A 59,454-nucleotide genomic window follows, 5' to 3' on the forward strand; every position below is an offset into this window, starting at 1 on the left:
AAGTTCAGCCTGATTAATATAAATGTCACTGACAGTTGCTAATATATTGGAAAACCAAAATACTTACAGCAGGAGTGGTCCCGAGCCTCAAAGACAGTAAGAAGCAAGCAGAGGAGAAAAACAGAACATTTTTCAGAAACTGATTTGATCCTTAATGGCTGTGCAATCATTGTAACATAGAGTTTGCTTATGTTGTTAAATAAAGGCTAGATTTGACATTAATAGATGCCACAGATGTTGTAAAGCTGCCACAAAGCATGAAAAAAAAAAAAAATAGACGTCTCCGAAAACGTCGGAGCATTTTTGCAAATATGTGATGTCTTGATAAATCGAGCAGATATTTGAGCATTACATAGCTACATTGTCGCCTGAAAATATCTTAAAAGTTTATTTTGTGACCCAGAAAAAGTAATAAGTTTTTCAGCGGCGCTCCTCCGCCATTGCCGCGCTTACAAGTACGCACAGGCTCCGACAACCGTGGCCGATGCGATCCTCCTTTTCCCAGACTACCCTTTCTGGGTCACAAAATAACCTTTTAAGATATTTTCAGGCGACAATGTAGCTGTGTAATGCTCAAATATCTACTTAATTTATCAAAATATCACATATTTGCAAAAGTGCTTCCACGTTTTCGGAGAGCTCTGTTATCCACCCCCACACCCCACACCTACCCCCACCCCTAATGGCTGCACCTCCCGAAGAATTTTGTCTGGGCTCTTATCTCACTTATTTATTTCAAACAATCAACAGAAAATTTCACCACATAGTTTTATGTAAGGTTTTTAAGGCTGTGGTGTTAATTTTTAAGTAAAGAGCGAGCCCAGCGGCAGCAGCAACGCTTAGGCTAACACTAACTAGCTAGCAAGATTTTAAACCTGGTGCTAAACTAAGAGAAGCCACAAAATCAGTTTGAATAAGAGTAAACATTTACTCACCAAGTCAGTGTATCAGGTAAAGATCCACAGCAATGACAACAATAATATCTTGAGCTGACGCTTCTCCAGGTTTGCTCAACATATTCCATAAAAAATGCACCGTGAACATGCGGACTGATCCGAGAGGGAGGAGGACGGTAGTCACGTGGCATTTTCAAAACACATCTTTCATCCTTCCGCACTGAGAAGCAAAACTTCCAGCTTACTTAGTTTTTCTAAGTTAAGACAAATCAAATAAATGGAGTTTATCAGCGTTTTTGCATAAAAAGTACTGGTAACTTATTTAAATTGAGTTCTAATAACAAATTGATAAAAATTGAGTTCAGCCTATTTAATATTTTTAATTAAACACAATATTACATTTTACAGTGTACACACATAACCTCCTTTGAGGAGAAAAAACAAACTGATAAGGTCTGTTGTTGCAGTCTGTTAAGGAGTTGGGTGGGGAATTGGGTTGGGAACAACATTTTAGAAAATACAAGCATCACCATTTTCAACAAAAAAGCACACAGATTAACAAGCCTGACTGGATTCTTTGACAAGGCCCTCATAACAAATAGAAGTGGGTGGAGCTGAACATACTTTTTAGATATACCTGAAAGAGTTGCAGATAACAATGGCTCTCCAACAGTTTGTGTGCTGTTTCACTGTGGTGATCATTTCCTTATGCAAAGGTAAGAAAAAAGTTGAATTTTTCTTCAGATATATTCTCATTACTGAGGTTATATGTCAGGAGTGGAAGAAGTATGAGACTAATTACAGGTACAAATGTGACTATTCTAAATGTTTCACCTGGATACAAGGAAATAGTCCATTTAGCATTAATGTCAAAGTCAAAGTCACTGGACTGCCTCATGTTCACAGTGATGCACATTTATTTATTTGATATCAACAGTTTCTTCTCTATTCAGTCAGTTTCTCTCTTTTATCAAGTGCAGACATTTCATGCTCTCATGTTCCTTAGTTTACTTTGTCGTGTCTTGTTATTTTTTTTGTGATGTTGAAATTCAGCAGAGTAACTGCATATGTCACAGTAACAACAGAGGTGAGGCTGAGTTGCAGTTTGTCTTGGCAAAGATACAAATCAAAGATTAAGTAGTAGATTAATGTTTAAAGGTTTTAAAAATAGTCATCATTGTCTAAAGACCTTGGAAAGAAAAGTGTCTGGACTTCTTTAACTTTCTTGAAGATGTTACACCTCTAATCCAAGAAGCTTCTTCAGTTTTAAGAGCAAATGGTGGAGCATTCCAGATTTAAGGCCTATGGGATTGTCCCCCCCCCCCCCAAAAGGGACAATGGACCTCCTATTGTTCCTCTGCCAAATCACACGAGCTAAGGTGTGAAAATGGGTGTGGGTCACATTCAGCCAAGCTTTCAGATGAACCCACTGTGAGACCTAGCTCCACCCCATCGATGGTCACTCACAGTGTAAATAGATGGCAACTTTCTATCTGTCTTTCTACTGCTAACTAAGTTTGGTTTACAGTGCAAATTCAATCTGCACATCATTTTTGTTCATTAAAGTGCATTAAATACCTATAAGAGGTCCTGCCCTCCATCAGAGGATACTTTTGCATTGTGTCTGTTTGAATGATTGAGACTGAAGAAGTCGTCCTCAGTGTCATCATCTGATCATCCCTCAAACCTGTATCACAAACAAACAGCACCAATGAGTTTACATTAACTATCTTCTCTGTTTTTTTATTTGTCTGTTATCAGTTTTGATAAACTAAGAGTATAACATTATTAATTAATGGGTGAGAAAAATTGTGCTAACTTATTTTATAAGTTGCAGCGTAGTGAGATCATTTCCATAAATAATTTCATCGATTCACTTTCTCACAAATCTCAAAAAGAGAAGGCCCACTGCCAGTTCAGATAGAGGGGGAGGAGGTGGAGGTGGTCAACAAGTACAAGTACCTCGGGCTGTGGGTGGACAACAAACTGGACTGGTCATGCAACACAGAGCACCTGTATAAAAAAGCCCAAAGCTAACTGTACTTCCTCAGGAGGCTGAGGTCTTTTAACATCTGCAGGAAGCTCCTGAGGATGTTTTACCAGTCGGTGGTTGCTGGAGTACTTTTCTATGCTGTGGTGTGCTGGGGGAGCAACACAGCAAAGAAAGACTCATCCAGGCTGGAGAAACTGATCAGGAAGGCTGGCTCTGTGGTCGGCATGAAGCTGGACACTCTGGTGTCAGTGGCAGAGAGAAGGACACTAAAAAAATTGCTGGACATTATGGACAATGCTGGGCATCCTCTGCACACGGCCATAAACAACCAGAGGAGTCTGTTCAGTGACAGGTTGCTTCTCCCAAAGACAAGAACCAACAGACTTAAAAACTCCTTTGTCCCACACGCCACCAAACTGTTTAACTCCTCTCTGGAGGGGAGAGGGAGGGGAAGCAGGAGGACAAAGGAGGGGGGAACAACTAAGCTGTAGTGCCTCTTCACTTCACTGTGCCATACCTTTTGTGCAATACTTTTTGTTAATAGTCAATGATGCAATAGACTTCAATGCTTGAAATGTGCAATTCACTTGTATTTTTATTCCTATTTATTCTATTTATCCCCTTCGTATATTTTTTATTTATATATGTCTCTGTATTTATATATCTGTATATATATAATATTCTGCTCACGTTCTGTAACTTCTGTCGGTGCTGTGCTTTTGGAAACCGAATTTCCCAGAGGAACCCACCCGAGGGATTAATAAAATTTTATCTTATCTTATCTTAAATGGAAGTGATCACCTGGTTTAACATGTTTGTCTCTGTTTTTCTTTTCAGGTTGTCATTCAGAGCAGCCCGGTAAGCATCTAAAGGCATTTTTACTATTCTTCAGGTTTTGTGTTTTTGAGTTATTTATCAGCTGCACAGTAACTGGAAAACATACACAGCACTATGCACATTTGCTTCAGTGACAAATTTGCATAGTGCTGTGGTGTAATATCCAATATCCTGTTTTATTGAAATGGAGGACCCCTCTGTTTCAATAAAAGGGAAACTGCGACTTTACAGAGAAACTGGAGGAACCAGTATATACTATGTAAATTACATTGTTCAGACCTTCAGTTGATTTAGGTTAATCCTTCTTAAAACAACATGCACAAGAATGCCAGTACTCGTGATTTCCCAGAAGAGTGTTGTATAGCTCAGTGTTATCTTTCATCTCTGAGTGGTTTTAGTCACTGTTTAACTGTGGTCTCTTTGTTTACTCAGCATGTGGCAGCAGGGCTGTGAAGAGCAGCAACATCACAAGAGACCAGCATGCAACACCAGGAAGTTGGCCCTGGTACGCTGAAGTAAACTCTCTCTTTGGAGGGTCTCTAATCACCGACCAGTGGGTGCTGACAACTGCATCCATCACACTATTGTGAGTCACTGCTGCAAGTTTACACTTTTGTAGAATATAAACCTGAATTGAATTTACGTTATATGAAGTTACGTTTTGAAAATGTAAAATAAATGGATAAAACCTTACATTCTGTTTTTCCATTCAGACATTTTATTCTGCAAATCACCAAAACTATTTCCACTAAACTTTTCTTCATTCTTCCATTTCAATCTAATAAAATAAGCAGAGACAATTTAAAAGAAAATTAAAAACAGAAAAGTAATATTCTTGCACACAAGCTTCTTCACAGATCCCAAACCAGACGTGGAGGTTATTTCTGAGACTGGTAGAACTTCATTTTTCATTGAGCCTATTGTTTGCTTGGTTGTTACTTCTTCAGACCTCTGTTTGAATCATGAGCACATCCTTCATTTTTTCTCTCAGGTTTCAGTGTAATATTTTGATTTATTCTTTATATTTCTTTAAACTTTTATGTTGTACAAAGTCTTGAGTGACCCATAATTTCTCTTTATTTTGCATAAGAGAGGCCAGACTTTCACCTTGTTTTTCTTTGTTAAATGCTTTGTGGGCTTCATGAAGGTTTTTTTCAAGTTGTTCTTTGGATGCTTTTAAATCATTTTCAGTCCAGTTCTTGTACCTGAAAGGAGAATGTTTTTTAAAGCTCTGTATTAACCTTACAACCATACATATTAAAGTGTGTTAGGCGAGTGTTAACGTGATGGTTGCAAAGCTGAAACTTAAAGGAATTGACGGAAGGGCACCACCAGGAGTGGAGACTGTGGCTTAATTTGACTCAACACGGGAAACCTCACCCGGCCCAGACACGGAAAGGATTGACAGATTGATAGCTCATACACCTCTTATCAGCTGTATGAAGTGAATTTTATCTTGTCTATACTGCTACGTAAATTCCATAAATTTAAGGTTTTCCGACTTGATATTCAGTTTTTGTTTTTTCTGTTGAAACCTTCAATTTGTTTCCGGGAGAAGAGTACGTGCTCTCACAGTTACCCGAAGATTAAAAAAAAAAGGCTGATATTCTGATGTCGGAGTTTTCGTGAATGCAACTCAGAGCTGGAAACTCTTTTCCCTGACTGAGGTGTAAATAAACTAAACAGGCATGTTCCGACTTGGCAGATCGTTTTATCAGGCAGAAATTACTTCTGAATATTTTGAAGTTACTCTGTCATAACTGACAAATAAACAACTGAGGCACTCAGTTAACTCTGTCTGTAACTGAATGCCTCCACACTGTTTCCCTGGTGGATACACCAGACATTACGACCATTTTTACTAGCATAGGAGCGTTACCACAGATGGTTGCATCGTCCACGTCACAGGTGCGGGATATCCTTAGGCTACGTCCACACGTACACGGGTATTTTTGAAAACGGAGATTTTCCGTTTTCGTTTTAAAAAATAATCCCATCCACACGTAAACGCAGAAATGAAGGAAAACGCTGCTAGGAACATGCCAAAGCAACAGGTGGCGATATATTCCTAACCGTGTAGAAATGTTGGCCAATCAGAAGTCTAGAAGCCTCGGTGAGAAATAGTAAACAAAGATGGGGCATAGAAGCAGAACCGAGTCGTATGTGTGGAGGGACAGTAACTGTGTGTGTATATGTAAGCATTTAAACACTGCAGAGAGTACAATTAACAGTATTGTAGAAATTCATTTCACCGAAACAATAATGTGGTGCACAGTGTGATGTTAAAAAAGGCGCTGCGTTTTCTCCGTTTTCCTCGTCCACACGTAAATGCAAAAAGGGAGTTTTCGAAAATATCCACCCTGGCAGGCGTTTTTAAAAATCTCCGTTTTCAGTGACCGAAAACGCCGTTTACGTGTGGACGAAAGGTGCAAACACATAGAAAAATCTGTGTTTTCAAAAATACCCGGGTACGTGTGGACGTAGCCTTAGTGCCAAGAATCAGTCAGGCTTCAGTCATGGCCATGTCAAAGAACAGGCGGCCATTTTAAGGGGCTGTATCTGTAAAAGCAACAGCTATTGACCAAAGTATTGTACAACTAGATTGATGAAATACATAAAACAATGAAACAGATTTAAAGAAAGAAAAGAGATAATGAGAAAACATGAGTAAAGCAGAACTGATTAAAAGTAATCAGAATTATATCTGGTTTAATAAAGAAATAATAAAAATGGGTTTTCAGATGGTTTTTGATAGTGTCTGATATTAAGGAGGTCCCGATTCAGGCAGCAGCCACTGCAAAGGCCTGTTTTAATCTGGACCTCGAGACATCTACGAGCTTTCTACCAGAAAATAATTCATAGTTCCATCAATTACAGTCATTCAGTCATTCAGATCCTGAAGCAGCAAAGCAGCCCCAGACCATCACACTACCATAACCTTGTCTGACTGTTGGCATGATGTTCTTCTTATGAAATGCTGTGTTAGTTTTACACCAGAAGTAACGGGACCCAAACCTTCCAAAAAGTTCAACTTTTGTCTCGTCAGTCCATTGAATATTTTCCCCGGAATCTTAGGGGTCATCAAGATGTATCTGGTAAATGTGACATAAGCCTTGATATTCTCTTTGGTCAGCAGTGGTTTTCTGCTTGGAGCTCTTCCATTTTTGCCCAGTCTCTCTGTTTTTGTTGAACTCGTGAACTCTGACCTTTACTGAGTCAAGTGAGACCTTCAGTTCTTTAGATGTTGTTCTGGGTTCTTTTGTGACTGTCAGATGAGTTGTTGACATGCTCTTGGAGTAATTTTGGTAGATCAGCCACTCCTGGGAAGGCTCACCATTGTTGCAGTTTTCCTCCATTCGTGTATAATGGATCTCAGCATGGTTTGTAGTTTGGATTACTTTTCCACACAGGACCAGGTAGATCTGGGTAACTTTTTTTTCTCTTCGTAAATGAAATCATCATTTAAAAACTGCATTTTGTATTTACTCTGGTTATCTTTGTATAATATTAAATGTTGTTTAATGATCTTCAAACATGTCTGGGCAAACATGTCTCCAAACAAAGGCAGAAACATAATGAAGCCCAGACATGTTTGAAGAAAAAACAAAACAAAACCATAACTATACACATTTGTAAGACTGATAATTTCCCTCAAATAAACACACACACGAATTCAAACCGTAGAAGGAAAAAGCAACCCCCTCACAGGGTAAAAGAGAAAATATACTGTATTTTTCAGACCATAAGACGCACCGGATTATAAGTTGCATTTAGTGAAACAAAACAGTCAGATAAGTCAAACTTTACTCAACTCATTCTTCTTGCTTCCTCCACTTCCGTACCATTGACTCAGTAATGCTGAATTCTCTCGCAGCTGCTCTATTCCCATGTTGTTGCAGTATATTAATGACTAACCTCGTATTGTGGATGGACTATGTCAGTTGTTCTCCTGACTGAAGTTTGGTCTGTTTACAGCATCCTGCCATGCAATTGCATTTGTCCCTAACCATTGGGAACCCTCACATTAACTTTTTTCGAGTGGGAAAAAAGTTGGCGTTCATCCTCCAGCTTCACTTGTTTTTATGTTATGCTAACATAGCTGTGTCGCTAGCGATCACGTAGCGATCATTTTATTAAAGATGAAAGAATTTAGACAGCTTTTAACTCTCAGTGATGCCGCAGTGTTCGTTTGACCTAAAGCGGCGGAGTTTTGGACCCAGATTGGTCCGAGACCGCAAGGCTCCTGACTACGGTAGCCGTAATGCTCCGGCAAGCCATCAAGCGGTGCGGCTTTGTAGCTTACCAAAACATTTTTTGACAGATTTTTGAGCACCGTGTACCACATAAAATCAGTTCAGTCAATAAGCCCAACCAGAATTCATACATAAGTTGATTTTTGAGAAAATTAAAGGATTTTAAGTGTGTCTTATAGTGAGGAATATACGGTACAATAAATAAACATTTAGAATCTGCCCATAAATATATATATATATACATATATATATATATATATATATATATATATATATATGAACCTTACCAAATAACACTAAAAAATTGAATGATCTAATCTGCAGTAATTATTTTCCACTTAGAACTCTTGTCCTACTTGTTTCGGGGCTCGCAAAATTTCAAAATCCCTGGTAGCCCTTCGGGCAGGCACTCTTCAGTTTTTGGTAGCCCAAAATAAATTTAACTAGCCCGAAAAAAAACATGAGAACAATTTTTTGATGGATGTTTTGTTTCCTTTACAGTAATATACATTAAAGTATAATATTGTAAAGGAAACAAAACATCCATCAAAAAATTGTTAAAACACAAATTACAACAATTGTATGAAAATTACATATTTGGAACTGTGTAGAACATGAATCAGTCTGTGTCAGATCCTGAATCTGAAAATTTCCACTGAAATCACGGGTAAGAGGTGAGTGGAACCAAGATCGAGGCCATTTGCTTTTTGAAGTTTGCAAAGACTGCTAAATGTTGCCAATGGTAGTTCACTCTTTGGAACATAGTACACTGTTCTAAACAGCTTTTTCAGGACTTCTTGTTGTGCTTGGTTTATTTTTAGTATGTTTTTGCAATTGGTGTTTGTTCTGGGAAAGATACTGCAGACTGAGCAATAATGCATTTCTTGCATTTCTCATGGATTCTGATGGGGTCTTTCTTAAAATTACTGGTCCCAGTAACAAAGGCGCTTGTCGACTCAGATATCGAGGGAAACTCACGACACACCCGGCAGAACATTATTGTATTTACGTTGTCATATTCCAGCCACAGAAATTCTTTTGTCCATGAAACCAAAAAAGCTGAGCTTTCTTTTTGCCTCATAGTCTGATTTGTCATAACTTTTCCGTTTTGTGGTCGGCTTTTCTTTGGCTGTCCCTTCTTCACCCTGACCTGTCTTATTTGGCTCTGCAGAACTAAAATACCTGCTTAAATCCTGCTGTTTTTACACACGTACTTACATAACGGTCGGCGATTCTCTGCACAATCAACCTCTCACATGTTTAAGCTTGCTGTGGGAGATTTCACTTGTCACGTTTGAATAGTAGCTAATGAGTGATGATGCCAGAGGAATTGGTGCGCAATTAATCTGTCACTCACCAATCAGTACTGCCGCTCACTATACACAGTTCGCACGATCGCAAAGTGAAAGTGAAAGCCAAAAAAAAGAAGAAGCGCAAATTCAAACTCGATTTCACATATTGACAGAGGCTCGTCGATGCCAATGACATAATTACCCAGCTACATTTGAGAAAGAATGGAACAGCATTGACATATATTTTTCCTTCCTATGATAGCCCGACGGGCAGGGCTGAGTTAGATTTTGGTAGCCCGACTGTTTATTAGCCTTTTTAAGTGATTATTGTAATTATATTTATCTTGGTGTCACATTTAATCATCCACTGCTCTAAAAATATCCTGTGTGTGTGTGTGTGTGTGTGTGTGTGTGTGTAGTGATTTCAGTAGCATAGAGGTGTATCTGGGCCGCCACAGCAGGTCAGCTTCAAACCCAAATGAAGTAAATCGGACAGTGGTCAACTTCACCTGCCATCCTGAATTCAACTCGTCGACTCGTGAGAACGACATTTGTCTTCTGAAGCTGTCGGCTCCTGTGAATTTCACAGACTACATACAGCCGATCTGCTTAGCCTCAGAAAACAGCACTTTCGACAATGAGACCAGCAGCTGGGTCATCGGTTTTGGTGACGATGGTAAGTTATAAAATATTTATTTTCCTATACACATTTGTGCTTAGAAAGGCCTGATCTATGAATTCCCTCCATTTAGGTAATGATTCCAACACCCTGCAAGAGCTAAGAATAAAAATAGTGGAAAACTTTAAGTGCAAATTCATCTATGAAGACTACTTTAGGATCGCCGTTGTGACAGAGAACGAGATCTGTGCTGGATTCGAGGCTGGAGGCATTGATCCATGTCAGGTAAACACATCTTCTTGTTTATTTGTCATGTAATCTGTTGTTGACTGTCACAGTGATAATCTATTGCTTTTATTTTGGTTTATTGTTTTGCTGTAGTTGTCCTAAAACTGCATATTAATCGTTATTTTCAACAGCTAATTAATTTCCCACCATCAAACATAATAGGACATGTTTATACCATGAAACAACATCCTTTAATAATTTTGTGAAAACTTCTCTTTATGGCAGTGGTTCCCAAACTTTTTTTGCTGGGCCCCCCGTGTATGCCCCCTTATACAATAAAATCTTCTCGCCCCCCGCTAAAAAGCAAAAAATGACAAATCTGGTGACTTTTGTTGGTGTTTTCCTGAGACCTGACGATGTCCTAAAATGTACACCGTACTTGTGGGCACCTCGCACATGCCAAAGCGCTCACAGGCGGCAGATCGTCCTCAAGTAGCAGTCTCCTGCTGTCAGAGCAGAAGATGGTGACCCCTACGCGGCCAAACTGCAAATGAATCGCGCATGAGCAAAGTCGCTGCTCCCGCCCTGACTGTAGCGCAGTCAGTTCTTGTTTTACGCGTACTTTTTGTGGATCACAAGGTTAAAGACTACTTAAACACACACACACACACACACACACACAAAGTAACTCCGCAAGCGTGCCTACTTCGGGTCACTTTTTCTGGTACCAAGCGCAGATAAAGGAAGTGGGTTGGAATTGTGACATTGAAAAAAACAATCATTTTTAAAATAATTTAATTTGTAGTTCTAAATATATTTTAAATGCATTTAGGGTTTGTTTGTTTTTTACTCACTTTATGTCTCTTTCATGATGTTATTTATCTCTCCAACAACATAGGTTACAATTACATAAGCACGACCAATTACGCAAATTGGGCGATGATGTCATTTAGCGACTTCTAGCGACCTTTAGGACAGCCAATAGCGATTTTCCTTACTGAGGAGTTGGCAACACTGCCAACCACACACATCCATATTTTGCTTTTAAACTCCATGGCAGTTTATTTGACACCTAAAACCTTATGTAAACAATGGAACAAATAAAAGTAAACAGCAATAAATTACAGGTAGCAATAAAATAAAATACTACCTCTTTTAATTAACAGAAAAACAAACCATCTTTATGGTGTAATTATTTTAGATGTAGTTGTTTTTTTGTTTTGTTTTTACTTTGTAAGAATATTCAACATTGCTATCAATACATTTTTCAAAATAATGCCTCTCTGTGCAAAATGGTTTTAAAAACATAAACAACTGCGGGTACTGTTTGTCCATGATATGGACAGCCTAGCGCGTGCTCTTGAAGCAGGGGAAACAAATTCTGTCAGTGATACCTACCTTGGATGAAGCCAAAGGCAAGATATGTTTCATCATATTTTCTAGTCTTTGGTTTGGAAACATATTTGGTGATGCTTCATCTGAGCTCCGTCAAAAACCTGTCCATTATGCTAACAGTGTCCAAGCATTCTTTTCTTTTCTTTTTTATTCATACTGTGCCCCCCTTGCAATGGCTCTGCGCCTGGTCTGGTCTAAAAATTCACCAAAAGCCGAAATGTGGAGCTGTCTGCTGTGGGGACCTGTTGTTAATTATGGAAGGCCAGGAATGAATGAATGAATTAAGTACACCATTAAATAATTGTGTCAATAATTATTTAAAATTGGAATTAATTAATGAAGTTAATATTTAAATAATTAATTAAATGCCCATTCATTTCATTTAAAACATTTGATACTTTATTTATTTCTTTATTTCAAATTTTAATTAATTATTGGCACATGTAATTAATTATTTAATGATGTTTTTATTTAATTCATATTGGCGGTCCTGACCCTGGGCTGGTCTTCATGAATTAATCTTATCTGTCAGCCTCACACATCAAACTCAGGGGGCGGGGGTTAATACTGATCGAGTCAAAAGCATTGCAGGACCTCTTATAGGTATTTAATGCACTTTAATGCACAAGAATGATGTGCAGAATGAATTTTGCACTGTAAACCAAACTTAGCAGTAGAAAGAAAGATAGAAAGATGCCATCTATGTCCACTGTGAATGACCATCTTTGTACAGAGGTGGTGGCTTACAACACCAACTGTCTGCCATCTATAATCCAGGTTAGAGATCCCTTCCCAGATGTCTTAACATTCAGTGACATCTCGAGTCCTTTGACCTCAGTAAACACATGATAGGGTGGGGCTCACCTGAAAGATTTGCAGAATGTCACCCACACCTGTTTTCACACCTTGGTTGGTGTGATTAGGCAGAGGAACAAAATGGGGTCCAGGACCCTCTTAGGGACACTCCCAACAGGGTTTATAAATCTGGAACGCTCCACCAATTGCTCTTAGAACTGAAGAAGCTTAAAAGATGAGAAGTGAAACGTCTTCAAGAAACTTAAAGAGGTCCAGACGCTTTTCTTTCCAAGCTCCTTAGACTATGATGCCTATTGTTAAAACCTTTAAACATTAACCTATCACTTAATCTTTGATTTGGATCTTTGCGAAGACAAACTGGATGACTTCTTCAGTCTCAAACATTTAAACAGAGCTCTGCTTCAAGATTAACATGCAAAGTACCCTCTGATGGAGGACAGAATCTCTTAGAGATAGAATTTAATGCACTTTAAGAATCATGTGCAGATGTAATTTCAGACATGTAATTTTATATAACCCTTGGCTGCTGCTGCCAACCCTTGGCTGCTGCTGCCAACCCTTGGCTGCTGCTGCCAACCCTTGGCTGCTGCTGCCAACCCTTGGCTGCTGCTGCCAACCCTTGGCTGCTGCTGCCAACCCTTGGCTGCTGCTGCCAACCCTTGGCTGCTGCTGCCAACCCTTGGCTGCTGCTGCCAACCCTTGGCTGCTGCTGCCAACCCTTGGCTGCTGCTGCCAACCGGAAGGTCGCCGGTTCGATCCCTGGGCTCTCTGTCCTGGTCGTTGTGTCCTTGGGCAAGACACTTTACCCTACCCTACCGCCTACTGGTGTTGGCCAGAGGGGCCGATGGCGCGATATGGCAGCCTCGCCTCTGTCAGCCTGCCCCAGGGCAGCTGTGGCTACAACAGTAGCTTGCCAGCCATTCCAGATATAAATTATACTTTATACTCTTGGCAGCTTTCATCCGTTTTGCATGTTTCTTTAGCAACAAGCAAAATACCAGTAACAATGCGCGTACGTGTGTGTGTGTGAAGTGATTTTAGTAGCATTGAGGTATATTTGGGCCACCACAGCAAGCCAGGTTCAAACCCAAATGAAGTGAATCGGATAGTGGTCAATACTGCCATCCTGAATTCAACTCATCGACTCGACAAATACTTTAATTTGTTGCGCCTGCAGTGTTCATTAAAAGCCGGTCAACTTTTCATGTGTGCCTCCTTTTGAGTCCTTGCTGTAACCAAAGATATGCCAATTGCAGGACAAAGTGTTAATTTAACAGGATAGCACAATTATTTGTAACCTAAGAAGTGTCATATTTCTCCTAAAGTCCCATACCGAACTGACAAAGTAACAGTGGTACTCTATTTTAACAGTTGTATAGAGTTAGAGTTTACAATTTTATTATTTTGACAACCTGAGATGCTTAAATAAAGAGTATTTAAGAACCCAAACCCTACAGTATGTGAACAAGTTTTTTACATGCTTACAAATGATTTATAATTACTAATTATTATATGCTTTCTGTGTTGCTCTGAGCAATTAATAGGAAGATTAAAATACTTTGTGATGTCCATATTACTGTTAAATTTAGTTTTTTTTTTTTTCAAGAGGTTTAACCAGAAAGGTATTTGTCTGGGTTCTCAGTCATCTATGTCATTGTAATCTAAGGAGCTGTGAAGGAAAGCGACTGCACCTCTTTAAGTTTCTTGAAGACATTCACCTCTCTTTGTTAGTTAGTATGTGATCAGTTCCTAAAGAAAAAAGAAATTACTGCATATTTTCACATATTTAATTTCTCACAAATTAAAGTTATCATCTGTACTGAGCAGATATAATAAGCATAAAGATCTTGATTGGTTGTACTGAATTCAGTAAGACTTTGCAAAAGCCAAATTTATTTAAGTAATAATTCTTTCTTAAATGGCAAATAGTTGATTTCATTAACTGCTTAATACAGTTTGGAATTCACAAGTTTGGTTTACAGCAGGGGCGATTCTAGGATCAGAGCTTTGGGGGTGCTGAGCATCCAGAGAGCTGCCCAGCCAGGCAAACTAAACTTTACACATCACGATGAGACTTCTTCCCTGTCTCTGTCAGTCCCTGCATCCTTAAATGTCTCCAGTTGTCCCGAGTTCTCTATGACTGTCTCCTTGGTGCATTTAAACCCCTGTTCCTCCCTGTCCTCGTCGTCTGTTGTCTTTGTTTCCGTTATCAGTCATCATAATTTTACCATCTCTGTGCAAGTCTGTAAATTTCTTTATTAAATCATAAGATTCTTAAATTCATCAAGTCTCTCTGTGCCTGGGTCCTCGTCACAAAACATGAAATCACTGTTTTGTACATTTTAACACAATTTAATCCCCACATCTGTGAAAGAAAAGCAAAACACTTTTTTGAAAAGTCTGTAACAAAATCATAAATCTGATAAAGTTTATTTAAATGCTGCCAAAGAAGAATGGATTGGAATAAAAAAAATACATATCCTAACCTTAATTACTGGGGGAGAATAATGAATGATGCTCATAGTGAGTAAAAAGTAAGCTGAGTGCATTTTTTGGACAGAGATTCACTTTTAATGTGTATGTATAATATAATACAGATACATGAAAAAACACTCCCAAAACAGAATAAGTTATTACGAATAAATTATTACAAAATATTAATAAAAAACTATAAAAATGGAGGCAACTTTGCCTGTGGTACAGTGTATACAATGTATGTAAAAATCTTTACTGCAGATACTAATTTGACTAATTTAATAATACTAATTTTGTGTTGTAAGATTTATGAGTTTCATGCTTTCATAGTGGTACTTGGGAGAGCTTGACATTTTCTCACACTGTAAAAAGTTTGAGAAACACTGATAAGTGTATGTGTGCTTTTGGAAAACATTTAAAGCTGCTGTACAGAATCTTTGAAACAAGCCAGCTTAAAACATTTTTAGAATATAAACAGAGCACTCTGCTTCTCTTTACAGCTCCTCACTCCACCAGGGTGCTGTTTGGCACTTTCTGATAGTGCGCAAATGTGGTGCACGGTTTGCGTCAGTCATTCAGACAACTGGACGGTCCAAAAGTTGGCCTACCTCTCCCCAATCAATGATAATGTTGGAATGTTGTTAAAGAGGGTCAAAAATGTTTCAACCCAGTTTGTTTTGCAGATTCTGTATAGCAGCTTTAATATAGGGAGAACACAACTTCCAGACTGTATGAATAAAATCAGGTTTTTTCTCTTTGTCAGTTTAACAGTTTCTGTTTTGCCTGTCACTGTTCCCTGTCTGTTTCCTTACCTGGTTCTTCCTGACCTTGTACTTTCTCCTCACATTCCCCTCTTTCCTCTCTCCTTCTTTGGACTGACAATCATACACAAATAGATTGTATTCAATTAGATGAAAAAATTACATTAATATGAAAAAAATACTATTAAGATCACTAATAAAAAGTCCTCTCTCAGTCTACTTTCAACCAAAAGGCAAATAACCAAACCACATGAACATCTAATAAAAGATATAAATATTGAAACACTGATCCAACATTATTCTTTATTGATGGATCATTTGATCTTACACTTTTACCTAAATGTTGCACCTTTTTTTTGAAAAAACTTCCTTATATCCCTTATGAACCTGGCTGTCTCTCTGTACACACAAAAACACACACACACACACACACACACACACACACACACACACACACACACACACACACACACACACACACACACCACAACAGGAGTTATAAGGTTAATGGGCATTCAGTCAGTTAGCTAGTTAGTATCCATTTACAAAAACAGGACAGTGGTAACAACAGAAGCTACGGACAATGTTAAGTTTTAGATTTTAAACAGGCTGTATACATTTCAATGGGAGCAACAGGACGGTCAAATGTCGCTGATTTTACTACAGAGTAGGATGGATTGTAGGGTAGCAAACATCGTCGGAAAACAAGTTTTCAACACTGCAGGTTACCTGGTGTAATGTTTTTCAGCTAAAAAGAAACATGGTCTGACTCCTACCTAACTATATAAAGAGTAACTGCAGGTTAAATGTAGCTAATATGTCCTGTTTTCAGCCAGTCACTTACACCTCCGCTCCGCTGCGTCTCAGAGTAGCTGGAACAAACCATTTTGGGAGGGGGGGGATATCTATACTTTTGTTGTTGAAATGTTACGTCTCAACCAAGTACTGTATGCTTTTTATATTTTTAGTAGTGTGTCACACAAACAGCAAATATTGTCAAAAAAGTAAGAAATCTTTGAGGGTGCTTTGAGTCATTTTGGGGGTGCTGAAGCACCCTCAAAAATGGGCTAAAATCGCCCCTGGTTTACAGTGTGAAATTACATCTGCACATGATTCTTAAAGTGCATTAAATTATATCTCTAAGAGATTCTGTTCTCCATCAGAGGGTACTTTGCATGTTAATCTTGAAGCAGAGCTCTGTTTAAATGTTTGAGACTGAAGAAGTCATCCAGTTTGTCTTCGCAAAGATCCAAATCAAAGATTAAGTGATAGGTTAATGTTTAAAGGTTTTAACAATAGGCATCGTAGTCTAAGGAGCTTGGAAAGAAAAGCGTCTGGACCTCTTTAAGTTTCTTGAAGACGTTTCACTTCTCATCTTTTAAGCTTCTTCAGTTCTAAGAGCAATTGGTGGAGCGTTCCAGATTTATAAACCCTGTTGGGAGTGTCCCTAAGAGGGTCCTGGACCCCATTTTGTTCCTCTGCCTAATCACACCAACCAAGGTGTGAAAACAGGTGTGGGTGACATTCTGCAAATCTTTCAGGTGAGCCCCACCCTATCATGTGTTTACTGAGGTCAAAGGACTCGAGATGTCACTGAATGTTAAGACATCTGGGAAGGGATCTCTAACCTGGATTATAGATGGCAGACAGTTGGTGTTGTAAGCCACCACCTCTGTACAAAGATGGTCATTCACAGTGGACATAGATGGCATCTTTCTATCTTTCTTTCTACTGCTAAGTTTGGTTTACAGTGCAAAATTCATTCTGCACATCATTCTTGTGCATTAAAGTGCATTAAATACCTATAAGAGGTCCCGCCCTCCATCAGAGGATACTTTGCATGTGACTCTGAAGCAGAGCTCTGTTTAGATTTTTGTCTTAACCTTTTTTCCTTCTGTCAGCTATACATTAATTGGAAAATATACACAGTGATATCCACATTTGTTTTAGTGACAAAGAGTCAGTGCACTGAGTTTAGTTTTTTCTTTAAACTATACTAGATTATTTTTTACTGTAAAACTTTCCATTTCACCGAAACAGAGGACCCCTCTGTTTCTGTGAAATGGAAACTGAAATTTTCCAGAGAAACTGGAGGAACCAGTATATAATGTGGAAACGACCCAGTTCAGATGTTGAGTTTGTTTTCATTGGGTTTCAAAAGTCTGAATCTGCATCTCCAAGAATTTCTGCAAAAAATAATTTCCAATTCAACATTATAGTTGAGAATAGAAATAATAACCATTGTATGCATTCAATAAGAAGGAAAGTCCATGAGACCTGGAAAACATTGGTAAGAAGAGCACTCAGAGCGTGCAACTACCCCCAAACAGCAAAGGGCTGTAGTCATGGCTTGTGTTGTACAGCTCTCTGTGCACTTTTATGTGATATATTACTCAAGATGGTTTCTTGAAATGTGTTTTCCAGCTTCAACGTGGGTGCTAATAATGAAAGTCAAGGTTAAATATTTAGCCAAACTAGGTACTCACCGCCAATTGTTTTGAAGTTTGAACTAGAACAATAAAGTTTTTACTGATTTTCAAATTCTGCATGACCTTGACTTTGAACTTGATCCGATTTTCACCAAAAATTAAATCAGCTTGAGATGTTATTGGTATCTACCGTCACACAAAATTTGAAAATGATTAATTGATCAATGATCAGACTAGTCTGGACTTTGCAATATTAATACTTTTGCTTGTTGTGCCAGTTTTTATTAAATCTGTTCATGTGTGTCTGCTTTTGAGTCCTTTGAAAAACAAAATGTACCCAAATTATAGAAAAAGGCAGTGTTAATTAAACAGGATAACAATTATTTGCAAAAGGGTTCTTCTTTCTCTCAAAGTGTACATAACGTTGTAAGAATAGATTATTGTAGTATTAGGGATTTAGTTGTATTAACGATAGTAAAGCATTATATTCGTTATTCATTTAAGTAGGTCATAGGTCAAGCTGCTAACATTCACACATAGAGGACATAGAACTGGGAGAATAGGTCAAAGGTGTATGTGAGAAGCAGACACGACAGAGCTGCCGTTAGTGGGATAAGGAGGGATAAGCCAAAGCAAGGAGAACAAAGTGTGCGAACGAGTGGGCAGCAAGGACATAAGATAGGGAGGCAGGAGATAGAGAGGGACCAGCAGGAACTAGTTGTTAGAGACAAAGGTTTTTGATTTCTGTGTGTCAGTGTGTGCTGCTGGAACTGCCCCAGTGGATTTTGATGTTGGCTGAGCTGTGAAAATCCCCAAGTACATAAAATTAATTGATTATTTATTCTGAGAAAAAACAGGAATGGAGTATTACACTGTTTTATGATGCTTTATACTGCTGATTTATAAGAAATGCTGTTTGCAGAGAGTCATGACCTTATTTGTCTGATTAGAAAGAACAAAACATACTGCACAGGAAGCCAAGGTTGTAACTTATAGGCTCACTGAGAGAGGGAAAGAATGTGAATGCTTATTTTGGAGGAGGGCCGAAGCTATAAGAATGTGAGAAACAGTCAGACACTTTGAGATGTGGCAGAAAACCCTCCCGTCCACATCTCCTGTCCGGACATTTGTAATGCTCAAAGTACTGTATGGAATAAAGAGCTTGTTGATTGAGCATTAAACAGCGAGTGTTGTTCTTCCTTCAGTATGATCAAAGATTTGGGATATTTAACCATGTACACAGACAGAATGCTACCAAACACATAACGTCCTTAGAGGAGAAAAGAAAAACTTATCAGGTTTGTTACAGTCTGTTAAAGAGCTGTGTGGGGAATTTGGTTTCAACATTACACAACATTTTAGGAAATAGATATATCACTGTTCTGAACAAAAAGCACTAATACCAGCAGGTCTGACTGGATTCTTTGGTGAGGCCCTGATAACTTATAGAGGTGGGTGGAGCTGAACTTACTGATATAGATATGTAGATATACCTGAAACAGTTTCAGATAACGATGGCTCTCCAGCAGTGTGTGTGCTGTTTCACTGTGGTGATCATTTTCTTATGCCATGGTGGGAAAAAAGTTGAATTTTTTGGCTCTTTCAGTTATTTTCTCATTACTGAGGTTCTATCAGGGTGGAAGAAGTGCGTGATTAATTAGAGGTACAAATGTGACTATTCTAAATGAAATGTTTCACCTGGATACAAGGAAATAGTCCATTTAACATTATTGCCATTCAGAGTCATATCTAATATTATAATGTAATCAAAGAAACTCAAGTCACTGGATTTCTTCATGTTCACAGTGACGCACACTTCTTTATTTGATATCAACATTTTCAGCTCTATTCAGTCAGTTTCTCTCTTTTACAAAGTGCAGATGTTTCATGTTCTCATCTTTGTTAGTTTACTTTGTTGTGTTAATGCACATTGACAGAAACAGTTTGGTTTTAACAGCCTTAGTTGTTGTTGTTTTAGCTGTTTTAGTTGACTTATTTTATTTATGTTCTGATGTTCTTAGTTCACTTTGTTGTGTCAGTTATTTTTTTGTGATTTGGAAATTCAGCTGAAAGTAACTGCATATATTAGTTTATTGTGATATATGCAGTTACTGATGTTATCCTGATTTTTGATTTATTTGTTTTGAGTGAATTGTGAAAAAAAATTGAATTATTTGATCAGAATTTAATAAATTATTTGTTTATTTATTTAAAAAGTATTTAATTAATGACAGATTTAATTAATTGATTATTTACTTCACATTCAATTAATTATTGACACTTTTGACAATTTAATTAGTTATTTAATGATGTTTTTATTTAATTCAATTTGGCAGTCCTGACCCTGGGCTGGTCTTCATGAATTAATCTTATCTGTCAGCCTCACACATCAAACTCAGGGGGCGGGGTTAATACTGATCGAGTCAAAAGCATTGCTTTGGACAGGAGGCCATTCTTTTTAATGGGCGTTTCTCGACACCAGCAACCGGCATGGGGAAACTAACTGAACTGTACTTTGAAAAACCCTGTTTGTGTGTCACCAAATACACCATTAATATTTTTTTTATCTGAGAATGTAGTGGTTTAATCTTCAGATATCTGATCAGTTTGTCAAGATATAGCCATCTTATCTGTGAGCCTCACCCATCAAACTCAGGGGGCGGGGTTCTATAATCCAGTGTTAACCCTCTCGAGGCAGGCGTTGCTGATTTGCAACAGTTAAAAACTAACAACCTGATTACCCCACATACATATTTTATGATTTTCTTTTACTCAGAAGTACCACTGCAGGACTTGGTTGTGCATTAGCAACTAAAACTTAATTTGAGCCTGAGAGGGTTAAGATCCCTTCCCAGATGCTTTAACGCCCACGCACACCCTGGGCCATCTGACCTCAGGGAATCACATGATAGGGTGTGTCTGTGAAGGTTCTCAGTCATCCAGGTCATCGTAGTCAAAGGAGTTTGCAAAGAAAAGCGTCTGGACTTCTTTAAGTCCTTTGTCCCTCCTTGGGGGGATACTCCCACTGGGTTTAAATCTGGGACTCTCGGCCATTTGACCTTAGAACTGAAGAAGCTTCTCGGATGAGAGGTGAAACGTCTTCAAGCAACTTAAAGAAGTCCAGACGCTTTTCTTTGCAAACTCCTTTGACATGATAGGGTGGAGCCAGGTTTCACAATGAGCTCACCCGAAACCTTGGCTGATTCTGACCCACACCCGTCTTCACACCTTGGCTCATGTGATTAGGTAGAGGATCATGAGGGGGTCCATTGTCCCTCATGGAGGGACACTCCCACAATGTTTAAATCTGGGACTCTCCACCATTTGACCCTACAACTGAAGAAGCTTCTCGGATGAGAGGTGAAACGTCTTCAAGCAACTTAAAGAAGTCCAGACGCTTTTCTTTCCAAGCTCCTTAGACTACGATGACCTGGATGACTGAGAACCTTCACAGACATTCACTTTTAATATTATTTTAGCCAAGAACGTAATGGTTTAATCTTCAGATATCTGGTCGGTTTATCAAGATGGAGCCTCTTTGCAAAAGTGCTTCGATGATTTCGGAGATGTCTGCCCAGCCCAGTCTCACGGAAAAACGTGATAGATCCGTAATAATTAATTAAAATGTGAAATAAATAAATAAGTAATTAAATGTGTCATTAATTAAATAAAATTTGAAAAAATAAAATACTAATTTATTAAATGTTTTAAATGAAATAAATGGGCACTTAATTAATTATTTAACTAATTAATTACAATTTTAATTCATTAATGACACATTAAATTAATTATTTAATGGTATATTTAATTAATTCATTTTGTCAATCCTGGTCCTCCAAAGTTAATAAGATGCAGCTGATTCTTTATAGTTCATAAAAACATGCATAGAGTGTAGGGCTGCTCAATTAATCGAATTTTAATCTCGATTACGATCTGGGTTTTCAACGATCATTAAAAATGCCTGAGCCGATTATTAGCACCTCCCTCGTGCTTTACTCTCACGTTGCTCCGTGTGGCAAATCGAGCGCACCTCTCTGCGTTTGAACACGCGTCACAACAATTAAGAGGACCCGAGGAAGCTCGGAAAGCTCGGAAAGCTAAGCAGAAGTTATTTGGAGAGGAGAGGATAATGGCTGCTGAAGAAAGAATGCCGTTGGTTGAAAAGAGAGGTAAAACGACTTCAGTGGTGTGGAAACCAATGTTCCTCTAAGCTGCTTGCGTGCGCAATTGCGCACTGCTGGCACGGTCTCTGCGCACAGAAAATCTGCGTTGCGCACAAAAAAAATCTAACCTGAATTGAAATTAAAATTAAAACTTTAACAATTCTGTTTTGCAGTGTTAGTCAGTGAGTGACTGGCTGCTCCTGTATGGGATTAGAATGATGCCACCTTATCCTATAGTCCAGCCAATAATGCGATTCACATTCGTATATACGCAGCCAATCAACGTAGTTGACAGGCTATGACAGCGTCCTTATGTGCCGACAACGGTGTTTTAGCTAGCAAAGCGGCGCGGCTGATGTGCAGTGAAGCCACATTAATGACAACGTGTACAACCATTGGAGATGTGAGCAGGACAGACGGAACGATTGACGGAAAAAGTGTGGACTTTATACCAGTTTTTAAATTGTGTTGATAGGCCACGTAAAACCAGAGTTATGATGAAAATATCTGCAATGTTTGGTTTTCTTCCTGAATACTATCGTTGTTTATATTTACTGCGGGAAGAAACGGTAAAAACGGCGTTTTATAAGGAAACCACTCTCCGCCTGTGAGCAAAAACAAAACCAAAAAAACCCCCACCCTTTCCTATTGGTCGAAAAAAGTACCGTGTCGACCAATCAAAAATTGATATGCAACGTGGCATCTAGTTGTTAAGAAACGGGGGGAAGTTTTAGGAGTGACGGCGGTGTTCTGAGATGTGAGGGATTTGAGACGTTTAGCGCAAATCTTGTGTAGTTAGTGTGTAGTTAGTGTGTAGTGTAGTCAATAGTTTTGTTGTGTGTGTCAGAACAATGCGGCGACTGCTGAATGTTACAGGTGTTACAGCAGTGATACATCTCCTGTTGTCAGGCCTGCAGGTATCAGGCTGTTGTTCTCCTTTATCTCATAGTGGACAGAAATTATTTTTTGGAGTGGCACAAATAATTTGTGTGGCATCAGATTTGATGCAGAACAGCTGATTGTTCTGTAAATAGTTTGAAATGTTTATTTAAAAAAAGGCCTTGGCTGCATTAAAAAAATAAATAGCTGCAAAAATCTTTGTTGTTTGCCAAACTGAGTTCCTTTTTTGAAGTAGTAACTATATAATTAATTGCCCAACATTGGTCATTATATACTGTATTTGGCAGACAGAGTTACAGGACTCTCTCCCAGACCAGACTCATAATAGAAGTCAGAGCTTTATGAAAAAAAAGAAAAGAAAGAAAGTTGTGTTTTCAAAATTGGAGTTCAAGTTATTTTTACTTCCAATAGTGTTAACATACTACACAGGTCATGAACAGGATTTTTTAAATTTTCATTGTAAGTGGGCTAAAGCAGTTAATTAAAAGTAGTCTAACATAAATGTAAATGCTGTAATTTGATTATTTTAATAAACCATGTAACTTGGATGGATTAGATGCTGGCGTGACCACAGTGCACACGTCTGATGTCGCTCACAGTGGTCCAAGGGATCGCTCAGGGAGTTTGTGCGTTCGCTCAGACACATGAAATATTTGAGGGAACATTGGTGGAAACATTATGGGTTCGCGGAGTCAGACGTGGATCAAATATTTTGCAGTATTTTGAAGTTCACTAAACATAAATGTTTACATTGGACGCCGCCTAGAACGTCTCTCCAGGAAAACAGGACTTACTATTCACAAGGACATGTATCTCAGCCATATACAACACTATAAAGAAGCTATTCATCATGCTAAATCTGCTTACTACACCTCTGTTATTGAATCTGCTAAAGGAAACACTCGCACTTTGTTTTCTACATTGCACAATATTGTTAAACCCCCAGATACCTTTGCCATACATACACACTCTGCCGCAGTTTGCAACAAATTTATGGACTTTTTTTACACCAAGATTGAGAATCTCCATCAACAGTTGCCCTCGTCCTGTGAAATGGTCAATTGTTCTATCTGCATTTTCTGCCCTTCTCAGCTGTCATCCTCTCTATCCAATTTTGAACTTCCCACAATAACTCAGCTATCTTCCATAATTACTAACTTAAAGTCATCATCATGTAAACTTGATCCACTGCCTTGTCGGCAGTTAAACTCTCATTCCCGTCTCTTGCCCCACTGATTGCTAATATCGTACACTCCTCTCTTATATCTCTTTCTGTTCCTTCTTCTCTTAAAACTGCAATAATAACTCCAATACTGAAAAAGAATGGTTCAGATCCCTCCAATCTAAATAATTTCAGGCCAATTTCAAATCTCCCTTTCCTAGCAAAAATTCTTGAAAAGATAGTGGCTGCACAGGTTCATCATCATCTCATTGGAAATAACTTGTACGAACAGTTTCAGTCCGGCTTCCGTTCATATCACAGTACAGAAACAGCCCTAGTAAAAATCACCAATGATCTTCTGCTTGCAGCTGATTCTGGACTTAAATCCATCCTCATTCTCCTTGACCTTACAGCAGCTTTCGATACTATCTCCCACCGCATCCTCCTTCACACATTAGCATCTATTGGCATCAAATGTACAGTACTCGCCTGGTTTACTTCTTATCTCTCTGGCCGCTCACAGTTTGTTCAATTACTCCCTCACAGATCAGTGTCTACTCCAGTTAATTCCGGTGTACCCCAAGGCTCTGTCCTGGGTCCTTTACTTTTTATCATCTATCTCCTACCCCTAGGTAATATTTTTAGGAAGCATAACATCCAGTTTCACTGCTACGCAGATGACACCCAGCTCTACCTATCCTCCAAACCCACAGCTACTCTCCCACCCACATCCATTTCTGACTGTTTAAGTGAAATCAAGGTCTGGTTTACGCACAACTTTCTTAAACTTAATGGCAATAAAACAGAATTCATTTTAATAGGCACCAGATCAAAACTGACTACAGTTCCAACCAGTCCTTCATTATCCATTGATAATTCTGTTGTCACATCCTCCCCTCAGGTTAAGAGTCTTGGTGTCATTCTCGATAGCACTCTGTCCTTCACAGCACATATAAATAATATCACTCGGTCTTCCTACTTTCATCTCCGTTATATTAACCGTCTTCATCCCTCACTCACACCACACAGTACCGCCATACTTGTCAATGCTCTTGTCACATCTCGTCTGGATTACTGTAACTCTCTTCTCTATGGTCTACCTCATAAATCCCTCCATAAACTGCAGGTTGGTTCAAAATACAGCTGCTCGTATTATTTCCAGAACTAGATCCACTGAACATATAACACCTGTTCTTAAACAGCTCCATTGGCTCCCAATTCACCTCCGTGTCAATTTCAAGATCCTGCTTCTCACTTTCAAAGCACTTCATAACCTCGCTCCTCCATATCTATCCGATCTTCTCCATACATACTCACCCCTTCGTACACTCTGCTCTTCTTCAGCTTCCCTTCTGTCAGTTCCACCTGCTCGCCTGACTACCATGGGACTCAGAGCCTTTAGTTGTTCTGCCCCGAGACTTTGGAATGCACTTCCACTTGCTCTACGGACCACACACTGTCTCACCTCTTTTAAATCACTACTCAAAACCCATCTGTTCAGAATTGCATACACCTGATCTGTCTTAGGCCATTTTTACCTTGCTCAGTTTTTATATTTGCTTTTATGATTGTTTATGTCTAAATTTTATCTACCATGTTTGCTATATATACATCTTTTTTTAATGTTTTTTTATGGTATTGTTTATGTGCTACTGTAAGGTGACCTTGAGGGTCTGAAAGGCGCCTATAAATAAAATGTATTATTATTATTATTATTATTATTACATTTTTCATTTATTTTTTATATTGCAAACATTTGCACTGTAATCAGTATTTGCACACTATTTTATATTATTTTTTGACAATCTTTAAAGCTATTATTCAATACATTGTTATTGTTAAATAAATATCGTCAAATAATCGAGATCTCAATTTCAGTGAAAATAATCGTGATTATCATTTTTGCCATAATCGAGCAGCCCTAATAGAGTGTATAGAAACTATAAAATTATAGTCACAGTCATTTTTACATCATCATACAAGTCCTTTTTTGAACCTTTCATTTTAATACTTTTGTCTTTGTTTTGCTGGTTTTTGGAGCTTCAGATGACTGAATTCAGAGAGACTGTGTTAAATTACCAAGCAACTTGGTTAGCAACCACTGGATGTACTGGTGCATTTTACAGACACATATAGTTTTTAATTGATACTAAACAGAAAACAAATATAATGACATGAATTTCACTAAAGAAAAGTAGTTATTGAGCTTTAAAGGAAATCAGCTGAGGTGAAGCATGATGCAATGCGAACCCACTAGCTATTCAGGTACACAGCAGACTTTTTCACAGGTACTCAAATTTACTCTTATTTCTTGTTTTTGTGCTGATGATAACTAAACCTACAACAGACCCGTCACTTGAAGATAAGATAGACTTTATTAGTCCTACAGGAATTCACAAAAGTTTAATAATGTTTTCACATCAGATCAGTATGGAATAAATTGTCAGAGAACTTCCAGTCAGGTCTGCAAATATCACTTGTACAAATTTATTTTAGCAGGTTATTATATTATTATCAAGGTAATTATACAACCATTACTAATCGGTTTTGTCTCATGGGCATGTCTTTATTTCCACATTAGCATCCTTATTTTTTGTACCCTTATTATCCTATTATATAAAATTTAGTATAATATTACTCTGATGTAACCACTGTTACTATCATGATATTACTTGGATATTAACTGGTTATTACTTTCATAATGTAGTCGTAATACCTTAGAAATAAACACATTATTACATTCTATTTCTGCCTTGTGTTACGGGTTCGAAATTGAGGATGAGAGTAAAACAATGATGGTCCAGAAGAGGTCAATCAAACAATTGATTTTAATGAATGCACGCAGCGTGGAGAGGTGCAAACTGCAGAACAGTTGTACATCTCTACCCAAAATACACTCTAGATTGTTTTTATAACATCAGGGTATTGTAACGCCCCTTCTTGCGTTTACAAGCACATAATTTGCATGTACAGAACATTCATGTATTTTAAGAATTAACTGCAACATAGAGGTTCCTCCTTGTGGCATACTCTTCCGAATATAGTGATGACCTAAGGCCTTTGAGGTCACCATGGACTGGACATCCTTCCGTCACCTGTAACTAAGCAAACTCAAATACCACAAGAAGCTGAATACATTCAGGCCTTTGCTCAGCTACTATTTTACTGTAACAATATACTCAGCATATGAGTTATGATATATATATTTAACTCAATCATTTTAAAGTAGTTATACTGCACCTGTAATAAACATGTTAATATTTGATTATGATAACCCCTATAATATAAATTATAACATAATGCCAGCAGCTTCAATAAATGCTTGGATGAAATGATAATTAATGCAATGACAAGATGATGGTTATGTAAAATAGTCCCTATAATTCTACAATTCCCCCTTTTGACGTCTTCCAAAGACGTCACTACACCATTCCCAGGTCCACTACCTTCGCTCTGACCCTCTCTCTGCTACACCTTACTAACCTACTGTGTTCATCTCAGGTTCCTGTCATTATTCAAAGTTGGTTCCCAATATCATATCAGGCAAAATCACAAACCCTACTACTGCCACGTCTGCTTTGTTAAGCTCTTCAGTTAGACTCTGTACCGGTTTGCCAATCTGTGTGTACATGTCTCTACACTTTTAATGTCTAAATGCACATCTGGATGTATGTGCACTTGTATGTCTATCTGCATCTATGAGTCAGTGGTTTTCATAAAAAAACGCGTTAAAGTGAAGAATGTTTCCTGACTATTAACTCCTGATACTGGAGGGACTTTCGGGTTGCCCAACCTCTTAGGTTTGGCCTTTTACACTTTACTAAAGAAATTTTAACAGAGCCCAAAAAGATTTTTATTTTGCTCCTGTGCTTGACAGGTTAAGCGAAGTTGTTTTTTGTTTTGTTTTGAAATTTTTCCCTTCTGTGTGTGTGTGTGTACATAAATAAGAATATGATAATCAACATAAGATCCCTGGTTTGCAAATGATTTTCTGCCCCCGCTGCAGGGCAACATCATGTGGTGGTGAGTCTATGTTGGCTAGTTTAATGCAAATATGTAACAGTTGCTTCATTACATTGCCCACTCAGAGTTGCGCAGTTTCAAAGTATGTGGAGAATTCAATACACATTTCTTGGCTAATTATTTTCCCTATAAAGTGAAATCAAACATTACATTTGATTTTACTTATGTATTATCCTGTTCTGGGCTCTATCCATTATATTAACTTTATTTAATCTCAATACTCTTTATGTGTGTGAGCAACGCTTTTAGTCTTATTAAACACAACCCAAGTAAAATGCACACCGTCCCCCTGTCAGCCTAAATCTCCGCTAAAAAGCACACTTCAAAGTTTTCTATCTGGATTTATGCCTCCTTTGGCTTCAAGCATATACATAACATGCAAAGGTTACTGTTAATGCCCGTTAGACAAGTTTCCATCATCTACAACATTTTGTTTCACCCGGCTCACCCTCACACATTTCTTGTTCACTTATTGCATATTTATCTTTAACACCATTTACCTCAGTAGTTGCTAAGCAGAAACAAAGCAACCTGTGGTCCACCTTTACCCTGTAAAATAAACCCCTGTCATGTTTGTGTCTGTAAGCATGTTTTGCATTCATTCATTACACTCCCCGCCATTCCTGCAAGTTAGGAGCTGTAAAGTTGAAAGCTGCATCAAGTCCAGGCCTTTGGCCTGGCCTATATATAAATCATGTGTGTTTGTAAGCGTGCATGCAATTCACCTGCTATGTTCTCATCTTCCCTCAACATGTATCACCTGGACACTCTCACCAGTGAAGCTTAAAACCCTCTTGGATAGAACATCAACTCTAAACAAGCACAGATATGCAATGTGTATAAAATGAACTAAACCTGTGAATAGAATGAATGTGATGACAAACCTATGCAATGCAATATGAACCCTGTAAACAATATTACTGGTATTATTTTGTCATAAAATAAATCAAACAAATAACTTAAGCTGTGTGACGGCACCTTGCGTTTACACGCCAGGCTGTGAACTGCCCTAAATCTACTTGCTACACCCCTTTTCACCTGGTTTAATTTTTTCAATCCTAATTTAAACTATTCCTGACTTCCCTCAATGCACACTGTAAAGTGTAAAAGATACAGTTAGCTTTCTCCTGGTAAAAGGTCCTACATTATTTTCTCTACCTTTGGAAACATCCTCTATCGAGTTAACCCATTTCATTTTTCAAACTTAGGCCTGATTTCTTCGCCCCCTTTAACGGGTAGCGCATATCCGGTCTGAACACTGTGTTTGGGCAATTTACTTAATTGTTGCAGGATTTCTATGTTATGTAAAGTTCCTCTCATCCCTTTTATGCTTCCATTATAACCTGTGTCTAACAAGCTTTTGATCTTCTTTGTAATATAAACAACTCGGTGTATTTGTGCTCTGTTCTTCTCCTTTCTCTCGTCTGATCATCTCAAGTACGTCCTGTACCAAATTTGCTTCCTCTTTTCAAGTCCCACATTTAATTACAAGCTCAAACATATTTGCCCTATATTGCTGTCTCGACGTGTTTCCTGTCAACTTAACAGAGTTATTCTCAGAACTCAGAGCTGAGGTTCCCCTTTTCTAAGTCTGTCTGTTCTACAAGAGAGCAAGTCGGTAAACAAGTTTATCATCACCAAGGTTATTAGGTAAACGTCACGTAGACACATTTCATGTAGCTGATAACATATATACAATTTTCCTTTGACATATCTGTATGTGCACGCCTAAATTATAACCTCTTATTCTAGAAATCAAAAATAACCTGAAAATAACACTTTCTGCCTCAGTTTTACCATACCTAAATTATCAAAAACCTAAACATCATCAAGTAATCTTAAAACCCTTTCAAATTAAACCTTAAATCCTGTAACTCCCCCTTTTTGTGACACATCTCATGTGTTACAAACTCAAAATCCTTCACTCAGGTTAGGGCCTTAAAAAGGTTAGTCATATCATATTAAGTCTACATGCTCGGACCTTCAAACCTGTGTTTAAGGAATGAAATCAAATTAATCATCATGTCAAATCCTTTCTTGGCTCCATCCACAGCCTGCATCCTTGAAACGTCCTATAAACAAAAGCCTGTGTGTTAACCAGAACATCACCTTTTATACTCACTTTCTCCACTGATGATCCAACCTGTGTTATAACCCAAAATAAACTTACACAGAACAGTTATTAATCATGTGTCCCCTCCGTTCATGGTAACTTAAGTTACATCAATGTTTCCCTTTTAGCATTTAGCATCCTATAATGTAATAACATAATCCAACCCCAATAAATAATTTTCTCAACGCACACATCAATATCCCAAAATCAGCATCCCCAGATTTAAGTCTCCCACTTGTCCTGTTTGTCAACCTTTTATTTATTTCCCTCTTGGTCCCATCACTCACATTCACTCCCATGCATTCACACATGGTATTTTTGCTGATCTGCAGCCTTCTGCGCACGTGATCAGATGCTCCACATCAGCAAAATGAGCTCAATCATTTGTTTTATTTCGTTTTTCCTTTTTAGGAAAATAGTTCTCTATACTTTTGACTGGATTGACTCGCTGCAATCCTTACTTGGTAATTTGTCCGCGCCGTCAGTTCACTCTCTTCCAGGCCTGCTTAGAGCAAAAATGAGAAAAAAGAGAGCTGATTGTTAGCTCATCAAAGTACAAAACAAAATCACCTGACAGGTTTTTTCTAAGTGCACTGTTATAAAAACTATGGGCCCTTTTAGACATGTCCATGTTTATCAAAACTCCCTCTATTAAAATGAAAAACAACAGCCCCAAAAAATCTTAAACCATCTTAAATTTCACCCATTCAACACACCGAAAACCTCGCCAAAAGCTACACCGTTTCAGTACACAACAATAACCCGGTTAAGCACTTTACCATACTCAGATTCAGCCTAACACCTTACAACAATGTGTCAACACTAATTTATAAACCTCCTAATCAAATTTGCACCTCTGAACAATCTACCCCTCCTTTAAGGCCTCAATCACACACACACAGCAAGCTCCTCTGTCCACATTCACACAAGCTCTCAAACTTTTCCATACTCAGCCATATCTCAACAATTTAACTTGGCAAAAGAAATACATGTTTAAACTTTATCACATTATTTAATTATTTTCATTTTCTTTCTATACTAATCACTTACTTTGATCAATCAGTGCAAGAGCACTCCTGAGTCACTCTTATAAACACTTTTCTTTTGTTTTTTTTTTTTCCATCTCTTTTAAATCTTTCCATCAATTGTATTAACCATTCACACCATTCTCTCACTCATACAAGCAGCAAGCAGATCTTCATTGCATATGCTTATGTTCTTAGCCAGGTTTTTAATCAATATCTGTTCATTAAGCTTCAGGAGCTTGTCTTTATAAGGTTAATGCATTTTCTGTTTGTGTGTGTATGGGTATATGTTATTTTGCATCTATGACTTCACAGTCTCCCAGACTTCTTCCCAACTCTCCAGTTAAGCAGTCAGTTTTCTTTTTCCCGAGTTACTAACCCACATTTTGATTTCCCACCTTAAATTACCGCCCTCCTGGTCTTCAGCCAGGAGCTGGGGCTTGCTTTTCAGGTTCCTGGACACATCATGCTGTGAACAATTCAACCAGAAACTTGCCTTAACTTATCCATAGATGTTAACCTCTAACTTTCTTCCGACTGCTGCTGTGGAGAGCCGGTCCAAGTCTGCTTTACTCCTGAAAATAACAAAACTAAGACATTTTCATTATTATCACCAGTGGTTAAATAACCCATTTCTCTGTCTCTGGTCAGAAACACCAATTATGCCATGCATGTAAGCGTGTTCTTCCCTGCATTTTATGTTAATTGGGTGTAAACTACTTCTTCATTAAATTAATTCATTGAGTTCTTCGTTGCCTTGCGATGTATTCATGTTAATGTACACTACGTGTAAGCTGTTTCTTCATTGCATCCTATATATTCATATTTAATTTATGCATTTCACCACTGAGCTTTAGATTCAAACTATCTCACTTCTGATTCATTTCAAAAATATCTCACATGTAACAATTTGTATGTGTGTTTTCTATTCATTAAGGTAATGACAATTATTTCTTTCATTATTCTTACCTTTTCTAATGTTTACCTCTTTGTTATGCTGTAGTGGACATCCCTAAACAATTCATGAGTTCAGGCTTCAATTTTCAATCCAATTATATCCTATATTCTCGCAGTCAAACTCGTCCAGCTTCATCTCTCACTGGTCCTCTCTGCACAATGTCCTATTCGGCTTCAAAGCTCCAGCAAACACAGTCTCAACTCAGCTGCTGTCTTCTTCTCTGTTTCTTTACAGTCTTTTCTTTCAGATTAAGTCCCAGCGTGGCAAAATATCACTCAATGTCCAGTGCTCTTCCACAATTCTTTATCCCACTGTTCAACTGCCCAGCCTGTATTTTCACAGTACATGTTGCATTAGTCTTACATGCTGCTGCTGGTCGTCAGTCGTCATCAGTGTTAATGGATCAGTGGCACTGTCGTTTGCCTGCTGTATTCAAGTCCACGATGTTCTATCTGTCTTCATCAGGTGATTAACTGTCCTTTGCGTGTCTTCTCGGGGTGAAGGACAAAGTAAGAGCTCAAGCTGCACAATTTCGAGCCAAAGACTGGCTTATTTTCTCCCAATTCTTTTAATCTACTTTTCTGCTGCTGAACTCAAGGTTGCAAAGTTGAAAGACGCCCACCTGTATTGACACACTAAACCATATAATTAGTAATATATACATTTTTCTTAAAGGCTTCATTTGCTTCATGTGCCTAGAGTTAAATCTCTCTCTCTGTGTTCTTTCTGTACACACTCAGTTCCCATATATGGGCATGCACAGTTCCTGGTCACTATTTCCTGTCGCTGCAGCCCCGGTAGACAGAGCAATATTTCCTGTTCCTCAAACTAATCTAACTCCTTTGTTTTTGTTTTCTTGAATTAAAAACACTTTCAAACTTTAGCACATCCTACTTTTCATCACACAAGAAATATATTTCACACTCCTTTATTCCATACACACCTTTTAAATGCTCTAACCTCTTTCAGACGCCATAAATCGTCTCACACGCACTGCCTTTCTCTCTCTCAGACTTCCCCTTTTCACTTAGACAAATCACACAGTCACTCAAATCAAATACTGACAGCATTCACACAGTTAAAATCACACAAAATACGCTTTCATACGAGTATTTTGGACATGCCTTCCATGATCAGAAAGAGCAAGTCAAAAGAAAAAGAAAAAAAACTGAAACCTCTCATAACATCACTGAAGGTCAAATATCTTCATAGACCCAAAAGTAAGCATATTATTTCCCTAGTCAAAAGTCAAACCGTTACTCACAGTAATTTTTAATCTCACAGCCTTTGTGTTTTGAAACTAAAAAGAGGAAGGAACAGCGCCCAATTTAAACTGCGCATGTTGTCACTCAACGACACACACAGAAAATGTAACTGTATATATATTATCTCAAACTGAAACAAAACCCATCTAAAAATCCTAAAACATCTTACTTGACACCCCAAAACACACATGGCTTGCAGACATATTTATTAATTAAATTATCTCAAATTCAATTTCAGTTCTCAGAACCCAGGTAACGGTCTTAAGTATCAACAGTTTATGTATCCTATCTCAAAACCCCGCAAAAGTCATACAGTCATGGCAAGAAATAAAACTTTACTTACATATTGTAATAAACAAAACCAGCGTCTTAAGTACATGCACCAGCAATGTCTAGCAGTCCCTATTAACTTCCTCATATTCTATTGACCTCTCAGCTGCCTTATTTGCATTCTCACACACACACACAATCTAAAAATAATACCAGCCTGACTCTCAGACTCAGACAAGTCTCTTAATCTATTTACACAGACGTCCTATGATTACAACTGCACAGATTTTAGGCTTCTCGTTTCAAAACCTACACAATTTAGACAATTTTTAAATTAACGGTCCGACCGATAAACTCCCTGAGTTTTTTGTCATCAATTTAACCAGTCTCGGCCCCGGGCCGTGGCCAAATATCTAAGACCCTACACAATTTAAAAGCATCAATCAACTCAACCCGAAAAGCCCTGTTATGTGGACACCCCACATCCCAGGCTTCCCCGAAGTTTTAAGTTAAAAGGTAGACGCCCGAAACCCGGTTTCTACTGACCAAAAAGTGCAAACCACCGCCCCGGACGGCAAACTGACCCAGTCAGTGGCCTATTTTGGAGTTTCCCAAGTTCTCCACGAAAGGCCAAGTCGGACTATCCCTATCCAAGGAAGATCCCGAGCGTCCTCAGGAAATTTGGAGCGTCACCTCCGAGAAATGCACTTGTTAGACTCCCAGAGTCCCGCTCTATACAATTTAATTATTTTGAAGACACCCCAAAAATCACAAACCCACCATATCGGTGTCCAAGCCCGGCTTTATATTCAATTGAGACTTTAATGTCACAAACTTCACCAATTACCTATTATTCTAAATTCTCTTTATTCTAAATCCTCTTTATTCTATATCCTCTTTATTCTTATTCCTTTGGGACTTTAACCGGTACCTTTAGTGAGACTCTAACTCACTTTTACTCTTTTTCTTATCATTACTTCAACTTCAACTTCTCATGAGATTTTCACCAAAATCAAAACAGACTTTTACCAGTAATTTTCAGTGAGTAGACTTTCAATTTTGTCAGAACCAATTCAGCACTGTTTGGAAATAATTCAACAGGTAGTGCCTTACCTTTGAATAAGCCGGCTTATGTCCACTCACTTCGACCACTGACTCGTGTCTGCTTGTTCGAGCGCCTCGGACCCTCTCAGTCTCAACCTCCAACTTTTCTCCCTCAACCTCGGCCAAATGCACCAAATGTTACGGGTTCGAAATTGAGGATGAGAGTAAAACAATGATGGTCCAGAAGAGGTCAATCAAACAATTGATTTTAATGAATGCACGCAGCGTGGAGAGGTGCAAACTGCAGAACAGTTGTACATCTCTACCCAAAATACACTCTAGATTGTTTTTATAACATCAGGGTATTGTAACGCCCCTTCTTGCGTTTACAAGCACATAATTTGCATGTACAGAACATTCATGTATTTTAAGAATTAACTGCAACATAGAGGTTCCTCCTTGTGGCATACTCTTCCGAATATAGTGATGACCTAAGGCCTTTGAGGTCACCATGGACTGGACATCCTTCCGTCACCTGTAACTAAGCAAACTCAAATACCACAAGAAGCTGAATACATTCAGGCCTTTGCTCAGCTACTATTTTACTGTAACAATATACTCAGCATATGAGTTATGATATATATATATTTAACTCAATCATTTTAAAGTAGTTATACTGCACCTGTAATAAACATGTTAATATTTGATTATGATAACCCCTATAATATAAATTATAACATAATGCCAGCAGCTTCAATAAATGCTTGGATGAAATGATAATTAATGCAATGACAAGATGATGGTTATGTAAAATAGTCCCTATAATTCTACACTTGTTACCCTACTATTACTACTTTACTACTGAACTGTAATAGAAAGTGCTACTGGTTGCGCTTTAAGAGATATCAATCTGTCTCAATAATGTTTATTGATTTCGTTCCACAGTTTGACATAGGGGGACCGCTCATGACCAAAAATGAGTCAGTCTGGGTCCAGAATGGACTTCTCAGTTATACCTTATGTGGTATTTTGGGAAGACCTTCAGTGTTCACTCGTGTATCCCAGTACCACAAATGGATCAGCGACACAGTCACAGGGACTCCACCAGGCTTTGTTCCAGTCACCAACCCAGGCAGTTCAACATCACCAACCACTAAACTCACCACTCTCCCTACAACTTCCCACAAAATGTGACAGTGTGTTTGACAGTGATGAAAACCTGATCTACTTCACTCATTTCTCTTCAGTCTTTGCTCTGCTCTGTAATAACATGCAAACATGAAAAATGTTGAACAATTTTCCTCTTTTTTTTCCTTTTTTTTGCATTCATCAAATTTTATAATTTTAATGTGAATGTTACACTTCTTACTCCACACTGTAAAAAAAAAAAAAAAAGAAAGAAAGAAAAATCTGTAACAAAACCATGCCCTAATCTACAGGTTTTCTGTTAAAATAGAAAATTCTGTAGACTTACAGTATGTTTTCTGTACCATTAATAAACATTTTTGTTAACAGTAAAATTGAAAATTCAGTTTATATCACCATTTACAGGCATTTGCTTCAAACAGGACACCTGACAAACACTGACATACATTTCATTAGTACCTTCAAGCTAAAATCAATACTGTGGTTGTTAATAAGTTAAGTTGTGATTTACGTCCATGTCTCCACTCACGATACAGTATACGGAGTGAGTTATGAGCAAAAGCTCACCTTTCATTAGCAAATTAAATTCACCTTTACATATACTATTTCACTTTGTTATGTGTTATGTCATGTGTACAGCACTTTGTTTTCAGCTGAGAGTTCTTTTGAAAGTGCTACATAAATACATTGCTTGCTTGCTTATCAGTGAATCCGAGAGAACATTTGTCCCAGATTAACACTGCAGGGTCTTTACCTTACAAGGAGACAACATTTGTTGACTGTTGAGCTGTACTATATGAATAAAACTGAACAGATCTAAAGAAAGTCTTCCTAAACTTTTGCTTTATTAGAACAGGGCGGATGGATGTCCACAGCCATCTCAGCATCAGGCTGACAGGATTTTTCCCATATAATACATAAATAAAATGGGCAGAATAAAAAATGTAAGAATGTAAGAAAAATAAATCAAGGCATTTCACAGACAGATGGTCAAAACACCAGATGCAAAAACAATCATTTCTAAGTTTGTATTATGTCCAGTATTACTTTGATACAACCTGGCTCTGACACCAAAGAACACACCAGAAACATCTGACAGAACTTGAGGTCCTTTAATTCATTTTCTATTACAACCCCCCCCCCACAAAACAAAAAACGTCCACTGTTCAAAATCATCAGTGCAACCTTTTCATTGCTATTCTCAGTTTCTAAGCTGTTTAACTTTATGCAGGGAAGAGAAGTTTGACATAATACACAACTGTTAAATGTTAGAGAAGCTGAAAATGAGGTCACGGTTGCTTCCCAAGCAAAAACCTTTACTTGTGCTCACAGACCTTAAATCGCAACAAATAAGAAAATAATAAGACAAAATGATCATTATTATTAGTTTTTTGGGTGCAAAGTGGGATGGCTTTATTCCAGCAACAATTAAATTGTTAAAGCAGTCACAAGGAAGCAACTTGAAAGTTCCCAGCACTACCTATAGACAGAACCAGCCATTCCAGATATTATACTTCTGTTTGACAGCAGCTGCCAGCTTTCATCCGTTTTGCATGTTTCTTTAGCAACAAGCAAAATACCAGTAACAATGCGCGTACGTGTGTGTGTGTGTGAAGTGATTTTAATAGCAATGAGGTATATTTGGGCCACCACAGCAAGTCAGGTTCAAACCCAAATGAAGTGAATGAAGTGGTCAATGTCACCTGCCATCCTAAATTAAAAAGTAGAAATATGGGGAGAGTGATTGTGTGTACAGTGTCTCTTTATGTCTGTCTCCACGTTGGTTGAGTGTGGAATAATTGCTTATGAGAGCATGAGGGTGGGAATGGATATTTGTATCTGTGTGTGCCTGTATGTCTGTGTCTATATGTCAGGTTGGGTATCAGACCCCACCTCTCTGGGGACATCTCAGGCCCTCCAAGGTATGGAGGCCCATCTCCCCCCACCACTTCCCCTGCCGGTGGCGGACGCCCTCAGACATCGGTGCGTTGGTGGTTCTCTGTGTCCGGGGGTGGGCGCCCAGGTACACACCGGCTCACTCCTTGGCGACTGCTTATCGGGGCCTGGAGTCTGGGGCTCGCTCGGGCCACTTCGGAGGCGGGGTGCTCTCGGCCTCTCGGCCCGGGGCTCGGTCACTCAGGCACAGCTGGCTGCCAGCGGAGCTCACGGGCACGTCACTGCAACCCCCCCTGGCTTCTGCTCCGCGGCTGCTGAGTGACCCCTCATCTGGGACTCTCCTCAGCTCTTTCTGGGATAGTGGCGCAGCTGCCCCTCTGTTGGTCTTCCTTGGTCTCTTGTGTTCTGGGGGCCTCTGGATGTCTGGAGTCTTGATCTCCTCCATACCTGCTTCATGCCCTGGAGGACGGGGCTGTGGTCCCCCACACCCTCTAGCAGATCATTACATGAAGGAACCTTTTAAAAACAAGCGCGCTCACGCTCACAGGTGTACACACGGGTGCTCACAGACACAAACTACACCCTTTTTGGCTCCTACCTCAAAGCACACTGTGCGCTGTCGATCTTACGTGCTGCACAATAATGTTTAATATTTAGTATTTACTGTCATATTCCCATATATCATTGTGATCTTGTTTATTACTCTCGTTTTCTTCTGCTTGCTTTCTTCTTTCTTTCTCAACAGGTGATCCAGGTGATCGATATATGTATTTTTTGTCTGCTTATTCTGTTGGTTTTTGGTTTTTTGCCCTTTTTCCCCGTCCCTCTTCTCAGCTGTTTTTCTTTCCCTCTTTCTTTCTCCCCTTTCTTTCCCCCAGTAAAGTCTGTCCCGTATTCAGCAAGTGAAAATAAAATAAACAATAAAAGGTGAATCAGATGGACCATTACGGCAAGGCTGGGATGGTCCATTTGGTAAAGTAAATCCGTTGGGCATCTTTCTTCGCCTTTAGACAATAATTCTGATGGCAAAAGAACCAAATGGGACAGGTTAAAAAAAAAAAAAAAAAAGTAGAAATATGTTTTTTAAAACACATTAACGCTAACCCCCGATTAAAAAATAAGATGTAATATTTGCCACGGAGACATAAAGGCAGTTTCTTCAGCTCAGGAGTCCAAAATCCAAATACCATCCAAATCCCCTGTGCTACAGACTACCACCTCAGACACAGTCCTGCAGCCTGACATACTGGGGTCTCCTGGTGAGGTAGTCAGTAATCCACAGCTGATGGTCCACTCCCGCTCCCTACAGCTCCCCCCTTAGCACTGAGGGCTGGATTGTGTTGAAGGCACTGGAGAAATCAAAAAACATGACTCTCACAGTGCGCCTGGCTCTCTCCAGATGAGAGAAGGCCTGATGCAGCAGGTAGATGACAGCATCATCCACCCCGATGTTCAGCTGGTAGGCAAACTGCAGCGGGTCTAGATCTCTCCCGACTAGTGGGCGAAGGTGGTGTAGTATGATCCTCTCCATGGTTTTCATCAGGTGTGAAGTCAGGGCAACGGGTCTGAAGTGGTTCGGCTCCTTGGGGTGCATTGTCTTTGGGACTGGCACCACGCAAGAGGTTTTCCATGTAATGGGGATGTATGTGATAGCCTCACAGAACTGATCTGCACAGTCCCTCAATAGTCTGGAGCTGATTCCATCTGGACCTGTGGCCTTCCTGGTTTTCATCTTCATCAGCTGACTCTGCACCTGGTCAGTTGTGATGGAGAGGCTGCAGTGTAGGGTATGGGTGATGAAAGCAAGGAAAAAAAGATTATCTAAAAAAAGATTATCTAGAATCAACCTGTCTTGATCATGTGCACAGTAACCAAAAATGTACCCAAATTATAGAACAAAGCAGTGTTAATTTAACAGGATAACAATTATTTGTAAAAGGGTTCTTCCTTCCTCTTAAAGTGTGCATAACGTACACAGACAGAAGGAGAAAAAAACTGATTAGGTCTGTTCCAGTATGTTAAGGAGTTATGTGGGAAATTTGGTTTCAGCTACTACACAATTCAGTTGATCCATGTATCACTGTTTTTAAGAACAAGTACAAAAACCAACAAATCTGACTTGATTTGTTGCTGGTGCCATAACAACTTATAGAAGTGGGTGGAGCTGAATAAATGGTTTAAATATTTAAGGTGTAAGATGATCTGAAACAGGTGCAGTTAACGATGGCTCTCCAACCGTTTGTGTGCTGTTTCTTTGTGGTGATCATTTTCTTCTGCAAAGGTGAGAAAAAAGTTGAATTTTTCTTCAGATATTTTCTCATTACTGAGATTATATGTCAGGAGTGGAAGAGGTATGAGATTAATTAGAGGTACAAATGTGACTATTCTAAATGAACTGTTTCACCTGGATACCAGGAAATAGTCCATTTAGCATTAATGTCATTCTGATTCATATATCTAATATTATAATGTAATCAAAGAAAATCAAGTCACTGGATTTCTTCATGTTCACAGTGACGCACACTTCTTTATTTGATATCAACATTTTTAGCTCTATTCAGTCAGTTTCTCTCTTTTAGAAACTGCAGATATTTCATGTTCTCATCTTTTTTAGTTTACTTTGTGGTGTTAATGCACATCGACAGAAACAGTTTGGTTTTAACAGCCTTAGTTGTTGTTGTTTTAGTTATTTTAGTTGACTTACTATATTTATGTATTTGTTTTTCTATATTTTACTACATCATTGTCATGAATTTTATTTATTTTAGTGGCATTTTGCATTGTTAAGTGTTGGGTCTAAACATATGACCCTGCTCGAATCAGACCACGAGAAACTGCAAACAGAACACGAGAGCCACATATACGTTTTACTTGCAAGGGGAGATTCAGGGAACACACAACCTCCATTGTAAAACCCATATGGTGTGTCACAAAAGCTAAGGCACTGTGTGTGTGCATACATGTGCAAGCATGGCTTAACCCTCTTAATGGTCCACCATATACAAACACAGGTGAGCCAATAAAGGGCAGGGAGTAAACATTCCTGAGCAAATAAAGAAAAAAGAATCTTTACATGGAATGTGCCTGCAGCTGAACACTATAGCTGTAGCCTCCCCCACCATCCTACATGCAGGGGAGGAGAATAGGAACAGAAGAATATCTTTAATCATGCAGTTTAAAGAAGCTTCACAATTTGAAGCACAACAATGACAACATTTAACAAAATCACTCCAACGTTTAGCATTGTGTGCAGGAAATAAACCTAGAGTATAACATTATTAAGAAGTCAGTGGGGAGAATTGTGAGCTCAGAATTATTTTATAAGTTGCAGCAGAGTGAGATTATTTTGTGAACTCAGTAATTTCATCTATTTGCTTTCTCACAATTGCAAGTGATGGTCTGGTTTAACATGTTTGTCTCTGTTTTTTCTTTTCAGGTTGTCATTCAGAGCAGCCTGGTAAGCATCTGTTAGGGTTCAATGTTGAGAGAAGAATCCATAAAAACCACAGATCCAGGCGTGTGCAATTTAGACGGCATTTTAATGAACACATGTGTGAGTTCAACAACCCAATCAGTGTTGAACTGTCTTTCTCATATTCAGACAACTGTTTTATGGGGTTAAGAATTGTACAGCCCCCTTTTCTGTTACTAGGCAGATTTACGTCACACCAAAACCACAATGACTTTTAACATAGAACATCATCTTCGTGTCGACGGCTGATGCTTCCTGTTAGCCCGCCTTCGCTGTCGCTTATCTCCCTGGAACATCAAGTGCACTTCCTGTAGAAAATGTCACTCATACAGGCACAACTTCTTAAATCAAAGATAAATGCATACTAACTCTTTATTATGGCTTGCACTCGCTCTGCTTTCGGTTTCGCTTCTGCAAAAGCACACCGTTTCCTGTCAGCCTGCAATCAGCTTCTCCCCACTGAAGACTATGTGTAAGAATATAAAACATTCAAAAACCTTTAAATTATAGATTCAACTGATTATAACTGAACCTGTAATAAAGACTAATATAATACCAATATATTTTGAACATCTGAGTGCATCTGAATGCAACATCACATGAAATGGTAATGATGATTATAAAATAACAGCAAATAATAGCAGTAAAATATTTCTATTCCTGACACTTCCCTTTTGACCTCTGGATGACATCCAGAGGTCACCAAAACAACGAAAAGCATAACCGAAACTAATAATTCACGGAGTAGATCCTAGTCTAAGACTAGATCCACCTTAACTGTAATGGATAAAAACCTTCTCCCTACTATGCTCTAACTTACTCTGTTTCCTCAATTGTTCTCTTCATTCAAAAGCATAAACCTAATTATGTTTTGACTTTCTGACTTTTGTTCCTATATAATCTTAAACATCACTCATCTCAATCTACAGCCTTTTAACAGTCTTACAGCACTGCTGTCATATGTTTCCTGTTGTTCACTCTATTCAACATCCTGTACTGTCACAGCTCTGGCCTAAAATTACCTTTCACAAGAAAAATCCTAAACACTTATTCTACTCAAGGATCAAAGAAAAACAACCATTTTAATCACTAAGTGTAAGCACCTAGTTAATTGCTCCTAGATAAACTTCATCATAGCTAAAAACTGAACTCTCACTGTATTTTGAACTCCCATTTCCTGGGTGATAACCTGTTTGAATATATCATTTTATTTCATTTTGCTGCTTTTAATGTAATGACTCCTTCTAACTTAAACTTTATCAGACTTAACCAACATATATAAGCTTTCTCCCTTTGCTTCTGTTTTCTGTATTTCTGTATTCTGTAACTGCTTTTTATATAAGAGGACTAAGTTAGAACTGCATGTGTTATCTCCATATTTTACATGTCACACAGTTTAGTTACAAACGAAACTCCTATTCAGTTAAATGCTAAATGGATTTCAGGCCTTTTGCCTGGAATCAATACTGTCAGGTCTTAATGAACTCTATATGTCTGTAAGCGTGTGCAATCCTTCAATAACTCAGGTCATTCTCACAGTAGATTGGCTAATCATAACGTTAACCAAAAGTTTATGACCCTCAAGAGACGACTCTCTGAGCCACAACTCCGTCAAAAGCACAAAAATGCAATGTGTATGAAAAATCATTTCTACATATATAATCTCCAATATTATTCATTCGAGTCAGCGAGACTTTTAACATCCTCATAAAAGCTCTCCTCTACCCTAAAGCCTACCTTATAACAACATTCTAGCATTATGTCACTGTTACAACTTATCCTAAAAATCAAAAAGAAATCCCACATTTTCTACTCATCAAATCTTCACTATTTTCCCCAAAGCATATCCTTTATTCCCACAATTTCCCCTTTAAGTTTGGTGTACAACTTCTTATTCACACCAGCAATTTATCTTCTAAACAGAATTCAGTTCATTTTAATCCTTTCTTTTAACAAGTCCTCAGTTTTACTATATCTAGATTATCAAACAACCCCAATCATTATAAAATCCTAGTAAAACCCCTTTTCAAATTAAACAAATTAAATCTTAAATCCCTCTCTTTTTTGACACATCTCATGTGGCAAAAAACTCAACATGCTTCACCCAAGCTTAACAAATCAAAAGGAAAAAAGGTTAGTCATTTCATTTCTCAGAACAGCTCAGCAATTCTCCTCTCCGGTGTTTTGCTTCAGCCCTGAAAACCTGTGTTTAAGGAACAAAATCAATTTAATCATCATGTCAAATCTCCTCAAAATCGTTGCTCCATGCAAAGTCTGGATCCTTGGGACTTCCTGGAAACAAAACCTGTACTTTACATTTCATACTCTCCCTCTATGATCCAGTCTGTGTCATGACACAAAATAAACTTAAACAGAACAGTTATTAATCATGTGTTACCTCAGTTAATGGTAACTTAAGTTACATCAATGTTTCCCTTTTAGCATTTTATAATGTATCAATATGGTCTAACCCAAATCAACAAAGCAAAAATTCACCCAAAGGAACATCAGCATCCCCAGATTTAAGTCTTCCACTTCTCCTGTTTGTCAACCTTTTATTTACTTCCCCCCTTGGTCCAACCACTCACATTCACTCACATGCATTCACACATGATATTTTTGCTGATCTGCAGCCTCCCGCGCACGTCATCAGATGCTCCACATCAGCAAAATGAGCTCAATCATTTGCATTTGTTTCGTTTCGTTTTCCTTTTTAGGAAAATAGTTCTCTATACTTTTGACTGGAATGAATCGATACAATCCTTCTTTAGACAGAGACTGGCCGCCAATTGTGATCTGAAAAGCCCACCTGATCTTCGTACTTAGTAATTTTGTCAGCGCCGTCAGTTCACTCTCTTCCAGGCCTGCTTAGAACAAAAATGAAATAGAGAGCTAATTATTAGCTCATCAAAGTACAAAACAAAATCACCTGACAGGTTTTTTCTCTAAGTGCACTGTTACAAAAACTATGGGCCCTTTTAGACATGTCCATGTTTATCAAAACTCCCTCTCTTGAAATAGAAACAACAGCCTCAAAAATCTAAAACAATCTTAAATTTCACCCATTCAACACACCGAAAACCTCGTCAAAAGATCAAAGACCGTTTTCATTCAGCACAAGATAAAAACCAATTTCAACAACGTATCATCCTTAAATTATAAATTTCCTGTCCAAATCTGCCCCTCTGAACAGACCTGACCACCGTAATCAAATATCCTGATACTTTACCATTATATATTTCTCCCAATACTCTTCAACAGCCACTGCTCTCTCTTGAACTGAACCGAAAGCCTCCGACACACACACACACAGGAAGTGTCTTTGTCACTCACTCACTCCAGCTAATTTGCATAAACCCACAGCTCAACAGCCAACTCAACCAGAGGAATACATGTTTAAACCTTATCACATTATTGAATTATTTTCATTTTCTTTCTATACTAATCACTTACTTTGATAAATCAGTGCGAGAGCACTCCTGAGTCACTCTTATAGAGACTTTTCTTTTGTTTTTTCCATCTTTTTTAAATCTTTCCATCAATTGTATTAACCATTCACACCATTTTAACCCTCATGAAATTAGCAGGCTGATTTAATTACGTATGTTTGTGTTCTTAGCCAGGTTTTAAGTCATTATCTGTTCATTAATCTTCATGAGCTTGTCTCTGTAAGGTTAGTGCATTTTCTGTTTGTATGTGTGATTCTTATAAATGTTTCTTTATGATCTTTGTGATCTTGTAAATGTTTCTTTTGCAGTGTTTCAAACTCCTTTTGACAGGGTGTGTTTTCTCTCTTTGGCTCATCACTGGTCATTGTGAATGACATTTCCCCTTCGTCTGTGCCCAGTGGCCTTACCTGTTAAATCCCGTCTCCTCCAGTGACTCCAAGGTCACTCCGGGACTTAGGTTCGAGCAATCGTGACTGCGCCTTGCCTTAGGTTGTCCCAGGGTTTCGAGGTGGGATCTTACCCGTCATGGGCTGTCCAGCCTTCCATGCCCGCCTACTACAGGAGCCAACTGGGCAAGAGTGTTATCAGGCCTAGGGGACACACTGGTTCTGGAAATTAAAGGAGTGTAAACTGCTTTCTTTATTAAACTTTCCAACAATAATTTCACATGTAACAGTTTGTGTACGTGCATTTTCAATTCATTAATGTGATTGTTAGTTCATGTATTTATTTCTCTCGGTCTGTCTCTTTTCTAAAACCTGTAATTAATATAATTTTATTACCTTATTACTTTTTCTTAAAACATGCATCCGCTTCATCTTCTTAGAGTTTAACTCATCTGTCTATTTCTCTGGGAGCTCCCCTGACATCATCAGTCACACACACACCTTCCTCTCACACACACTTTTAAATAGAGCTCTTCCAAACATCAGGACAACTAACACTTCTCCACGCACAGGACCATTCTTTAGGTCAGTTTTATAGCATCAGTCACCCAATAATCTCTTAACTGGGCTTCCCAAGTGTATATACTTATGTGTTTTCAATCAGAAAAAATAAACTCAACCTGTCAAACTTTAAAACATCCTACTTTTCATCACAAAAGAAATATATTTCATACCCTTTCTTTCATACACACTTTTAAAGGTTCTAACCTCTTTCAGACGCCATGAGTCGCCTCACACACTGCCTTCTCTCTCTCAAACTTCCATTTTCCACTCACTCAGACAAATCATGCAGAGTCACTCAAATCAAATACTGACAGCATTCACACAGTTAAAATCACACAAAATACGCTTTCATACGAGTATTTTGGACATGCCTTCCATGATCAGAAAGAGCAAGTCAAAAGAAAAGAAAAAGAAAACTGAAACCTCTCATCATCCTCACGGCTTCTCCCCACACACACATAACTGAAAATAAAACACACCAACATTTATGGCTCACGAAATGTACATCTATCAAAATTCAGTCATTTACTATACATCCACACTAATATATTCACACTGTATTTACACTCTCATAATAAGCTCTTATATACAGGCATTTAGCAAAAAGCTCTCAGTCCTCTCGAAAACTGAAACACCCCCTCTCTGGCGTCACTGCTGCTCATTTGCATTTACACACACAATCAGTGCACATCCGGCTGTGCATGACTGACATAGAGACTGATCCTACTCATAGATCTCATATTTTATATTACAGACGTCTTAAATTACAACTGCACAGATTTTTTTTAGGCCTTGTCGCTCCTACAAATTTCGAAAATTTACCATAACCGACTCGAACAGGCAAACCTCAGGTTTTTTGCAATCAATTCACCAGACCAGACTCGAACTGCTCTGTCCAGATTTCTAGCCCTAACTTAATTTACCGGTAGCCAAAAAAGCGCAAGAATAGGGGACTTGAACCCCTAGCAATTTCGGAGTTTCCCAACCTCTCCCCGTTGTCGACGGTACTATCCCTACTGTCCTAGTAGGCCTAAGGTCAGCGTCCTGCCTTAGTGCAAGCGTTACCAAGGAGAAAATGCGCTTCTTAACAGACGCCGCTGTCGTTCTAGAAAAATTTAGAGTAATTTGAACCAACAATCTACATCCAAACCAGGATTAAGATTGAGGCAGGTCTACCTTTGTGGACATAGGGGACTTGAACCCACGAGATGACCATCACAAGATAGACCCAATGTCCAGCGGGACTTGAACCCACAGAAATGACCAATTTCCCTACTTTCTACATTTCTTTGGGACTTGAACCCATTACTTTTACTTATCACTTATCCTTACTTCATCCAGCATGCTCATGAAATTCCCATCAAACTCAAAACAGACCTTCACCAGTAATTACAGTGACCAGGCTTTTAATTTGACATGCCCAATGTGACACCTTTTGAAATATATTTCAACAGGCAGTGTCTTACCTTTAATGCCCCGGGGAATGCCTGCTCACTTTCACCACTGATTACCGTCTGCCCGTCCAATTGCCACGGACCCCGGATCTCACCAAAACCCCACCCAGGGGTTATTCCCTCTCTCTCACCGGAACGAGCCCCCAAATGTTAGGGTTCAATGTTGAGAGAAGAATCCATAAAAACCACAGATCCAGGCGTGTGCAATTTAGACGGCATTTTAATGAACACATGTGTGAGTTCAACAACCCAATCAGTGTTGAACTGTCTTTCTCATATTCAGACAACTGTTTTATGGGGTTAAGAATTGTACAGCCCCCTTTTCTGTTACTAGGCAGATTTACGTCACACCAAAACCACAATGACTTTTAACATAGAACATCATCTTCGTGTCGACGGCTGATGCTTCCTGTTAGCCCCCGCCGCTGTCGCTTATCTCCCTGGAACATCAAGTGCACTTCCTGTAGAAAATGTCACTCATACAGGCACAACTTCTTAAATCAAAGATAAATGCATACTAACTCTTTATTATGGCTTGCACTCGCTCTGCTTTCGGTTTCGCTTCTGCAAAAGCACACCGTTTCCTGTCAGCCTGCAATCAGCTTCTCCCCCACTGAAGACTATGTGTAAGAATATAAAACATTCAAAAACCTTTAAATTATAGATTCAACTGATTATAACTGAACCTGTAATAAAGACTAATATAATACCAATATATTTTGAACATCTGAGTGCATCTGAATGCAACATCACATGAAATGGTAATGATGATTATAAAATAACAGCAAATAATAGCAGTAAAATATTTCTATTCCTGACACATCCAAAGACATTTTCACTATTCTTCAACTTCAGAGTTTGGTTTGAACCTTTTTTTTCCCCTCTGTCAGCTGTGCAGTAATTGGAACACATAAACATCAATATCCACATTTGTTTCACTGAGAAAGAGTCAGTGCGCTCAGTTTATTTTTTTCTTTAAACTATACTAAATTATTTTATGCTGTAAAATTTCAGTTTCCATTTTATTGATACAGAGGACCCCTCTGTTTCAGTAAAATGGAAAGTGAAATTTTGCAGAGAAACTGGAGGAACCAGGATATAATGTGTAAATGACACTGTTCAGACGTTCAGTTTGTTTAGGTTAATCCTTAAACAACGTCCACATGAATGCTGTTACTCAAAATTTCCCAGGAGAGCATTGTATAGCTCAGTGTTATCTTTCATCTCTGAGTGGTTTTAGTCACTGTTTAACTGTCGTCCCTTTGTTTACTCAGCATGTGGCAGCAGGGCTGTGAAGAGCAGCAACATCACAAGAGGTCAGGATGCAACACCAGAAAGTTGGCCCTGGTACGCTGAAGTAAACTCTCTTTTTGGAGGGTCTCTAATCACCGACCAGTGGGTGCTGACAACTGCATCCATCACACTATTGTGAGTCACTGCTGCAAGTTTACACTTTTGTAGAATATAAACCTGAATTGAATTTACATTCCTCTCTCATTCTTAAACCTCTTCACCCATTAATTAATTAATATCATTAATATCCTTCACCCAAGCTTCCTCATAGCAAACCAGACATGGAGGTTATTTCTGAGACTGGTAGAACTTCATTTTTCATTGAGCCTATTGTTTGCTTGGTTGTTACTTCTTCAGACCTCTGTTTGAATCATGAGCACATCCTTCATTTTTTCTCTTAGGCTGCAGTGTAATATTTTGATTTATTCTTTATATTTCTTTAAACTCTTATGTTGTGCAAAGGTCTTGAGCGACCCATAATTTATTTTTCATAAGAGAGGCCAGACTTTCACCTTTCACTTTGTTAAGTGCTTTGTGGGCTTCATGAAGGTTTTTTTTCGAGTTGTTCTTTGGACACGGGATGCTTTTAAATCATTTTCAGTCCAGTTCTTATACCTAAAAGGGGAATGTTTTTTTTAGTTATGTATTAACTTTGCAATAATACAAATTAAAGTGTATTAGGCGAGTCTTAACTTGATAGATGTGCGTGGGTGTGTACCTCTTAACAGCTGTATGAAGTGAGTTTTATCCGAGCTGGGAAGACGTCTCTGAACAGGAGCACTGAGCAAACAAACAAACGAAGCAACCTCATGGTGCCTTCCCGAAAACAGGACATTAGAAGACTACCAGATAAATGTTGTCTATACTGCTAGCTAAATTCCATAAATGTAAGGTTTTCCTACTTGATATTCAGTTTTTGTTTTTTCTGTTGAAACCTTCAGTTTGTTTCCAGGGGGAGAGTAGGGAGACCGGGGATAGTTGTAACATTCTTGACATTTCTGTCTGTAGCTTGGAGCTCTTTTAAGTTAGTGGATTGAAAATTTAATGCAAAGTATTTACATGTCTCTGCTATTAAATAGTGCAGCTATTTTCTCTGCAGCACAATTACCCATTGCATGGTATGGTCTCAAACACAAAGAGTGAAATGTTACAATTAACCCTATAGTCTGGGTTAGTTGTAACATATCCTGGGGTGAAATGTAACACAATGAAATAAGGGTACTGACAAAACATTAACATGTAATCTTTTTTATTCAACACATGAATGCACATAGAGCCATTAATGTAGCTATGTGTGTGTGACAGAATGCAGAAATCTAGCTTTTGAACATATTCCAACCCCCCCAAAAAAGACAGATGGAATTTTCTGCAACTGAATATTTCATTAATTTTGGTTGGTCTTCCTTGAGTTTGGCCTCATTGGCTCAGTGGGCATTATAACCTACAACTCTTGCACCAACTTTTGAACATAACAATGAAGCTGAAAAAATGTAGTTGTGCACCAGCATCGCAATTCCATTACTTTTTATCATGGCTTACCTTGGTGTGGTTTGCAAAGTGCTTCAGAAAGATGAGGAAATCTGTTTCTTGCACCCATCCTGATTTATTTCCACTACCAGTACTTCCTACTGGTCCATCTCTGACACAGTGGTCTGCATAATGTATGTGTGGGAACACAAACAGTGGAGGAATTGTGTTGCCAATGGCATTAACCACATATACAAAGGCGACCAGTGAACCTCTCTCTCCTGATGTCGTTGCCCCAACTTGTTTAATATAAGTTAAAGTAATAGTGTGGTAAGTTGTAACATCTGCATTATTGTTACAACTAACCCAGACTGTTGCTGTTACAACTGACCCAGACTCCTATAGCCATGAACTAGCTAACAATACAGCCAACAGCTAAAACATTAGCACTAAAGACCTACACAGAATATATCCCCATAGACATACAAATAACATAATTTAAGTTTGATGAGTTTAACTGCAAAGCAGATAATGCTATTAGAAATTGAAATAAAGTGGAAAACTTACTTTTTGGCATACAAATTACTTTTTTTCGTGTTAAATTGTCTGTGTTTGACAAAACGTGCTGACTTTTCACATGTGATAGCAGAACTGAATTGGGCATGCACAGGATGAATCACATCATTTGAAACTTAGCCCTGATTGGAGAAATTGGAAGTGTTACAACTGACCCACGTTACAACTATCCCCGGTCTCCCCTACGTGCTCTCACAGTTACCCCAAGATTAAAAAAAAGACCGATATCTGATTGTACAAAAGGGTTAGGTTTGTGTTCGGAATTCCCATGCCACATGAATGCACCATGGGTGTGCATTCCCAGCTTTAGTACAAAGACAAACGGCAGCCGAACAACGGACAGTGTAAACCACACACGCACACACTGTCGCCCACATGCGGGCACATTCTTGACTGGAAATATAAAGAATGACAACTTTATTCATCGACTCTGCCTGTTTTTTCCTCTCACATCTGAACATTTGCAAGTGTTCTGAGCCCACACTCTGAAGAGATTGCTGCCAGCTCAGATTTCTTTAACCCTTCTAAACACCGATGTTGGAGTTTTCATGAACACATCTCAGCGCTAAAAACTCTTTTCTCTGACGGAGACCTAAATGAACTTAACAGGTGTGTTCTGACTTGGCAGATTGTTTTATCAGGTAGAAATTACTTCTGAATATTTTGAAGTTACTCTGTTATAAATTCAACATGATGTCACAATGTTTGCAGATGTATTAACAACAGTTTTAGTGACATACTCTGAACTGCATACTTTCATAAATGGGATGTTAATAGTAATGTAAAAATCTAAAAATATTTTGTGACATATAATGGACAAACAAATCAATGACATTCACTAAGAAGGTTTCACAGACAGGCAGAGTTGGGGAGTTGCTGTAGGTTTTAACAGTGCCAGATGAGTGTTGCCTGTCTGCCCTGCAATGAATGAATTCATGTTTAAATTTCAACTTCTGAACTTTACATTAGAACATAAGGAGTTCAGCTAAATAATTGCCTTGTGTTTTAATGTTGAGAAACATTAGTCATAAATCAGAGCACAAACATCACTTTCTGTCCTGTCTGGCTTGTTTAAAACCATTATTTTATTTGCTGGAAGCATATAAAGCATATCAATATTTTATAGAAAAGCTTAAGGCTATGATTCTGTTATAGAATTCCTGAACAAATTAAAAAGGTATCATTTAGCAAGTCAGGCTACAATCATGGCCGTGTCAAAGAGCAGACGGCCATTTTAAGTGGCGGATCTGTAAAAGCAACAGCTATTGACTAAAGTGCTGTACGACTGATCAGTGTTTCTCAAACTTTTGGAGCTACGGCACATATTTCACATTAGAGAAATCACACGACACACCACCAAACAAAAATGTCACAAAAAGCACATTCATAATTTTTCCCCAGGCACCAGGCATAGTGGAATTGGTTCGGTTTGTCCCCAATATTGTTAAGTGTAGGCTGTGTGCAGACAGGAAGAGGACCCAAAGTGCAGACTACGGAGACAGACGTGAACTCAAAACAGCTTTAATGCTGAACCCAAAAGTGTAACAAAACTAAGAATACAAAATACACTTACGTAGACAAAACACACAGCAAGTTAAGGGTAGATCGCGACAATGACAAACTGAACCACAGGGCTTAAATACATAGAGGGAGCAATCAGGGAATGGGCAACAGGAGGGAAACACAGCTGGGGCAAATCAGGACTAACGAGACAAGGAAAGCAAAACCAGATACACAAATATGAAACACGGACTTTCAAAGTAAAACAGGAAACATAACACAGAGACGCGAACTTAACAAGGGGATACAGCCGACAGGGGAGACAGAGCAACTATAGAACACAGAGACATAAACCATAAGACGGAACTCTAAGAAACCCAAAGACTAGAAATGATAAATAATATAATAAACTCAAAAGCCCCGGGTCAACGACCCAGGCATCCTAACAGTACCCCCCCCCCCTAAAGGGCTGGCTCCCAGACAGCCCAAACCAAAACACCAAAAACGAAAAACCACCCAACCAGGGCGGGCGGTGGGGGAAACAGGACGGAGGGCTCGAAACAAACCAAACAAGGAGCCAGAAACAAAAAAAGCACAAACAACGGAGCCCAGAAAGCAACATAACAAAACACACAGGCGGCCAGGAAAAACAAGTCACACAAAGTTCAGGGGGCCGGCCCGGAGGACGACGGCCCAAGAGTCCAGAAAAAAGTACAGGAGGCCGGCCGGGCGGGAGGCACCGGCGGCGACGGAGCAGGTCAGGAGGCCGTCCACGACGGCGAGGACGTCTAGTCATTGGCCTGGAAAGCGGCCGGACAGGACGTGCAGGGTGAGCAGGGCGTGCAGGGCGGACAGGACGTGCAGGGCGTGCAGGGCGGACAGGACGTGCAGGACGTGCAGGGCATGCAGGGCGGACAGGACGTGCATTGCGGACAGGACGGGCAGGACAGAAGGGCGAGGACGTGCAATCAGAGGCCTGGAAGGAGGCCGGCACTGTCGAGGCGCAGGCGCGGGAGCCGGAGATGTTGGCGCTGCAGGCGACGCTGATGAAGCTGAAGCTGCTGCTGCTGCTGGCGGCGTGGATGAAGCTGCCACAGGCGGGGATACAGCCGACAGGGGAGACAGAGCAACTATAGAACACAGAGACATAAACCATAAGACGGAACTCTAAGAAACCCAAAGACTAGAAATGATAAATAATATAATAAACTCAAAAGCCCCGGGTCAACGACCCAGGCATCCTAACAAATATAGCTTTTTCGCTTTCTTCTGACTACTCCTCATGCTAGGGCCTTCATCTGGGTTGAAATGAAACTCCAGAAAAATCAGAATTGGCACAATGATGAAACAACAAGCCACAACATTTTGTCTTAGTTGAACCTAAAACTTTAAAATAATTCAACAGATTTCTGTCAGATTTAGTGAATGAGGAAAGGACCCCAAATGCAGACTAGTGGACAAGTGAGCATCAACTTAAAACAAGCCTTTGTTGAAGGAAAAGTAGCAGTCCAAACAAAGGCAGAAACATAATAATAAAGCCCAGACATGTTTGTCTGATAAAACATAATTACACACCTTTGTAAGACTCATAATTTCCTTCACATAAACAAACACACACAAATTCAAACTGCAGAAGTAAAAAAGCAACCCCTCACAGGGTAAAATAGAAAATATACAAAAAATAAACATTTATAATCCGCCCATAAAAAAAACTAGAGATGGCACGATACCACTTTTTTATGTCTGATACCGATATCATAAGTTTGGATATCTGCCGATATCGATAAGAATCCGATATAGTGTATTTTATAATCAATAAAACTGTTTTTTAAATATCTTGCTGCATTTTGTATAAGTTCAGACTCAAGATTTAAAAAACAAAACACTAAAGCTATTCTGTTATACCTTTATGCAAAAAATACACTGTACCCAAAATATTTCATAGTTCAGCAACACTGATCAATCTAATAAACTTAAACCTACACCATCCTCCCTATTCTGGTATTTTAAAGAGTACTTAGTGGAAGTATTAAACAACCTAATTAATAGGGATGTCAACTCCCAGCAAAAAAATAGGGAACCACCCCCCACCCTCCACCTTGTAATGCTTAAGCAACATAATCGACTTTGATTTAATGCACGTGTAAAACAAATGCACAGCAATCAATTATTTTTCAACAATAATTAAATAGATTCAATAAAATTTTCTTTTTCTTTCTTTCTTCAATAGAATTGCAGACTGCACAGATGGTATCTTCCCAAAGGAAAAAGTACTATTGCTTACTAGGGTATATTAGACTTAATAGTTACTATATACAGAAATGGACTTCTATACATTTTACATCAGACTAAAACTTTGGTTGTAAGATTCAGATAATTATTTAATAACAGCTAGACAAATGAGAATAAATTAAATTAAATGAGAATAAGAAAGAAAAGTATGTCTTCGTGCCCCCCTTTCCCTGTTCATGCCCTATCGGCCCCCCTGGCTAAACTTTGCTAGATCCGCCCCTGCACAGTTACCAGCCATCAGCTACGTAGAAAAGGATCCTGGTGTAGAAAGTAATATTAAATAAATTCTAACAACAGCTTATCAAGCTTAAACGTGCTGCTGTTGTTCAGCCGCTGGTTTCCTCTTTCTGGCGCAAAGTGGGCGATAAACAAACAAGACAGATGGACTCGCAACAGAAAAGCCGATCAGCTGATCATTGATCAGTTTCATGATTGAAGTAACAACAGGAGAGGGAGGGAGAGAGAGGCAGTCGCTCCATATATCGGTTGTTAAGCTTAACGTGGGAATGCTTTACAAACATTCAGAGATGAACTTACACACTTGCTTTACTTCTCTCTGGGATAACTTCCTCGGAGATGAAATGCCAGTTTGGTAGCGAAGCTACAAATGCTCAACCAGACTGCCGACAGGTCTCGCATGCAGCAGCCGCTCTGTCACATGACGTGTCCGATGTGCTAAGGTAATGAGCTGAGTTACGCCATGTCGCAAGTTTTGTGATGTGCTTTTGTGATAGTGATTGGGTCGATTACATTATTTATTTCTCTCCGATATCCGATCCAGTAATTTAGGTCAGTATCAGACCGATACCGATACGTAATATCGGATCGGTCCATCCCTAAAAAAACCCTCTATATCTAAATAACACCAGATTGAATGATCTAATCTACACAAATTATTTTCCACTTGGAACTCTTGTCCTACTTGTTTGTTAGCCTTTTTTGTTTAAAGATAAACTTTTATGTTTAGCTTGGTGTCACATTTAATCACCCACTGCTCTACAAATAACCTGTGTGTGTGTGTGTGTGTGTGTGTGTGTGTGTGTGTGTGTGTGTGTGTGTGTGTGTGTGTGTGTGAAGTGATTTCAGTAGCATAGAGGTGTATCTGGGCCGCCACAGCAGGTCAGCTTCAAACCCAAATGAAGTAAATCGGACAGTGATCAACGTCACCTGCCATCCTGAATTCAACTCATCGACTCATGAGAACAACATTTGCCTTCTGAAGCTGTCGGCTCCTGTGAATTTCACAGACTACATTCAGCCGATCTGCTTAGCCTCAGAAAACAGCACGTTTGACAATGAGACCAGCAGCTGGGTCATCGGTTTTGGTGACGATGGTACCCTCCAATTAGGTAATGAGTCCAACACCCTGCAGGAGGTAAGAATAAAAATAGTGGAAAACTTTAAGTGCAAATTCATCTATGAAGACTACTTTAGGATCGCCATTGTGACAGAGAACGAGATCTGTGCTGGCTTCGAGGCTGGAGGCATTGATCCATGTCAGGTAAACACATCTTCTTGTTTATTTGTCATGTAATCTGTTGTTGACTGTCACAGTGATAATCTATTGCTTTTATTTTGTTTTGGGTTTTTTTTTATTTTGCCGTTTTTGTTCATAAAAAGCATATAAATAGTTATTTTTTAAAAAGCTAATTCATTTCCCAACATCAAACATATTAGGACATGTTTATACCATGAAACAACGTCCTTTAATAATTTTGTGAAAATTTCTCTCTATGGTATCGTGTTGATAAAAGGACTAGTTCACTACAACAAATATTTGGTGCCACTGCATGATGCTGTTAATCATTATCCATTACAAACATCAGTTCGTTTGCCCATTTTTCTGCCCTTTACATTTTAGATTTTATTGAAACGTTATTGTAGTCTGTCTTCATAGGACAGTTTTTGTTACACTTATATAGTTTATATTCAGCCCAACTTAGCAATGAACAAAAAGGTAAGTTAAAAAAGTTACTTTAAGTAACTCCAGTGCATATTGTTCAGTTCTTTGTATTCTTTAACGGCCAAGAAAAACACGGCTCAAAGTGGTCTAACTCAAAAAATGATCTTTAATTTTACATATTCCGGAATATGGAGATCGAGCAGGCACCCACAGACACGCCAGCTGAGATCTCAAGCAGAAACAGGAAGCCTGGTTATTTATATAGACATCACACACACTTTAAGTTTCGATCAAACACTCTGCTTAGTTTCACTTTCTGGCTCTGCAAAAGCATGCAGTTTCCTGTCAGTACTTTTAGCTCAAACTTAAAGCTGGCCCTCTCTTATACATAAAACAATATAATCAGCAAATAAGCATTAAGAATATATATTTTCAATCTCAACATTCTATAGTTGTAATAATATACATAGTGGGTTTATAATGTAGGGGTAAACAAACGAGGCATCTGTCAAGATCAAGATCATGATGAAGGGACACAAAACCATTGGGGATGTGTCAGGAAGGAGATCTGGTCTAAACCTGTTGTTAATTGTGGAGGGCCAGCAGTGACAAAATGAATTAATTAAATACACCATTAAATAATTAATTAAATGCATCAATAATTAATTTAAATTTGAATTTATTAATTAAATAAATATTTAAATAATTAATAAAATGTCCATTGATTTCATTTAAAACATTTAATAAATTATTTATTTATTTATTTATTTGACGGTTTTATGTGAAATAAGATATCTGCCAGTTTGTCAAGATAGAGCCTCTTTGCAAAAGTGCTTCGATGATTTCAGAGGTGTCTGCCCAGCCCAGTCTCACGGCAAAGCGTGTGATAGACCCGCTTGCCTCTCAAGCATCTATTGGGTCTTTCTTTCCTGATGTTCGTATGTTTCGTACTTGTTTCAGTTGCCAAATCTGATTATAACTAACATTAAAAACATTGTTAACATTGTTTAAGGAGGAGAGAGAGCAAATAAATCCAATTAACATCTGATCTCTGTTTTTTGTTCAGTAATCAGCGTGACCTGTGTATACACACATAAATTTTATTAAAAGAGATAACACTGGTGTTTCCGTCATGTAGTAACTGCTAGGTTTAACTGTACAAAGCTTGATCGACACTATGAAACACATACAGACTTTGTGATGTTCGACTAATATTTTTATTGTGAATATTAATCATGAGGCTAAATAGGCAGTCCAACTGCTGCCCTGTACACCACAGAGCGAGGTCAGCATATCCAGGATATCTTCAGCTCTCTAAATTAATCCAGAGTTTCCCAGCTGGTCACATGAAACTGTCAGCAGCATCAAACTAATCTAACGGTCATCTACGAATCTAATTCATGGGTCATATCAATATTCTTTTACAGAAAATCATCCTTAATACTGCCAACTATTCCAGAGGTGTGAAAATCTACAGTATTAAAGAACATACAAATATACAAGTCTAATGCAACACTGTTGTAAAAGAGATGAACGCTTCAGGTTGTCGCAGATCAAAGTGGAACGAATGTGATCGGTTGAACAGGTGTTTGTGATCTGTGTTCTGTGTTATCTGCATTTCCATCAGTGTAAGAGACTCAGCAGCAGATTAGAATCGAGTATAATAACATTTATACATTTAACAAATCACCAAATTAATACACACAAGTTTCTGTGACAATGCCAGGCACTGTTTGCGCAGAGATTTTAGTAGAGCATGATGCTCATTTACAATACATTCCTCCATCATTCCCCCTTTTAAACACTTAGAACATGCTGTAAATAAAAGTCTGAAAGAAAACGTGGCACTTCCAGCTGATTTTAAACAGAAGCAATCAAACCTGCTCCAACAGTTTGAGTTTGTATTCTCTCAGCTGCAGATTCGCTGCTGTTTAAATGTTTGAGAGTAAAGATTACATATAAAACAAACGTCAAACATAGACTCAGTCTACGTACATATTTGATATGAGGCCATCAATTACAGTATCTGTGTCCTGTTTTAAGATCATATATGTAAAATTGTAGTCTGACCTGCGTCGATCCAGCCGCTCAAAGTCCGTGGTTACCATGGTTACTGCATAAAACGCTGTGAATTAAACAGCTGGCACTGCGGTAACTTACCAGCTACATAAGTGTTTATGTTTTTCATTGCAAAAGAACTGTCTGACTTGGTTAACTGAGGTTAACTTGGATAAATTATAGATTAGGAGCAATATACAGGGTGGGCCATTTATATGGATACACCGTAATAACATGGGAATGGTTGGTGATATTAAAGTCCTGTTTGTGGCACATTAGTATATGTGAGGGGGCAAACTCCTCAAGATGGGTGGTGACCATGGTGGCCATTTAGAAGTCGGCCATCTTGGATACAACTTTTGTTTTTTCAATAGGAAGAGGGCCATGTGACACATCAAATTTATTGGTAATGTCACAAGAAAAACAATGGTGTGCTTGGTTTCAACGTAACGTGTGCTTGGTTACGTTGGTTTCAACGTAACCAAGCACACGACCATTCGGTGAAAATGACAATCTGCGGATGCAACATCTGGAACACGGAGAGTGGAATGTATAAACAAATCTGACTGGTTAACGTAAAAAACAATTAAGCTAGAACACCGGGGCTGTGAGCTCGGTACACTCTGTCAGCTGACTGTTAGCGGAGCTAGCGACATCTCCGAAAACATCAGAGCAATTTTAATTAATTCATGAAAACAGCTGCAGGGGTTAGGACTGCCAAAATGGATTAACTGTGTCTATAATTAATTAAATGTGTCACTAATTAAATCAAATTTGAAATAAATAAACAGATAATTTATTAAATGTTTTAAATGAAATGAGTGGGCATTTAATAAAATATTTAAATATTTATTTAATTAATTAATTCAAATTTGAATTAATTATTGACACAATTAATTAATTATTTGATTTGGTGTCTTTAATTAGTTCATTTTGTCACTCCAGGCCCTCCATAGTTAATAAGATGCAGCTGATTATTTATAGCTCATAAAAATATGCAGTGTGTATGTAAATTATAAAATTATAGTCACAGTCAATGTGACATCATCATCCAAGTCCTTTTTTGAACCTTTCATTTTAA

The 59,454-nt window shown here is 38.6% G+C and overlaps 2 protein-coding genes across 2 annotated transcripts in view; both read left to right on the plus strand.

Moving 5' to 3' along the window:
• The first annotated feature begins 1,554 nt into the window (after positions 1-1,554).
• LOC116335227 (prostasin-like) lies at positions 1,555-36,868 on the plus strand. The gene is made up of 6 exons (XM_039600343.1): positions 1,555-1,612; positions 3,727-3,747; positions 4,159-4,312; positions 9,691-9,947; positions 10,024-10,175; positions 35,863-36,868. The coding sequence occupies exons 1-6, from the start codon at positions 1,555-1,557 to the stop codon at positions 36,109-36,111; spliced, it is 891 nt and encodes a 296-aa protein (XP_039456277.1). The 3' UTR covers positions 36,112-36,868.
• A 3,314-nt stretch (positions 36,869-40,182) lies between these two features.
• The window catches only part of LOC120433667 (testisin-like), a 21,126-nt gene continuing 1,854 nt past the window's right edge, over positions 40,183-59,454 (plus strand). The window contains exons 1-4 of the mRNA XM_039600348.1: positions 40,183-40,240; positions 41,396-41,416; positions 48,559-48,712; positions 55,490-55,913. Coding sequence (XP_039456282.1) covers positions 40,183-40,240; positions 41,396-41,416; positions 48,559-48,712; positions 55,490-55,913 — 657 coding nt within the window. The remainder of the gene's footprint in view (positions 40,241-41,395; positions 41,417-48,558; positions 48,713-55,489; positions 55,914-59,454) is intronic.

Source organism: Oreochromis aureus, linkage group 3 (assembly GCF_013358895.1).
Source record: "Oreochromis aureus strain Israel breed Guangdong linkage group 3, ZZ_aureus, whole genome shotgun sequence".
Lineage (NCBI taxonomy): Eukaryota > Metazoa > Chordata > Actinopteri > Cichliformes > Cichlidae > Oreochromis > Oreochromis aureus.

Excerpts from the sequence above, each read along its gene's own strand:
- LOC116335227 (XM_039600343.1), top strand. The coding sequence starts at position 1,555 with ATGGCTCTCCAACAGTTTGTGTGCTGTTTCACTGTGGTGATCATTTCC. Across the intron at positions 3,748-4,158 it reads TTGTCATTCAGAGCAGCCCG|CATGTGGCAGCAGGGCTGTG; the intron begins GTAAGCATCTAA and ends TTGTTTACTCAG. Across the intron at positions 9,948-10,023 it reads CATCGGTTTTGGTGACGATG|GTAATGATTCCAACACCCTG; the intron begins GTAAGTTATAAA and ends CCCTCCATTTAG.